Source organism: Melopsittacus undulatus, chromosome 2, assembly GCF_012275295.1.
Source record: "Melopsittacus undulatus isolate bMelUnd1 chromosome 2, bMelUnd1.mat.Z, whole genome shotgun sequence".
In the NCBI taxonomy this organism is placed as follows: Eukaryota; Metazoa; Chordata; class Aves; order Psittaciformes; family Psittaculidae; genus Melopsittacus; species Melopsittacus undulatus.
In genome coordinates, this window is record NC_047528.1 from 76028251 (window position 1) to 76099746 (window position 71496).

At 41.1% G+C, this 71496-nt stretch overlaps 3 protein-coding genes across 6 annotated transcripts; all 3 read right to left on the reverse strand.

Moving 5' to 3' along the window:
• Positions 1 to 13620: 13620 nt before the first annotated feature.
• Positions 13621 to 28721, reverse strand: ASB9 (ankyrin repeat and SOCS box containing 9). Its single transcript, XM_031051149.2, has 9 exons — positions 28618 to 28721; positions 28333 to 28539; positions 24099 to 24178; positions 23006 to 23113; positions 21963 to 22113; positions 21110 to 21244; positions 19715 to 19906; positions 16389 to 16554; positions 13621 to 15228 (listed from the first exon to the last, which is right to left on the reverse strand). Exons 2-8 carry the CDS (start codon positions 28424 to 28426, stop codon positions 16430 to 16432), a joined length of 885 nt encoding a protein of 294 aa, XP_030907009.1. The 5' UTR covers positions 28427 to 28539; positions 28618 to 28721; the 3' UTR covers positions 13621 to 15228; positions 16389 to 16429.
• Positions 28722 to 42559: 13838 nt separating this feature from the next.
• ASB11 (ankyrin repeat and SOCS box containing 11) lies at positions 42560 to 56651 on the reverse strand. 3 transcript variants are annotated; one of them, XM_005151455.2, is made up of 7 exons: positions 56474 to 56651; positions 53448 to 53527; positions 50390 to 50446; positions 47196 to 47346; positions 46857 to 46991; positions 45741 to 45932; positions 42560 to 42684 (listed from the first exon to the last, which is right to left on the reverse strand). In XM_005151455.2, exons 1-7 carry the CDS (start codon positions 56649 to 56651, stop codon positions 42560 to 42562), a joined length of 918 nt encoding a protein of 305 aa, XP_005151512.2. The 3 variants fall into 3 exon arrangements, with proteins under 3 accessions (XP_005151512.2, XP_005151511.2, XP_005151513.2); XM_005151454.2 differs by having other exon boundaries at positions 50390 to 50497; XM_005151456.2 differs by lacking the exon at positions 56474 to 56651 and adding an exon at positions 55156 to 55225 and having other exon boundaries at positions 50390 to 50497.
• Positions 56652 to 61085: 4434 nt separating this feature from the next.
• PIGA (phosphatidylinositol glycan anchor biosynthesis class A) lies at positions 61086 to 70065 on the reverse strand. Of its 2 annotated transcripts, none has more exons than XM_034060115.1 (6): positions 70034 to 70065; positions 69105 to 69769; positions 68442 to 68574; positions 67241 to 67373; positions 65706 to 65912; positions 61086 to 64241 (listed from the first exon to the last, which is right to left on the reverse strand). In XM_034060115.1, the coding sequence occupies exons 2-6, from the start codon at positions 69754 to 69756 to the stop codon at positions 63999 to 64001; spliced, it is 1368 nt and encodes a 455-aa protein (XP_033916006.1). In that variant the 5' UTR covers positions 69757 to 69769; positions 70034 to 70065; the 3' UTR covers positions 61086 to 63998. The 2 variants fall into 2 exon arrangements, with proteins under 2 accessions (XP_033916006.1, XP_033916007.1); XM_034060116.1 differs by lacking the exon at positions 70034 to 70065 and adding an exon at positions 69900 to 69955.
• Positions 70066 to 71496: the final 1431 nt, after the last annotated feature.

Sequence of the window (71496 nt, forward strand, 5' to 3'; positions counted from 1 at the left end):
GACTTGTTAACTATCAGTTATCAATCATTATTCTCTTCAATATAGCTTAAAAACCACCCTCGAGACTACTTTTAATGTGACAGAAAAGGAGTGATGTTGATCTTGCATAGTTGCCTGAAACCACATTTGACAACACATTTACCATAGCAACAATTCATCCTACCTTGTCAGCTCTATTTTGCACTTGCAAGCTCAGATTTTTGAGCATACAGTTGTTCTTCCTAAGACTTGAAACCTTCTGTATCATTGATACTCAGTATTGATTTTCAGCTCCTCTTTTGGCTCCTTAGAATATACCCTTCCAGGGAAATATTACTTTATTTGTCATTCAACAGCTGAAATCACTATTAGTGTTACTATTCAATACATTGACAAGCTTCTGTCGTTATAGTTTTTTCTAGAAACTTCTTTTGATTTACATTTGGCCCTTTTTCTTTTCTCTCTTGTTTTTTTCTTTTTGGGAATGGACATTGTCTCACAACTTTGCTGGATTCCCCTTTGACATAGGTTGTGCTTTCGACTACAGTTTTCACAGATGACAATTCATGTGCAGGCTGAGAGGGCTAAGAAGGGACAGAGAAGTAGATAGTAGATCCTGGACTAACAAGATGAAATTCTGTAAAGGGAAACAGGCTTGATATGAAGGAAGTTTTCCTTCATATCATGAGGTGCATTGACTCACACCGGACAGTCTTCAGAAACGAGAAAAGTCTTGATAAATTACATATTTTAGAGTACTCAGGAGTAGAATGTACTGTGAGTTTTTCTGATGAAAACTGAAGTGCTAGTGATCTGAAGGTAAGATTTCTCACGAAAGTGTATCAGTTACATTTGATAGGCTGGAATTTCTACTGAGACACTGCTGGAAAAGATTTACGATGAACATCCTAATGGTCAACAGTTTTATGATTAGGTTTCTCGTCTACTCTATGAACCCACCTTCCACACATTATACAGAGTTCTTGGTAAAGAGTTAAACAAGTCCAGGAGGAGAAGAGACAGCAGAAACCTTAGACCTGAGGCTTGGGAAATCAGTGTAAGAGCCTGTCAGCAAGTCCTGGTCAGCATCAAATAGAGCAGTGACTTGAACAGAGTGCCAGAGTGGAAGAGACCTCCAGAGGAGACCTAGTTCAACCCATCTGCCCAAGCAGAGGCACATAGACCTGGTTGCCCAGGACCATGACCAGACAGCTTTTGAATATCTCCAAGGGTGGAGACTCCACAGCCTCTCTGAGCAGCCTGCTCCAGGGCTTGGCCATCCACACAGTAAAAAGTATTAACACTTTTATTTTTGACATCACTTCTCCAGTTTGCCACAGCTTTTCTAATGTCTCAGTAGAAACATTAATTTACAAGACAGAGAGTTTTCCTCTAGTTTCCATTTTGAGAAAAATACTTGTAAAGTACAGAAAAGTAATTTACTGCAGTCATCCTTGTTTTCTGAACTGCAAGGATAATTATCTTCACAGCAGTGGGATACAGGTGATTCCTCCAAGAGCCCTAACTTGGCCACTGGTGCACATGTAGAGCCTGGGAATGAAAAGGCAGACCAAGGGATCAAGAAAGGCAAACATTGCTTGAACAAGCACCACTGCAGCATGTTCCAAGGTGACCCGGTTTTCCTAGAAGTCTTTGGCCTCAGATTCTGCTCCCTGGATTTTGAGAACTTTATCTTGCTCTCAGATGAGAAACTGGGTTGTGAAAGCTAAATAGTAAAGCAAACGAGTTGCTATGACACAGGGTCCCATGAAACAGTTGCAGAGCAGAGGGTGCTTGCCCTCCTATACACATGCTCAGACAGAGTAACTAATAACCTGTCATCCATGTCCAGCTACATTCTGTGTAGAAAACTAGTAACATCAGAAACTGTAAGCTTGCCTGAATACACTAATAACCAGCAGCCTGCATAACATTTGATGTGAATGCATCAGCAGAAAGATAGCAAGACTACAGAAGACGGGGTGACATCCTGTGCCCACCTCCAGAAAGAGCCTACATTTTATTTTCACAGTCCATATACCCCCTGCTGTTTCAGGGATGAACCCTGGAGTGATAAAATCTTCCGATCTTCCAGGCAGAGCCATCAAATACAGTTGTATTCATACTCCACATCTGGATAATGAAATGGAGAGGAGAAAAGATGCTGAGGTGGCTGCCCTGCAGGAAACGCTAAAATAACAACACTAGTACTAAACCTACAGTTCTTTTGGCCAGGATGCATCCTGGGATTATGAGGTAAGAGAAAATGAGTACTGAGAAGAATACACTGTTATTAACAAACAATTGATATTGTATGCATTTGTTTAACTTATAAACTTTGGTTACCTTGCAATGACAAGCTTGATATTGAAGTCTCAATGTATAAATTCTTTTTTTTTTCTTAATATTATATCTCTTTATTGCCTTAGTGTCAGAGTAAATTATGGACCAAATGAGAAACACATAATGCTTTGTTCTCCCCAAAATAGGGACTCCAGAAAGAGTAGTGTGTGAAGGCAGTCTAGTGTCTTACATCACAAGTATTCAGAGTGTTTCCTGATAAATTTCAAAGGGATCCTCTGAGGACTGCAATTAACAAGTGCAAATTTTGGAGATAAATTCCTTTCTGCCTTTCCCTTAGTGGGTATTATCTAATGTATGTCCTACAAGAAGAGAAAGGAAGTCATTCAACCCCCATTCATCACACTTGTGTAAACAACAGATCATATCTTTAAAGTGTCTTATATTAACAGAGGAACTATTTGACTCACAACCTGTCTTTGGAGATGCTTTCTTCAAGAATATCTGGCATGAATGGACATCTTACACAATCACAGTCCTTTTCCTACAAAGGATGCCCTTCAGAGAAGGTATTACTCAGCAAGACCTTCGTCCTACAGAAAGAATCAGATCTCAAACTGCTTACAGAGCCCAAACTTCCCAACAGTAACAATGTCACCCTGTTGTCAAGGTTGAGAAGAAATGGTAGCAGAAAAACGCGGACCCAGGGCTAAGAAGACAATACTTTTTTATGTTCCACCTCCTCAACCACTGGAGAAACTTCTCATGCAATTTCAGGTAACATCAAGGACAGTGATTTTGGGGAGGAAGGACATATCAATTCTTTTGTTGTCCAGATCATACTTTTCTGCTTTTTGAAGACAGATGCAGTGTCATATATTCTCCAGTTAAATGACCTGAACTCGATAAAGTCCTTGAAAGAAGTCTTGAGTGTTCAAGCCCAGGTTGGATGAAGCCTTGGGTGATATGGTTTAGTGTGAGTCTCCGCAGGGGGGTTGGAACTAGATGATCTCAAGGTCCTTTCCAACCCTAACTATTCTATGATTCTATGATTCTATATGGTGAGTTCTGCCTTTTGTTCTAGTAGCTATTCCACCTCAGCCCCAACTTTTTTCCTCATCATCCAATAAGAAAAATAAAAGAAAACCTATGAAATGTTTTCAGGCTTCTGCATTGAACTTTGTCAAAGCCCACCTGCTTGGGAAGTCTTAATGTACAACAGTCTTATTTGGTTTACAAATCATCTTTTGCTGCTTCCTGACAGCTCAGCTGAGTGATAGAACAGTACAGAAACCCAAGTACTGCTTTTGAAGATTTAAACAAGTTAGTCTTTGCAACAGTCATCAAATATTATTATGAGTGACTTACATGTTGACTGTTAGATGAAACAGCACCTGAGAGCTAAACGGGACTCAGTTTAAATCAGTAATTACGTCTCATAGTTATGGTCTTGCAACATATGGTAGAGCTATGGAAACTGCATTGATGGAGAACTTTACAGAACTACTACATTTATAGTTGATTGCAGTCATGGAAATAATGAGGGTTTTAAGGTTATCTGCTGTCTGTGAATTTGCTGGTGATTAGTAAGTGGCACACGGCAATCTGGATTTTAAAAACTAGGAACTGTTATACTTTTTTTGTTGTTTTTTAACAAACTCTCCCAAATCTTCACTCCTTTTGAAGATTTATGCTGACTCGTGCTGCTCCTCTGGGCCCCATGGTGTTTTCATCCTAGTGATAATGCGGAGTGATTACAACAAGTCATCAGCATTTGAAGGCTTTTGCTGGAAGAACATGATGTTCCCATCAATGTTTTCTTCTTCCTCACCCCAGGATCCAAGCAAAAAGCTGCAGGCAAGGTCAAGAAATACTCATACAGAGCAAGCCTGACAAGCCTCAGTAATTTATTTTAACTGAATAAAAACCTCATGGCCTATTAGCAGCAGTGGCAATACCACGTTACATTCTTGCAAAATAATAAAATCCATATAAGCATATTTTTCAAATGAAAACAAAACAAAATGATAAACAGTTTGCCTCTACTGTTGCTACGTGGGATCTGATTGTCACTGGAAATCTTTCTTAGGTAGATAGAAAAGTTTCCTTAAATTCTGTTGCCTTGCTCACTGCATCTGCAGTTCTTTGTCCTGCAAAATGTTATTCTGTTCTATTTTAGTTTTAATGCCAGAAAAAAAAAAGCTAATGGGGAGCTGAGGTCTCTGTCCTATGAGATCCTTAAGAATCTGTGTGCTAAAAAGTGTATTCCTTTGGTTTGTATAATATTCCCCATTAATGCATTAGTTCACCATTCATGCAGAAAAACAACCTTAAATCACACTTTTTATTGCATTACTGTAGTTCAACCCCAGTAATGCGCTTGTGTGAAAAAGTCACATAATTTCAGCTTTGCAGGAACATTCTTCACAGCATTCTTGGTGGCCAAGAAGTGGTGCCACTGGAAACAGTCATGCCAAGCCAACTTTGCAGCTTCAGCCTTAGAATCTAAGGTTATAAACACCAAAGTCAGTGTCCTGAACTGCAACTGGAGATCAGGTGAAGCCACCTGTGTCTCAAAAGTAGGGCTGGCATGTTCTCTCAATGTCCATATTTTTTCTGAAGAATTGGGCAATTTGATTTTACAGCAGCTACAGCTTCAGGACTCTCCAAACATAGGCATCTGTATTACCCAGTGCATTAATTCAAACCCCAGCTTTGAAGTCAGAATATCTTGGGTAAAAATATGTATTTTTGAGAAATAGCTAAGTCAAAAGTCACCAGCAAAACCTCCAGGGTTTCCCTTTATAAACACTGAGGAGAAAAAGGGAAGGGTATGAGGATGCATTATGCTGTGCTTATTACCTCATTGGCATTCTTCTTCAACAAAGCTGTAGGACAAATGTGGGTTTTTTTCTTTTTTCATTTCTCCACCAATATTTTTTGTCATATTTTTACTTCTTTTCTCTGGGAGAAACATGACGCCCAATACTTCATGAAACAAACCAGCCAAATTGTTCCTATTCCTTTAACAATTTAGCACTCTTTCCTTGCTTACCCACCTATCAGATAAATAAACTTACAAATAATTTGGACTCTTTTGATGGGTAAGAGCTGTGAAGAACACCATATAAGTATCAGCTGTACTGAGGATAGCATCTGTAATCTGACTGTCTGACCACACTGCTGTTTCAGATGTGCACGAAACATCATTTTGCTTCCTTGGTGACTGAGATTCAGACAAATATTATGTCTGCTTTGTACTCTCCTTCCTCCTTATGAGAAAGAAACCCAGCCAGAGTGGTATGAAGGAAGCAAAAGCATTCTGCAGTCTGGTCCTTGATGTTGGCAATGGCTGAAGCAGAAATCAGGTTATGCTGTGGCACCCAGACACTGTTCATCCTCAGGGAACCCAAATCAACAGATCCTTCTTTTTAACTGTCGTAGTTTAATTCCAGTCAGTAAACCAGAGCCAAGCAGTTGCTCTCTCACTCCCCCCCTTCACCCCTCCCAGTCCTGGAGGGATGGGGAGGAGAATCGAAAGAATGTAACCCACAGGTTGAGATAAGAACAGTCCAGTAACTAAGGTATAACACAAACCACTGCTGCTACCACCAATAATAATAATAATGATAAGGGAAACAACAAGGGAAGAAAATACAGCTGCTCACTACCTGCTGACCGATACCCAGCCCAGCTGAGCAGCGATCTAGCCCTTACGGGTAACTGACCTCAGTTTATATACTGGGCATGACATGCTGTGGTATGGAATACCTCTGGCTAGTTTGGATCAGGTGTCCTGTCTCTGCTTCCACTTCTCCCTGGCAGAGCATGAGACTCAGAAAGTCCTTGGTCAGAGTAAATATTACTGAGCAGCAACTAAAAACATCAGTGTTATAAGCGCTGTTCTGAGGCTGAAAGTCAAAACCACAGCACTGCACCAGTTACTAAGAAGGAGAAAAATGACTGCTATTGCTGAACCCAGGACATCAGCAATTATGAAAAACCAGAGGGGAATCCCTAATTGCAGTTTCATCATGTATTGCTTGCCTATGGACAAAATGTTGCCATGTAAATGCAGATTGTGAACCTGAATCCTCAGGTCATCCAGACATCAAAGGAGGTGCCAGGAGCCATGAAGTTGATTGTAAGGCACCCAGGAACTTTTGTGGAAATGGATGGTATGCTTGCACACCTTGCAAGGTGGAGTAACAGAAATTAGAGGGTTTAATTGCAACTAATTTCTGAGATGTTTTTGAAAATGCATCAGGATTGTGTAACGTTGTGAACATGTCACTGGACTAAGGATGGCCACTCATGAGTCTGTAGGACCTCTATTCACAGTCTGGTCCAAGCAAGATTTGTGTACTGTGACATTTAAATAGCTTTGAGGATCTGGATGTCAGGGGAAGTTTAGGGACTGTGTAATTTCGAACACGAACAACACCAGAAATTACAGGTGTCTATTTTGGAGGCTTTTGTGGCCTGTATTTGGATGCAAAAATGCTTTTGAGCCAATGTGCGATTCTCAGCAATTCTTTTTATCTGCCGTTTACACTCTTCCAAAACTGCCTTCCAAATCTCTCAATAATGTTCACATTCATGCCTCATACTTGTAGCACTTTAAAAATACTAATGTTAGCAGTCATCTTTCATGAGGTTGAGGAACTGAAATGCCTCTTCAGTAGCTACGAAAGGCTGAAAAGAACTGCAGGCTTTCCCCCAGTAGATGTTTCTTTGGAGATTCAGCGGCTGATACTTTACTGAACTTTTTCTGCCTGTGGGTAATCATAATAGCTCTCAAAAAAGTAATCTACACCACAGCTTTGAGCTATAAAGCAGAAAGCTGGAGGAAATTAGGTTTATTTTGCTCTTAATGGAAAGAGGCAAAATCCTGCAGTAATTGAACTGTTTTTTTTAATTTTTAAATGATTGAGATTAATAAAATTTAAGAAGCAAAATGAACTTGCATTTGCTATGAGCATGAAAGTGCACTGTATGCTAACAGAAGATTTCTGTGATAACCATAAAGCAGAACTTAATGAAATTGCTTCAGAGAAATGCAGCAATGAATGTATGTAATGATCCAGCAATATGAGCCAGGAGGCAAGGTGCTTCAAGAGATATGAGTCAATAAGTGCATTAGTGAAAGGAAGAATGTGAAAATTGTTTGAAGTGATCAGAAAACAGGACAGAAGTAATTTGTAGAAAAATGTTACCAAGAAATATTTATTTTTCCCCTGGTTATATTAAAATATCTGGACTTCAATAGAAGTCTGAGATGGCCAAAATGGTAATTAAACTACTATGTTTTTACTGTCAGCTGAAGTAGCTTCCAAGGGTGATGTGTGATATAAAATGAGGTTGTTCATTCCAGCCCACGTACACATTACCAACCTCACCACTGCTGAGGAAACAACAGCCTCATGATGAACATAACTGGAGCTTAGTGTTAAAATGTGCGTCACTTAAGATCAGGGCCATGCTAATTAAACCAAAAACTCTACAGCCTTTAGATATCTGAGGTGCATGCTTCCCACCCAGCTGGTTACAGCACTCCCCCTCTCGGGCTTAGGCTGCAGAGGTGAATTCTAATAGATTAAGCCCAGAGGCATTCAGGTGATGGAGAGCAAAGCAGAGCTCCTATATCCTTATATATGCTCTTGCAGGGGGGTTGGACTAGATGATCTTTTGAGGTCCCTTCAAACCCTCGGGATTCTGTGATTCTGTGATTCTGTGATCCTTTCCCTTATGGCTTTTATAGAGCTAGAAGAAACTGGTGAAGGAGCTGTCCACCATATATATGCCAGCCAACTGCAATCCTGCACATCAGTAACACAAACACTCTAAGTTAGTGATACCATTTCTGCACCCTACTTTTTTTTCTCACTGATATTTGTAATATTCTAGGCAGCTCCTGTAGAAGGTTCATTTACACAAGGCAAATAGCAAATGCACATCTCCAGGTAGGCACTTCTATGTCTTATTGAATTACCTTATCTAGCAGGATATGAAGATTTGCCATAATTATTCATGGCACATATTACATTGAAAAGGCCTAACCTACATGTAGTCAGGTGAAGGCATTTATTTCTAAGACATGAAGCTGAATTAGATCATCATAAGCAATGCATATATCCCTTGGGCTGTAGAACACGAAAAGCTGTATAAACAAAACATGGTAAAGAAGATATGGAAATAAGGCATTCCCCTGAAATCAGTCACTGCACAGCATGGAGCACAGATGTGACAAGTCCTGGCTGTGGCACCAAATGGCTTTGTAAAGTTCTGTGCTGCATGCTTTTTTAGAAAGCTCCAAAGGTCTCCAAGGAGCATTCTTGCCTGAAATAAATAAAGAGAAGGACTTTTGCCTAGAGCTGCTGTATAGAAAGTCGTAACAGTCAGCCTGTAAATTTAGGAAGCTGACAGTAGCAATTATTTCCTTAGAAGAAAGAAAGGGTTTTGAAGGGTATTATACTCCAGTAAGCACTCATTCTGAACACCAAGGCACATTTCAGTGTCTAATTGGTTAATTATATGTAATTTCAGTAGCTATGGATGTTCCATTTTCTGGAAATGCTCTTTTTTTCTGTCAGGTGTCAATGGATGTTGAAGGAAAAATGTCTTAAGCAAACTCCAATGGAAAAAAACTAAGTCAATAAGTAACCTTTCTAAGACTGAGAGTGCTGCAGGATACCTCTAATTACCAGGTCATTGATAAACAGTGACCAAGTAGTGAGAACGTCTGTGTTCATTTTTCTCTACAGTTTTCCAGTGCCTTCCTCACAGCATCTGTGAATGATAAAAATATTGGTTTTCACCATAAAAGGAAAGTAAATATAAAGCACGGTTAATCCATCAGTTAAGAGAAACCCTGCATCCTGCTGGATCCCACTTTTGGACAATTGATGCAGAAAGGTTGAGCAATAGTTAGATAGTAAAAAAGTTGCATGGGTTTTGGATGGAAATAGCAATGATGGGTGATCCCCTGGTCCATGTGAGCCCGAGGCTGCATTAACTCCTGGAACCACTATTCTACTAGCTCAGTTTTATCACTGATTATTCCTCTTGCAAAACTTTTCTGTGTGCCAGGAATACCATCTGCTGGCTAAACCTAGTGCTGTCCAGAGGAGTGGCTAAAGTCCCCATGGTGGCTGCTTTTCTGCCCTCTGGCCCCAGGAGGGCTCTTGTGCTTGGAGCAGCAGGCAGGCAGTGGTAGAGGAAGGCAGCAAATCACTATCTCATCTTCCCCAGCCAGAAATGTATTCAGTTACTCCTTTCCTGCATGTCCCTCAAAGTTCTGGCTTTCAGTTCATACGGTTTGGGGGCTTTTAGCAGTCATGCTTAACAAGGAAGAAATGCCTGAACACCTCAGCTGCACAGGCACATGGAAGAGCAGACAGACTCCAGACTGTGTGCAAGGATCAGGCATGATCTCTTTGCCATACCTCAGGAGAAGAACTATCTGTGCTAAGCACTTTGACAGAGCTTTGCACATAGAAGCTCCCCTTTAATACGGGAAAAGCATGCAAAACAATTGAGATAATTTTTATGGAATGAGATAACTGAAAGAAGAGAGCATGTTCAAAACCCCTTCAGGAAATGAGCTGAGGGTATTTCAATAGGTATTTCTTTTGGATTAAGCTGTCTGATTGTATGATCCAAGGACAGAGAAGTGTCTGAGACACACTACAGGGCACACAAAGAATGCAGCTGAGAAGATGTAGAAGGCTCCCCTTTTATATATACATATATATTTTTTTTTTTTTGGGGGGGGAGGGAATACTTTATTTACAGGTAGAATCACCGTATTTCGGGCACCCAGCTAGCCTCCAGGCAGTGGAGGCTGGGAGTCTTTGGCTTGGGTAAAAAAAGAAAGCTATGAGAGGGAGGGATAAGACAGAGGAATTATCGAGGGAGTACCTTGACAGAAAAGAGTAAAAAACAATTGTAAATTTTCTCAGATAAAATCAACCAGAAACCCTCATAGAACAAGTGGAGAGAATCAGCTATACACAAAATGCATGGTGGAGCTATAGTCTCCTGTTTATAGGATGCCACGGGTGCTGTGAATTTGCATGGTTACCCAGACATGCAGGCCCTGAGGGCGCCACCAGTACTTACTGCCCAGTGGCAATCCCCGGGCATCCCCCACCCTGCCTGCGGCCCAGAGCCCCATTTCATCCCCTCTGGGGCTGCCAGTCCTTGCCCCAGGGATGCCCTAACGCAGACATCTTGTCTTACACTCTTATGTACTGACACTGCCAGTGAGAAGCTAATAGTGAATTCAAGTCAGACAGTTGTGCTGGACAAACTGGTTTAGAGAAAGGCTTATTTTCACCAAAAATAAGGAGGATCACTCTCCAAGGATAGAAAAAAAGAGATTGAATCTATTTTATTCTAGAAGGAGAGTTGAATTGACTTCTATCACCTCTAAATAATATGTCCCTGTAGCCCAACCTTTGGATAATATTTTTCATGCGTTTTGCTGTCCTGCAAGAAAAATTAACAATTTGCTTGATTTGGATTGAACTATTTGGGGTTGCTTTTGTTTATTTCTAACCTTAGAAATAATAAAAGTAATTATAGTTTGAAAGAGAGAAAAAGCTACGTTTCAACCCTTGCTCCGTTAGGAAAACCTTTTGGGTAGGGTTTCTGACTGACTACAAAAAAGGCTGCAAGCTGTGAGCAAAGCCATACCCCTCCAGCAGTCAGTGAACAAAGAGAGTTAGTACTCTCAGCACCTGAGGAGAGCTTCACCTATTCTATGTGACAAATTCATAGACTTAACTCAAAGGAAGTCAGATCACAGAATCATAGAATCATAGAATGGTTTGGGTTGGAAAAGACCTTAAGATCATCAATTTCCAACCCCCCTGCCACGGGCAGGGACACCTCACACTAGACCATGTCTCCCAAAGCACTGTCCAGCCTGGCCTTGAACACTGACAAGGCTGGAGCATGTATGTGAGCATATGCTCACACCTTGTGCACACTGACGTCTAATTAGCAGAGGAGCACAATACATCTGTTGGTTATTCTGCACCCATGAATATGAATAGAGATATTTCAGAAAATAATGTCTATATTTCTTGCTCAAGACACTTGGAAAGACAGAGATGCCACCGACCAGCTTATGGGAAGAATTGAATATAAACAATCGGTAGGGACAAATAGTTTGTCAGCCTCAGCCCTCATGCTTTTGTCAGGAGGGTGCAAAGAGAAGTTGGGTACAGGGGTGACACACCTTCAGGGAGAACAGGGAAAAGCAAAACAGCTCTTGGGAACTTTGCACCTCACAGAAGACTGCAACACCAACAGTTCTTGTTTCAGGTCAACTATTTAACCAAAGATAAAACCAACACAATTTCTGTTCCCCAAAATACATAATTTAATAAAAAGTGCAGTTTCAATAACAAGGAGGCAACCATATACTTGTGGTATTGTAACATCTTTTTCAGGTCTGTATGAAACTTCAGGATTCAAAGTCAGAGTGCTCTCACAATACAAAGAGCTGCTGCAACAGCTACCACTGTATTTTTCAGAAAGAAAAAGTCGTCATAAAGAAAAGCTCTAGGGATTTCAAAAGCCCCAGACTCAGTAGAGACTCCACAGTTTAATTTGTGAAGTGAGTCAGCTGACAGAATACAAACTCAGTTTTACTTCACAGTAAAGCTGTGAATCTAGTCCTGTGTCTCTTGAATCAGTAATGATTAATGAGTTTCAAACCCTTTAAAAATGCAAAAAGCAGTAGTTCAGAAAGGAAAGGCTTCACCTGGCATAAAAAAGAAACAAGACCTTGCTGTACAGCAATATAACCCAGTTATTGTCCAGGTATCCTTGCTGCCCAGGTACTCAGGTAGGGCTGGAATAAGGGTTACCATGTTGAATGAGGATATGAGAATTTGAAACATTCGTCCTCCCAGCAATAGCTCACAGCAGCCATTTTAAAGAAAAATGGACTCCCTGAGGCATCAGATGTTGCCTGTATGCATGAAAGTGAGTATCCCTTGGAGCAGTGAGCTGAGAAATGTATCAAGGAATGTCAATTGCTCAATATGCAGAGAAATAACTCCCAGGAATTTTAATCCAAAGCCAGCAGGGTTTAGACTCTGACTGCAGGGCAAAGCAGTCTCCATTTTAACACGTACTGTGTGTACGTTAAGCAAGAAAAAGTGGCTTCAGAAGCATCAAGTCCTAGAACAGTGGCTCTCAAGAGCATGAGTTTGAGGAGAAATGAGTATATGCTAATCTAGGGACACAAGCACACTCTTTCCACTCTTCTAGCACCACTAATTGGATATTCTGCATCTGGTCTGTCCCATTTTGCTAAGCTAGTAAAGTAAAATTTATTTCCTTCTTAGTCACCTTGAAATGAATTCATGTCAGTGGACAGGCAAGAGAAGATTCTCTGCATATGCTCTAAAAAGCTGCATATTATGTTTACTGGATTAGGATGTCTGTGGTTTCCAGTTAAGAGAAAGAAATGAAATGCCGAGAAATGGGCAGGGCAGCTGTGGACCTTTGCACATGACTGCAGAATGAAGAGCTGAGTCCTGGGACATTACTGATTCCATCTAGCAACTTCTGTAGAGCCAAAACAATTTTGCAATAATTTGTAGTACCAGACATCTTTCAATAAATCAAAAAATACTTTTCTTGTTTAAATCAGTTGTCTTCTTTTGTTGAGGTGTTGGTTGTTCAGTTCTATGCTTTTCATAAACAACCCTGTATCCAACAGAAACATCTTATAAAGCCACTTGCTGGTTATTGCCCTCTCTTTCAGCTTGTCTCTGTGTTCAGAGACTCTCAGAGATGCATCTAATGGAGAGAGAATTACTGCTCTCTCATGTTTCTCCAGCTTCAGGTGAATATTGGCAGACACTCCTTGAACTTCTGATCCTAAAGGTTTTCACACACTCACTTCCAGTGAAGGCACACACAGGGGCATCCAGATCACTTGCTGAGGAGACGGGGGAAATAAATTCATGCAAATCGGTAAAAAATCCTCAAACAAACTAAAGATGGTGAGCACCTTAATTTATATCTTTTCCTTCCTTTCTTTTTTTTTGTGAAATCTTCAGCTCTTTTTCACTAACCCTCCAGTGAACAGAAAAAGATTTGGAAGAGTCCAACTCTACCTTAAAGTATCAGCAAAATGCAAGACTTTCACAGTATTTGCATATTAGTCTTATCTTTGCTATAGGTCTGTTCGAAGGAATTATTCTGTACACTCACCACCTGTAGGCAGAATTGCAGACAATGAGAATTCAGTCCAAAATTCCATAGTATTAGACAATACACAAAATTAGTGCTACAATTTTAAAAATGAAAGCAAAAAAATAAGAGTATAAACCGTTTATTTTTGAGGAAATATCCTATACAACTGTGGCTTGACTACCATTAAACTTCTAACAAAGTAATAGAAAAGAATCTGGTAAAATAGATTCTTGAAAATCTTGAAAGTCCTGCATTACCTTTAGAATGATTTCAAATATAGGAAAAATCCAAACCTCACCTATAAGGAGCTTATTCGGCTTGCATCTTGTACAACTTTTACAGTTTATAACTGGGTAAGTGTTGATGCATAAAGCTGTAATTTGCCAGTGTTGATCACAATTCATATTAAAATAAATAAGCAAACACACTGAGATGATACAAGCTGAGCATATGGAATTCATCCTAATTACACTTGATCAGAGGGATTCAAGTAAACAGAGTCACACTATGAAATTTCCAAAAGAAAAGCAATCTAAAAGCAATGCTCTCACCACCTTCTCAGAGCAATTTTCTCCTGATATGAGCATTACTCCTATAAACCCATTGGCTAAATTTATAAAATAAGATGTTTAAAGGTAAATTATAAAACTAATTCATAAAAAATGGTTCTTCATCGTCTAAAATATAATAAGCTGGACCTTTAGCTTTCAGATATGTCACCAAATCAGGGATTCTTTACACTTAAATCTTCAAAAGTTAAGCACTAGGTTCATTATCTGTTCTCTGCCTTTTCAATGCAGATTCAGCTTATCCAAGATACCAGTTTTAGAAGGATTCACCTTTCCCACCCAAAATGCCTGTTTTTATTCAACTCATGAAGGCAGATGTCTATTTTATTTCCCCTGGAGGAAGGAAGGAATATAGAAGACCATTTTAAACCATCCAGTGAGTTTTTACATGGCTCAAATTATGTGTGATGAATAGGTCAGGTAAGTGAGGATTCCTATGTTTCTCTGTCACAAGGGGAATTATGAACCTAACTGTGTTTGTAATTTTGTCCTGTTAAGGTACAATTTAGTGTCCCACAATACCAACAGAACTACTCTTGTTGTGTTTGATCAGCACAAAAGAAAAATCAAACCATCATACTGGATGCCTATAGCCAGAAGATACATCCAGCTGAGGATTTGAATTGCTATTTATATCAAATATGAACATCCAGGTAGCTTTTGATCCATCCTCTTTAACTTCTCATATGCAAAAGGAAGGTTTGCACACCACACAACAGCACACTAGTAAACATCAAAATAACTTTGTGTGTTTGAAGGCTGCTGTTCACTTAGGAAATGAAGAATCCATATAATGTCATTGCTGGCATTAACAACGTCATCACAGCTTTCACACACCAAATCCACTCTTGAAGCAGTCTTCAATGCAAAGTGAAAAAAAAAAAAGGATCTCCAAAATCATCAAAGTGCGTGCTCTGTCCCTCTAACACAGGAGTGTTGTGGCAGTACTCCCTCAGGGGAAGTGGTGGGTGTGCTGCTGCCCCCAGGTAATGCAGATGCACCATGGTTCAGAGGTGGAGAGGGGACAGGGAGGTGGGCAGGAGAGTTAGAGCTTCAGCATCCTTGCTTCTGTGTGTATCAGGCAGATATCCCCCGGGGGAGCACCCAGGAGAGCACAGAGTGGTCATAACTGCACTTTGGTTTGTGGCAGCAGGACATGTTTCTAGGAGGGAAAGAAAAACACTATTGTTAAAGTTTAGCTGGAGGGAATATTTGTTCTTGTGACCTCAGTGGAATAAGAACCACATGTCATGCTTGTTTGAGAGACACACACTGATCCATCAGCTCAGCAACCACTTTGGGGGCAGAAATTATCCATTATCTCTTTAATGGGTTTTAATTCAGTATTTTGATTGTTTTATGACCACACATTAGAGGTGTTATTATTAACACTGCCATGAAAATTGATATGAATGATTAGCATCTCTCCAAGAGAGAAATTATCTATTTTTTTGGGTGGGTAAAGGGATAGAAGCTGTTGTTTTTCTGACACATGCTGAGAAATGCTCAGGAAATATCACTAATTTTCAGGGCAGAAAGGGGGAACACTTGATGCCTGCAACTGATAGCTTGTGCCCTTGAAAAATAATATACTACAAGGAGAAAATATGTAGTTCTGAAGTGTGTCTCCCTTATGTCTCAAAGCATCAGGAATAAGTGATTTTAATGGATTATGAAAAACTTTCCCCCCACTATGATTGCACTGTAGGGAGCTGCCATCAGCAGTGACCTACTTGCTGTCATGGCAGAAATATGTGCTTCAGATGCTGGCCTAAATGCACATGATTGATGGTTGGTGCTCCTCCATCTGCAGTGTAATATACTTAGAAAATAAATAACATCTGCCAGAGGGCCCCATTTGTTTTGCAAGTAGATTCAGTTGGCTTCCCTTTCCTTACCCATACAGTGGTGTGGGTGTGTGTGTCTGCCCTCACAGATGGCAGGCACATGAGTGCTATCCTCAGTATCTTCAATATACACATTACTGCTGCACTGGGCTATGTGCTTTCTTCGTAAAGGGCTGTCAACCACGAGCACTCTGAACCTGTGCCAGAGAATCAAGAGATCTATTTTAAAATGCTATGCTCATTTTCTACGCTTTCTAGGGGGCTCTCAAGTCACATTTCCAAGCTTCACCATGCAATCATGGAGAATTCTTTCTTTACAAAATGACATATTTGCTAGGGGTGGTGGCAGCATGTTTTGAGCGAGTTGGTCAGTCCCATGCTTCTTGGGCCTTTCATGGCTTTACTACAGACCAGCAATTAACATTGCATGCATTGGCAATACTACTGATCAGAAAAGAGTTTTTCCTCAACAAACCTTGCTGTGTTATTCAAGGCACCAATTCAAACACGTAAGGCTTATAAATGGAGAAGGAAATGTTTCAGCTCTTCTGGGAGGAGAAGTCCACTTATTTTTTGATGTTGCTTGTGTCCAAAGCACCTCCTGATGCACAGGCGGCACAACTGCATCAAGGAGAGTGGCCCTGGAGAAAGAGAGGAAAAAAGTTACACATGTGGCTTTATCACTCCAAAATTGTTAACCAGAAACATCAGCTGTGCATCACTGCTCCCCCCACCTTCTGCAACCTACTTTGTGCCAAGGGTTCATGGGCCCCACAATGCTCAGCAGTGAAAGACAGACCTGCAGCCACCAAAGGACATCAGCCCACCTGCAGTGCACTTCAAGCCTAGTTACTCACTCTCTGTCATTACACAGTCACAATTAGCATCAGCAGTGTCAGTCTTTCCCTTTTAAGCTGCATGAGTGGGAAACAGTTTGTGTTGTCTAAGAAGAGATGATCCATGCTTCCTTCAAAGTCCTTCTCACTTCTCCAGTGAGATCCAGGTTTGCAGCCCACTTCTTGCTTGAGACTGACAGTCACAGAGGGGCTATAGAAGGGCAGATAAAAAGGGTGCAAGGAGGCAGCAGCAGCAAGCATGGACAAAGGGGGGGTGCTGGGAGTGGGGAGGAGATAAGAAAAGTCACTGTAGGAAGCAAAAGGGAGGTAGGTGAGCTGGGAGAGGACAATTTAGGTACCACATGACATGCCTGCCTGCTGGGCAGCTAAGATAGCAGTGACCAGGGAGCTGAAGTGTTAGAGCCAGTGGAGGAGTACAAGGCAGTGGGAAAGAATAGGGGCTGCAGCAAAAACATAGTGAGGTGACAGCTTTAATCACCTTTTGAGACTTCCCACATGCAGGTTACCACATTTCCAGCAGATCTACAAGGCTGAAAACCGCTGTACTGGAAGGGCTGTGCAAAGAGTTGCACCCTTCTGCTAGAACTCAGCAAATGAGTTGTTAGTTACCCAAAGGCTGGGTACAAAGCAAGGCAAGTCAATATAGGACAAGTTAAACTGGCTATTGTAGTGTCACACTGTGTGTGTCTTTGGCCATTCTGATCCCACAGATAAATGCCCTGCGTGTAAACATCTCATTTTAAAAACCTTCAATTAAAAATTAAGATTACTTCAAACCTAAAGACTTATCAAAACACTGGAAAATATTTAGCAAGCACAAGCATACTCCTTAAAAACACAGTGCATTTTGGGATCATCAGCTTGTTCTCCAGCCCACAAGTAGGACTTTCTCTGCAATGCATTCAGGGTATGTGGTGGTCTGGCAGGTTGATGAAGTACTGGGAAGGGAGACCACCACATGTCCTACACCTGTTCTAGGCTAGTCCTACGGTGACTAGGTGAGCACACTCATCAATTCATCTCTGGGGGGAAAACATGCCACAGATGCTGCCCCCAGAAACTGTGGCATGGGGGGAGAGGAGCCGTGTGTGGGACAGGGGCAGGAGAGCAGCAGCTCATTCATGCCAGTGCTGAGGGGCTGTGGGGCTGGCAGGGTGCTCTGATCCCCACAGCACATCTCCAAATCTCTGTGTGAAACCAGAGGGGTAACGTTACAGCACTATCATGAGTTGCACCTGACAGTTCAGCCAGCAAAAGAAGTTGGACATCAGCTGTCCATCAAGCATGACCCTACTCAGAGAACGGTATGTTGCAGAACACCAGAAAAACACTACTCAGCATCAAAATGCCTTTCAGACATTTATAGTTTCTGATGTCAATTGCTGAATTTCACTTAGAAAAGCTCCTTACTGCGCTAGCTGTCAACTCAGCCTGAGCAGCAGTTCTCAAGCCAGCTCCATAGGGTGTGCCTGAAACATTATTCTATCTCAAATAAACACGACACACATGGTGCCACAGGAGCTGGGAGTCTATTGCAGCAGGGATTTGAGCTGAAAAGAACACCACTGTGCACCATAGATTAGACTATGAAACCAAATACCCGTTGCTCACACGTAACATGCACAGCACAGTCGTTTTTATGCTCTTATGTTCCTGTCATTATTTCAAACAGGGCCTGACTCATCACTTTGCTATTCCAGTTTTATCGTGATGTAAACTTTTTATGACAACAAATCACATCAACATCTAACTGGCATAACAGTCATGGACCACATCAGCAGCAGCTTGTTTAAAATAATGAAAATACAGATTATTTAGTAATGTGTATAGCTTACTGACTGAATGAGAACACAAGTACAACAACGAGTAGACACTAGAGACCTTATTCTAATTTTTCTCAAGAATAGTAAATAAAATTTCTCTCCGCAGTTCATTAAAATATTCATAATCTATAACATAAAATTACCTGGAACTATTTCTTTTACAGGTACAAAATAAGCTCTTCCTAAACATTAACCTTACAGTTAGATACTGTTGGATTATTCAGCACATAATGTTGGCCTTTAAAAGCAGACTAGTGTATAAATGTATATACATATATAAATATATATTAATTATATAATTTCTGTGCAATTTTCCTTAATCCTCACAAAAAAACCCACATTTTTTCATTCTTAAGAAATTTTTGCACCTACATAGGAACATGACCAAACAATTAAAGGGCAAAGAACCAGAAGATCAGTCTTTCAATGTACTTTTTGCTTTCCTCAATATTACATGCTGATATCTCAGTATGAATATCACAGTTGTGGCTGCCCCATCCCTGGCAGTGTTCCAGACCAGGCTGGAATATTTTCAGGCAGGAATATTTTCTGTTTGTAATTCTGCATTTATTCTGAGACAAGTATCTGCACACAGCTGATTGTCAGCATACTGTATAACCAAAGATCTGAGTCCTAGCACTCACTAGCTAGTCTTCAGCTCCCATCAGAGAAGATCTGCTGCCTGTTTGTTAGCACACTCCAGATAACACTCCTGGGTCTACTCCTGTCTCAGACACAAGGGAACTGAGAGGTTCCAGCTGACTTCAGCGCTTTAGATAGTCAGAAAAGGCTACCATTAATACCTAAAGAGTATTTTGTGTTTTTTTTTCACCCTAAACTCTATTTTGTGTTATATTACAAGCTCCATATGATTGCTCTCCAATGCAGTAGATTCACAAATCAGAGGTCAAAAGATGGGTTATTATTGTTAGCACTTAGTGCTTCAGTGTACACTGACACTAGAAAACACAGTGTCCATATGTTAGTGAATGGAGATAAGCTTAGCTATTCTCTGTTTTATTGTGTGAGAACCATGGAATAGTATAGCCTTTTGCAGCAGTTTGTCTGGTTTTCCCCTAACATATCTTGACTGAGAGAATAAAATGAGTGGTAAGGTGCACCTTCTTTCTGCAGGAACAGTCGCCCCACAGGACTGTTGGGTGGTACCAGCTCCATTGGCCTCTTGCTTTCATCATTCTTCACCCAAATGTCTGCTCCAAAGTCAATCAGCAGTGTCACCAGCTCCACACTGCCATTCCTGGCAGCTGCATGCAGAGGGGAGTCCAGGCCCTTGCCACTGTTCACATTTGCTCCTGAACACCAAGACATGAAAAAGAATAATGACAAAGAATAATGGCTATACAGTAGCCATTTTCCATTTCCCACACTAGCTGCTATTTCTCTGAATAATCCATAAATGTTCTAGCATCCACCAGAAGTGGATTTCCTTACACTATGGCTTGGTACTACAGTCTGCACATGAACAACTCACACTAGTTGAGGAAGAGTGGGGTTGTGACTAAGAGTATGATCCCAGAGGAACTTCATTCATGGTTCAGCTCATGAATATCTTGAAGAGGGACAAATATACAGTTCCACCTACAGCCCACCTTTAGTCCCCATCCCAGTGCCCCATTCCATTAAAATACATGCAGGGTTTCAACCTGCTCTGTACTGGAGGCTTAAGCTGGTGGGATTTTCAAATGCCAAATTAACTGTTCAGGAAAAAATGGGAGGATGGAAAAGTTCTAAAGGCATAGTAGGCAGGTAGAGCAGGAGATAAAAAAGCACCTCTGATGAGTGTTCCCCCATCTGTTATCCTTGGGTAATGGCTCCTAAAACACCCTAAGAAGGGTGAGCAGCAGAAGTAATTCTGAACTATTCACAATATTTTTATAGTACACACCCTTCTATAGGAGACTGAAAAAAAAAAAAAACCAAAACCAAAAACCCAACCAAAACCAAACCACAAAACAAACAAAACCAAAAAACCCAATCCCCAAATGGCACAAACCAGTAAATAATAGCCAAACATTTAACATTTAGACTAATTTGTATTTTACTTCTTCCAAAAACCTAAAAGATCACTGTGCTAAATAATGACCTACCTACCTAAAAGGTAGGCAAAATGTTTTCTGAAATCCTATGTAAAAATGATTGAGTCAGTTGTGTTGGGTAAACAGGGAGGAAAAGAAAAAAAGAGAATTTTTTCCTGTCCATATCAAATAACTGTGGCATCACACACACAGACACTGGAAAGGATGGTGTTTGTTCCAACCACCAGTGGCCATGTGAAATCGAGGATCACCCATCATTTGTTGGGAACTGTAAATCTGCATTCTGGTGTCAAGAAGACTCTGGTTACCCTGCTATCCCATGTAACTCGGGGCTGCCATTAAAAGCTAAACATCTTCAGGTCTCAGAGCAGGAACTTCTCTAAATCTTCAATGCGTAGAAAACCCAAATATAGTTGTTGCAGGAAACAAAGGTACATGATCCTCTATTTTTCTCTTTACCTGACTCAAGAAGCTTCTTGGCACAGTTCACTTGCTGGTTCTCACAAGCTACATAAAGTGGAGTACCCAGGTGTTTGATGTTGTGGTCTATATTTACCCCATGGGATGCGAGGAGTTCAACACATTGCACATGACCTTAAAAGGCATAAAGGAAAAGTCAAATTCCCTATTGTAGTGGTGTAATTTGGTGATGATTCAATGTTTTGTTTTGTCAAGAGATGGTAGTTTAATACTTTCTTCCACTCCAGTGTTTCCAACCTGGAAAATAGGAGCTGTAAAGCCACTGTTAGCAAAAACTGGATAAATCCCTCTCATATCAGATGTCTACCAAAGATAAGATGAATCACACTGTGCTTTTGAAGATAGCCAGACAGCTCCCTCAGATGTCCACATCATAGGTGACTGACTTGGACAATGCATTAAATGTAAGGAAGAAGTTCTTTACTGTGAGGGTGCTGAGGCACTGGCACAGATTGACCAGAGAAGCTGTGGCTGCCCCATCCTTGGCAGTGTGCAAGACCAGGCTGGACGAGGCTTGGAGCAGCCTGATCTAGTGGGAGGTGTCCCTGCCCATGGCAGAGGGCTGGAACTGGATGCACTTTAAGGTTCCTTCCAACCCAAACCATTCTATGATCCCCTTCCAGGTGTCACCATGTGAACTCAGAGGCCCCAGGAGCTGAGCTGAGCTGCCCTCAATGAGCACCAGGAGTGGAAGGAAATGCATCACTTGCGAGGAAACCAACTAGGAAGGTATTTCACATGACCAAACTCAAGCAAACTATCTTTATCTCTTTCTTCCACTTCAACACATTCCTAGCAACATGGAAAGGAGTGGTGATGCCTTTGAGATTACCTCTCTTAGCAGCTTCATGGATGGGTGATGCCAAGTCACAGGGTGGGTGTAGGCTGGCTCCGTTCTGCAGCAGTAAATTCAAGCAAGCCACACTGCCGCTGACACAAGCGCTGAACAATGGAGTGTGCCATTCCATAGTAACTCCATTCACCTGAGGGAAAATAGCACAATCAGGCTTTGGTTTTTTTTTTCTATCTTCTCAGTATTTCAAAACTGATGAAAATTATCTGGTTTCTCAATAGAAAACAGGGTTTTCATTTTCTATTTAATTTCTTGGAAAAAAAAGAAAGTGCCTCCTGGTTAGGAAGATGACAAGCTTTTATTAAAAAGATAATGAAGAAAATCTTTTGAAAACTTGCCCCCAGGTCTCTCCTCCTGCAAAAGAATATTGTACCATGCCACCCTGGGCTCTCTCAGGAGTTGCCAAGTTACAAAGTTAAATGCATGCCCATTTCTGTAACCTCAGCTGAAACCCACCTGCCTGTAGCCCTCTCCTGAAAGAGTGCATTTTTAGCTGAAAATGTGCAACCCTATTTTTTTTTTCTAATTTTAAACGGAATGGTAATAAGTATACAATGAGTTTTCTTATTCACTATAATTCTAACATTAGCTTGAAAAGTAGAGGCCATAAGTCACACCTATTTCATTACCTTACTTGCATGGTTTTTCAATTTTCTTCCCATTTTTTTCATGTTGATCCTAACAGTCCTACACCTCTACTTGAGACTCTGCATATCAACACCAATGAGATTAGTTTGTGCATCCTTAACTGTTGCAGGATTATAAAACCTTTGCAAGAAGAATTTCCTCTTATTCTTTCTGTAAATTATGAGAACACTGCAACTTCATTGAAAGAACAGCAGTAACTTGTTTATATCTGTGCTTTCTGGATTGTTTTATTTAAAATGTCCTTTTATAGCATGCATCTTAAGCAGAGCTAAGTACAAAGTGTAAATCACAGTGATATGCTGACACCTAGCATTAAAATATGATTATAAAATATATTAACACTACAGATAATGGTCTGTCTATCATGTACTCACCTGAGCACCATGTTTTAATAGGACGCTGGCACAAGCAGCATGACCCCCTAGGCAGGCTTCGTGCAGTGGAGACACCTGAGCTGCTGTAACAATATTCACATCACTTCCCTGATGAAATAATGAAAAATATCATTGCAACCAACTACCAAAACCCCCCTACAGAAAACAAAAACCCCCAACTTTTTAGCCTTAAAGCCTTATGTAACCAGACCTTTCTCAACTGCCTGGAGTTACTTATCTCAATAAGTAGAGAAAGAGGCTATGAGCCTTCCACACCCTGCTAATCAGTGCAGAAAACTGTAGGCAGTGGACTGTCCAATGGGACAACACAGACATCCTTTTAGGAACTCAGAATGATTTTATTTCTACCACACTATGGATAACAAAACCTGAAATAACAAAACAAGATGAAAAATTGATACTAGAGTTCTTGGCAAGGTCCTGACTGACACATTTTTACATCACTGCTAAAGCCTTCTAACTTCCTGTCTGCCGAGGCTGTGGTTGTTTGACTAAATCAAACACTGAAATGCTTTTGACATGTTTTCTGCTCCTTGTAGCAAGGCAGACTGAAGGAAAGCCAGCCCCTGCATTAGAAATCATTGGTTTGATTCTACAGGAATTTTCATTTCCAGCATGCTTGATGGCCCAAAAGGTTAGGCTGGAAGAATCTCCAATATCCTTCCCTTCCCATCAACTCCTCCACAGGTTAAATCCAAGAATTTCAAAGAAATGGATCAGTGAGGTCAGGAATTGGTTTTCACTAGCCCTGCCCTGCTGTAACATGAGCAGGGGCCCTGGTACCTTCAGGCAATACAGAAACAGATGTGTGTGAGGTTGAATTGAAGTCTCAGCCAGAGCCTTGCCTAGGTCTGGAGCTGCTCCTCAGCCAGGACATCAAATACTGCTTGAAGGAGCAGGAGTTGCAGAAGGAATTCTCCAGCTGCCCAGAGACTTCAGCAACCAGTGTTGCATCACCTGCACCAGCATTAAACTACGACCCAGGGTATATCAATACACCATCAGCTTAGCATACAGAGCTTGCACTAGGCAAAGAGCTGATTGTAGAAAAATCAACCCCGTGAAAGGGTACCTGTTTGATGAGTTTCATCAGAGTAAACAGTCGTCCATGGATAGAAGCATCATGTAAAGGAGACCAGTCTGAAACAAAGTCTGCATAAAAAGAAAGACAGGAAAAAGGCTAACAACTCCATGGACTGTCACATCAGCATACTTTACTTCAACTGCATGACACCAGCAAACCTCTCTTCTTCTATTTTATTACTTGAGCTGCCAAGTTTTCCTTGGAGCAGCTATCGGGAGAGAGTGAGACAAGAGGATAGCTTCTCTCTGGCTGTGTTTTTAACTCATCGTGTGCTGGTGTTGAGCAGCTGCACTCTCTTTCAGAAGACAAGAGAGGGATTTGCAGAAAATTGCATTGCTCTGACTGAGCTTGTCCTTCACTTTGAACTATTCCCGGTGCCTTTGTATTCACAAGCTCATTACACTTTACCTATTAGCGCAAAAGAACCACATTTTGAAGATTTTATGGCTGCTCAGCCATTTACCTCTGCTCAGAGCTGGGCTGGAGTCAACAATACCTGACAAGGAAGGTACCAAAATACAAGCTGTAGATTTTGCCTTGCAGTTTTCAGTGTTTGGTGCTAGCCTCTGAAGTGGTGTATTTTCAGTAATAGCTGTACTGTCTGCATTGTTGAAACCACAAAGTGAAGTATAGCATGTATAAACCATAGAAATATTAACAGAAGGGGAACTTCAGTGGAATCTGGAAAGGGACTTTTTACAAGGGCATGTAGTGACAGGACAAAGGGGAATGGCTTTAAGCTGAAAGAGGGTATCTTAAAAAAATTCTCACTGTAAGGGTGGTGAGACACTGTAACCCAGAGAGATACAGTGTGCTGGAACAGGGTGATAACCAACTGCGTCAGCCATGTTCCAGCCTGTTGCATTACTGCTCTCTCATCTTCAAGCATACTCAGTAAAGGACATGAACATTAAACAAGATAAGATCTAGTATAGTGAGTCTTACAATGGTTTTGTGGTTGGAAAACTCTGCACTATGTAAATTGCAACCTGAGGATGGTGGTGTCTGAAATGTGTATTTTATCACACACAGAATATCTTTGCCTGCATAACTATGTTAGGTAGAGGGATATTTTTCTGCCAGCATAGTGGCCACAAAAGGTCTGATATAGATTTATAGTTATTCTTGCAAGACTCTTTTATGACTGTGCAATATACTTGTCAAGAGTTGTTCATATAGATAAAAGGATTGTTTCTGCTGCTACAATACACAATTTTTGAGTTACTTGATGTAGCACACTTTTGCAAACATACACATTGCATCTTACCATCTCTGAACAATGGCTCATTGATGGACTAAACTAGGCTTTTGATTTTCCCATTTAGAAACTAATTCAATTGCCCAATCTGCATGAGTTGTAAGGGAAGCATGCTTATAGTAATTCTAAAAATCTAGATTGAAGAACAAGTTTTCTGAGCTGCAGATTGATCTTTTTTGTGGCCACACAAATACAGGTGGGGTTTTATGCAATCTACTAAATTGTTATACCATTGTGTCAGCAGTCTTGTGACAAAAAGGGAGGTGCACAGTCACATACATGTGCAGAATTTTTCCATCCAGTGCTTTCTTGAGAAAAGATAGGTTTCTAGTGAAACTCTAAAAAGAGCCAGACCAGAGCCACCTATGGACTGGCCACAGGCTTGCGATTTTGCCAAGTCTTAACAACGATATTAAAGACTGACCACATACATGTCAAAAATAAATGTCAGTGGAAAATAAAGAGGAACATACCTACATGCAGTAATCCAGCTGGGAATTCTGGACTGAAAGGAACTTTCATCCTAAATGGAAGTGAAGGGCTATGGTAGCTTCATACCAGCCTTGGATACATTGGGAAGAGGGGGTTGAAAGGCCTCTGATGACTAATTGCCATGGTATACTTCCAAATCTGCTGCCGTGAACAGCATGGCCCCAAGCTGCAATCTCTCCTGCCCTAACTCCATTTGCAGCAAGCACTCCACCCTGAAGCAGTACTGGGGAGGCAACCCCCCTGCAGGGGAAGGAAAACTTCCTCAGTTCCTGCACCCAAGGCATCACCCCCTTGGCAAAACACAAAGTTTCTATTTTCTGCCTGCTCCAGGCTGGAACTGATGTTCCTTGGCTGGAGATGGAGGAAGGCTGAAGTAGGTGGTGGGGTCTCACTCTGTTCTTCTGCATAGCACAGGAGGCAAGCTGTCAGTAATACAAATGATCCAAACGAAATAGTGACTTTCTGGAGAGTCCTCAAAAAACTTTGCCCACCAGAGCTGCCTAAGGAGTAGAAAGGCCAATGTATGTGGGTGGCAGAGCTGTGTATCACCACAGGAACAAGGATTTCTCATTGCCAATAACATGTACAACTGTTCCTTCACAGTGGAATGAGACTGTTTATCCCAATTTTAAATTTACCCACACCTTAGTCCACAGGCAAGTTGAGTCAGGCCTCAATAGCTTCAGCATCTAGACATGCAAAACCCACTGTTGCAGTGGCATAGGGTCACCTTAGCTCCCCTTTTGCTACTGAAAAGCAAGCCCATTAAACCTCTTGTTTAATTGCACTGCCATCACTTGGACATGTGAACGCTGGCAGGGCTCTGTACACAGAGGGAGCCTTGTAGCAATAGCCACAAAAACATGAGAACCCTGATCACTCTGTGTGGACAACAGAGCACTCATTTTTGTGGCGATGGTTGAAGTAACTTTTTCCAGTCTGATCAGGTGGAGGGTGTTGGCACTCCGTGCCTGTCCCCAGGCTAGTTTCCTCCCATAGCGGTCATGCACAGTGGAGCTTGCAAGGGACTTAGAGATCATTTTGGCAGAGGTTTGCTCTTGCATACATATTTGCATATATGCATGCCTATGGCATTATATACAACAGTATTACAAATGGTATTCTTCATATTCTAAGGCTTTCTCTAAAGTTTATGATATATGTAGCCTGAGCCAAATAAATACATTCCTGCTGTGAGCTGCTAGCAGAGCTTATTGACTCTGGTAAGGAACAGACAGGCACAAGAGGAAAGGAATGAACTCTGGTTTTCAAAGGACCAAACGATCTATGTGGGATAGTGCAGCACGTGGGCTCTCTTCCTTCCAGCCTCCATTTTGCTGGAGTTCATCTCCAGTGTGGATGTGGTTCGATTCGTATTGTTAATAACCTCACTCCCACCCCAGCCTCAGGATGTACATACATGACACCCATGAGGAAAGGCAGACCACACAGCAGATATGCTGATCATCTTTGCATTGTGGTTTTAGGGTCTTAACTTTCTATGAGGTGTGAATGGAAGCATCCTGAACAGCCCAGGAAAGGAGTGAGTGTAAAGTCACATTATCTTAATTACCTCATTCCCTCTGCACTCACCATGAGCTGAAGGAGCAGCTTCTCAGATAACAGAACTACAGGGAACACATCCAGCTAAACTGTTATGTGAATTTAAATTACTTGTCTTCTGTCACCATGTCATATTTTTAATAGCTCTGGGCCAGACAACAGAACAATGATCAGAGTGAGGCCATTTGTCTAAATAACTCTTCACTGGTGACCACAACCGCATTGGTCACAAATGACCACAAAGCCCTGGCCATTGCAGAAGAACCTGCTAGGGCTAGTGGCTCAGCCTGGGGAACAATACTTGGGTCTGCTCATTTGAAAGAAAAAAAGAAAAGGACAAATGATAAAGGATAAAGGGAAAGGAAAAGAAAAAGACAGTAAAAAAAATAGAAAAAAACCCCCCATATATAACCCCCCCAAGCTAAACAACAGCGAAAAAAGAAAGACAAAAAAAAAGTCAAAGAAAAAGGAAAAGGAAAAAAAAGGATAAAAGAAAAAAGAAAAGATAAAAGGAGAAGGAGAAAGGAAAGGAAGGAAGAAGGGAATGAAAAGAGAGAGAAAAAAAAACAAGGGGAACTGAGCCAATGCTGAGCTGCCACATTGCAACTTCTTTTTCAATGCACTGTGGTTTGAGTGTTGCATTTGTTTCCACTTGTACAAACTGTGGTACAGAATCAGACACTTTTTTTTCTGTGATACAATAAAACCCACCAAAAGTACAGTATCAAATAGGAATAGCTTATTAAAATCCTATCTGAAGCTAGGAGGCATGGGGACATATAGTAGGACTGGTTTTGGACCTGCCCTGGAAGCAGAACATCAGGAGCAGCACACCACTGTAGCCTGACCCAACCCTGTGCTGCCACTGCCAGAGGTGAAGTCTTGTGGCAAGGCAGGAGCATTACTTACCCCTCATCAGTGGGTTTGATAGAGACATTGCAGATGCCTGGCCTCTGGCTCCTTGCAGTTTGCTGCCTTTTTGATTTGCTACCTCATCATCCATCTCAGCCCCGTGTGTCCAATTTCTGTTTTTTCACTTCGTGGTCAGTCTCAAGAGTTCAAATTCCATTGTCCCCGTCAAGCTGCCGGTGGTGGGAGTGATCTATTAAGCAGACTCTGCATGCACGAGACAAACAGATCTTGCAACAGACCAGTATGTGGTGCTGGCAGCACTTTGTGCAGAAATTCGAGTACCTGGGTTGGGATTTAACGAAGCAGCTCCCTGGCTGCCCTGGTAGGCAGCCAGCGATCCAGCGAAGCGAGAGATGTGCCTGATGTCACATCCTCTCCAACACGGCACCCAATCGGGGCGCCCGCCGTCCGTTTTTATCAGGAAGGAAATTCTTAGTTTGCCAAAAAAACAAGACAGAAAGAGCCAGTTCAACTAGTTAAGTAAACTCTGCCTGCAGGGGATCTGCAAATAAAACCCACAGAGATACGAGCGTGTGCTGATTTGCACCACTTCTGAGCAAGATGTTTGCAGGCAACTTTACTGCATGCCTCCCTGGACACTGTACAGTGTGCAAAACCGCCCCTCTTACCTGTCAAGCTCTGATTGTATGCAAGAAAAGGAGAGACGAACGCCTGCTGCACAGCAGTGATCACTGCATACCCTACAGATATTAAACCCACATGTCTGGGGAGCTGCACTTCCCTCTGAAGGCCCTGTGCTGTCTGCATGGCTTGGAAATCACAGCACTGCACAGGCTTATTTTCTTCCCTCCTAGTTCAATCGATTTCACTGAGTCACAGTCACATCAGAGTTTCATATTTAAGCAGTGTCCTTTTATTTTCAAGCAATTTATCTGTCTAAAATAAGCATCATGGACTTACCAGCAAACAAATGGCAATGTTTTGTCAGGAGGGCTTCTGCCTCATTTCTCTGGGTCTGTTCACAAAAATTCTGTTCTCACAGATCATCTGCATTTGCACCTTTTTCTTTCCCACATTAGTATAATTCACAGGCACAAAATCCTTTTTCTGTCCCTGAATATTTGCCCATTTTCATGCAAATGTAGAACTTCCATGCAAAAGTCTAAACCATGTTAATAAAAATGAAGTTGTAGGGTTTTTTTTTCTGCCTACTAGAGCAGAATTTGCATTTGTGTATTTGGAGGTATAAAGTTGTTGATCCTGGGCTAATCCTGATCCTACCTCAGCTGAGTCTAAGCAACTTGGTTTAATTTTTATTCCTATCTATATCACATGCAAGGGATATGAGATGTCCCCTTCTGAATTCCTCCTGGCTCCTGGGTTTAGCTCTGCATGATGGATGCAAGGTGTCCTGGTTTGAGCAGTAGCAGTCATTTTTTCTCCTTCTTGGTAGCTGGTGCAGTGCTGTGTTTTGACTTCCAGGCTGGGAACGGTTGCTGATAGCAAGTATGTTTTGAATTACTGCTCCAATGTTTGGTTTGTCCAAGGCCTTTTCTGAGCTCATGCTCTGCCAGGGAGGAGGGGAAGCTAGGAGGAAGGAGGGACAAGACACTTGATCCAGGTTAGCCAAAGAGGTATTCCATACCATAGCATGTCATACCCAGGATGTAACCAGGAGAGACCCAGAGGGGCTGGAGCTCTGGGGGGATGGAGGAGGTATCGGTTGGTGCTTGGTCGGGCAGGGTGGGGTGAGTTGTGGGTCGGTGGCTGGTGAGAGGTTGTATTCTCTTCACTTGTTATTTGCTTTATCATTATTATTTGTAGTAGTAGTAGCAGTAGTGATTTATGTTATACCTTAGCTATTAAACTGTGCTTATCTCAACCCGTGGGGGCTACATTGTTTGGATTCTCTTTCCTAACTCTCCGGGAGTCGGGGGAGCAAAGTGGGGGGAGTGAGTGCACGAGCTGTGCAGTTTGGTTTTAAACCATGACACAAGGTAACACTTTGCTCTGACTGAAAATTACATCTGTGCCTTAGTCATTGAAATTTCTGCATTAAAGGAGTTGTGGGTAAAACGTGTAAATGAAAAAAGTGGTATAAATATTGGGTTTGATTGTTAACATGTGAAATGAGGATTGGAAAAAAAAATCCCTTTATTGTTGCTTGAGTTTGATGGTTAGGTTGCCACATCTCATATATGATCATATCTTTAGCAGTATTTACAAACAAGCAGCAATTCCACCACTAAAAGAAATCAGCATATGCATCTAAATATGCAATTATAAGGTTTATAAGTGAAGAAGTATTAGCTAAGAGCTGTGAATTCAAGTACAATAAGATGGAGGAATAAGACAGAAATTCCTTGGTTCCTGGTCACCCACGGACGGTGAGACCTTGATCATTTTATTGTTTGACTAAGAGGCTTACTGACTCATAGGGTGATTGAATAGTCTGTTATTGGTGGCACATATTTTGGTCATATTGTTTTACATCAGCCTTTGCCTTGACAGATGAGCTGTAGCCACGTCTTCCTGGAGGGTGGTGAGGGTGTACAGAGCACCTAACAGTGCTGAAGAGCCTGCAGCCCCTTCCATAGTGGCAGACATCCCTGCCCTTCATCACCCCTTCTGAAAGGGTGCCCTCAGCAGGGTGGTAGTCCACGGGCATGCTTATGCTGGGTTGTTGATGTCCTGGTCCACACATATTTGTATCTCAGGGAGTAAATGACACAGGATTCACAAAAGGAGTTTCTGTTTTGATCACACTTGTCTTCTGAAGCACCAGAGCTGCAGGGACTGGGGCGAAGCCACAAGTGCAGGATCCAGTTGCCACATCCATTCCTCGGAATTGCGACTCCTTTCAGGGCTACAGAACCACACTTTGTAATTTCACTCTTTGGCCATGATTTCCTTTTAGATAATGGTATAATCCCAAATAACTAGATACTGAGACTTTATTTACCAGTCACAGGTCCAGAAATAGTGTTCTTGCAGTTTGTGAAAATGCAGGTTCCTGGGTTTCCCCACCTTATGTCTTTGTCCTGTGTGGTATCCACCACAGACTCTCTAGCACATGCACACCTTCTCCAAAAAGAATTATTTTCTGTTTTGCCAGATTTCATCTTTCAGCAATTTTCTGTGTCATGCACATTAACAAGGCTCATACTTTCTACAGTTGTAAGGAGTCTCATTTTAAACTCTGCTGAGTTTGTAGTAAAGGCACAAGTCTTACTTTACAAGTTTTAGTAAGGCTGAATTGGAAACATGGAGAACAGAGTGAAAAAGAAAAGCATGCTGATTGTCTTCCTAACTGCGCAAATTGTACTCCTTTCTCTCTGCTGTGATTTTCCCCACAACAGTATGGGCAGCCAGGAAATCAGCATGTGAGGTTCCTAAAACCTGTAAGACACATACCATTATCTCCCAAGATTAAAGCCTTATTGGTTATATCTACATTGCCAATGAAGCGTGGATCCCTGATCAGCGAGCTCCTGGAAGCTTCGGAGAGAAGGTTCAAACCCTGAAGTACTGCTTTAATCTGAGCCCAAGCTCTGCTTCACCTAATTTGCAAGTGCAGCGTATGCTCAGAGCTGAGAGTGTAGCCCATATACTGCATATATGCAGTGAGAATACATTAGACAGTAGTTTGCAAATCATTTTTGAAAGCAAGCAGAAAATTCTCCAGTTACAAGGGAACATGTTTTAACATCAACCTGGATCTTGAGATAAACACCACACAACTTCAAATGCAGATCAGAAACAGCTTACACAACATAGAGACACACCAGAGCTTTTAGTCATTACAATACTATTTTGCATGTAAATTGCACCTACATCCCTAAGTTCTACATAACTGTAGTTAGCTACAGAAAGCACTTCATAATCATTCAAATGTGACCACTCACAGTCAAAAAAGATGCACAGGAAAATTGAATCTAGAGCTACAATATTACTTTTTCTGTTTGAAGCATATCTTCTAAATGAAATAATATTTTTTTCTCCTTCAGAAATTTAACTTTGTGTAAGTAATTCCAATAAATGTTCTACTATCTTGTTTTTTTCTCCCACTTGCTAATCAGTTTTTAAATTTTGCATATCAATTATTCATCATAGAAAATACTTAAAAAAATGTATAACACTTTTATTATTCTTATTTGCATAAATATTGCTACAAACAGTAAAAACACACTGCTGATAAATCTGTCATAGCATGCAAATTCTGTGTTGGTTTCTGAGGGTGCAAACTCAGAACTCAGAAAATATTTGGGAATTGGAATCAAAATGTGGGGTTTGTTTAATTTACCTTCAGAGCCAGATCCAGAAATCTTAACTTTTCTTTAGAGCTAATGAAGAGAAATGGACATTTTAAGACCATGATTCATGTCACCTATTTTAGATGCCTGCTCTGAGAGGGCACAAATTGGGCCTTTAGAGTCAACCTTTCCTGACTCTAAAAGGGAACCCTAAGTGTTAAACAGAGATGTAGGTGTGTATGTTCCATCAGTGAAACCCACCTTAAGAGTATGGATAAATCACAGCCAAATGACCAGACACTACCCACTCGTCAGCAGTGTTCTGGACTTTGTGCCACACAGCCTCTGGATGCAACAGCACAGGGTGAAACGTCTTCACGCCAGCAGAAGGCCAGCCTTGGTTCCTGAACCACAAAACCTTGCCTTTGGAGCACCTATACCTCAAAGGGGAGGATTTTGACAGTTCTAGCAGATTCAGCTGCAGTGGTCTAAGCTGTTGGCCTCTGTCTTCATTCCCCACTTTCATCAAAGATTACCCACACCCTTACATGGGATGGCAGCACTGGCCACAAATTGATGCTTCAACTATCTTCATACATAGTCTACTGTGCTAGTTTAAAACGCCACAAAAGCAGTTTTCTTCTCCAGACTGTAAACTTGAGCCCTGAGACACTATCACATGTCATATTCTCCTCTAAGGCAGTAATTTCCAGCCAATGAGCAAGGCAAATATCTGGGACAGCCATGCTTTAAATTACAGCAGTTAATTCTGCTACAGCTTGTCTGGAGGAATACTAAATCACTGGTGTCTTTTCCAGAGTTACCTCGGTTTTCTTTGGAAAGTTGCAGTGAAATCTTTGAGCAGACATGAAGTAAAGAAGTCCTCCCTTGGAGAAATATGTAGTACTGTCCTGTTCTTGTAATCCTTTCCTGAAATCGAGTCTCTCCTCTAGAGGCTTTTCTTCTAAGTGTTCTGAGCATGCAGTGTTTTCATTTTCCTTTTGTCTCACCCTCACAGAAACTTCACTTTGCAAACATCCCATTAGCCTGACTGGGGACCAGACAGACTTCTGCAAGTAACTAGTGTTTCCTTATGCAGGTTGGCAGTTTTACTTAACAAGGCAGTCTCTAAATCAAGGCAAATAAACCCTGAAGGAAGTAGCAAACACTTCTTGGTGTAAGTAGCACCTGGATCTATGTTTCATTGCAGACACACAGAAGCATCAAGATTTCCCAGGGAGCAGGACAAACTTAGCATGAGAGCTTGCACACAAGTTTCTTGTATTTTCTTTGTGGCAGATAGGGGATTAGGGGCATCCTCCTCACAGAGAGAAGAGCAGCAACACTGTGTTTTTCACTGTCTGGTGCCAAATATGTCTCAGAGAACACCTGCACAAGCATCATCATATGCTACAAAATATATCTGGACATTGCTTTCTAAACTGGCTTTAAGACTTACACACTACAGTCCATGCAAAAAGAGTACAGACCCCAAAAGTTTTTTGTTGTGTTTTTTTACTTGTTTTCTTTTCTCAAATCATTGCAGCCTTTCGTGGGTTTGGGTTGGGTTTTTTTTGGTCCTGTCTCATGGACTGTAATCATGGTTCGGCAACACTGCCAGGTTACTAGTGTGCTGAAATGATCTCATGTGACAAAGACACACCAGTAAGCAGATAATAGGTGTAACTACAACAAAACCCTAAACCTCGTAATTGAGAGCTATGGTGGTTTTTACCACAGTCTCCTAGATTTTGGCTAACTGTAAGGTAGTCTCCCCAAACACCAAATATAAGTGAAACCCAAATCCAGGCATCAAGAATATTTCAATTTCTCTTTCCTCCTCTTTTCTAACTTCTCATTATTAGTTTTGAAAAACAGTGGGAATTCTTTGGTTTGCTGGCAAATATTTTTGGTTTCCAACCTTTCCGGTATAAAATAGCCATTTCTAAAGAAAGCAAAATAATTTCTACAAAGATATTAATTTTGTCAGAAAACCAATTTCCATTGATAAAAAACCAAACAAAAGTTAATGATAGTTTTCTATCAATCCCAGTCACTAGACCAGCATGGAAAAAAAACAAATGTATCACAAGCAAGATCAGCATCACTGAAGTCAGCTGAGCTGGCCTTGCTAAGCAGCACCTGTAGCAGCTGGTTCCATTAAGATCATATTCTCCATTATGCAGGCCTCCAGCAAATGCATCATCTTCCCAAGCCCGAAGGCCTGTGATGGTTTTTACCAAACCAAGCAAATTTCCATGTGTCCACTTAGTTGCTCTCTCTTCCCATTTTCTATCAGTACAGGAAGCAACAGCAGTAACAACTGAGGAGTATAGGAAAGGCAGACAGTAGGGTGAGAAAAAGCTCGTGGGACGGAGGTATTTAATTAAGGGGCTCCTCTGTTCTGGTGTTTCTCTTCCCCATTTTCAATGGCGTTAGATGTTCTCTGTTCTTCTGGCACATTGCATTGCAAAAAGCTCTTCCACCCACACTCATGGGCTGCTTTCCATTTCCATTACCTCTGGAAACGTCCCTCATGTGACATATCTTTTCACACGTCTGCCTGTGACAGGAACAGCATGCTCCAGCTGTTCTCACAGCCATGGCCTCCCAGGACTTCCCCATGGGAAAAGTTACCAACACCTTGTCACTACTATAAAATGCAGACTGTAGACTTGCACAAAAATTAGCCCACGCTCCCTTAAGCACTTGTCCTGAACAGGGGCTTCTGTTGGCTTTGAAAAATAGCCTGCAGAAAGCTACACTGCCAAAGCAACTAATTGGGAAATAAGGCAGACAGAGGAAAATATCCCCAAACCTCACATCTGTTTTTGATCCCTGGCATAGCAGGTGTTCTCATTTTCTTTTGGAAAAGATTATTAGCAAACTTCTAAAATGGGTGAAATTCCAAGGCTATCCTGAGCAGCCTACTTACCCTGCTCTGCTCCTGGAAGATGGCATGCAGTGCTCTGGAGAAAAGGGCTTGTGGAATAGCCAGTGTCAAGCCCATAGGACCTGAACTGTTCCTAACATGATGTTCAGTCATAAGACATCCACACTCCTGATATTGGACAGATTAACTACTCATATCAGGAGCTATCCATATTTTCTGTATGCAAACCTGGGGCTCCGATAAGCAGCCATCTACAGCAACAGTGTGCCTTGGTAAATGTTTCCTTTGCTGTCCCCAAGCACAGCTTGGCTTTTGTTTTGCATGAGGATGGAAATCCTCTGAAACAGCTAACGGATGCTGATTCACAATGCTGATACTGTAGAAATAAGTTTCCTTTTCTAAAGGATTATGATCTGAGCGCAGTGACAAGTATACAAGCTTGCCCTGGTTACCACCCATCCAGCCTGGCCACTTAGCTGAATATCTGATGTTGGAAAGAAGGGAAAAAGGGAAATCACCTCTGAAAACTGATGTACAGAGTGCAAAGCTTACCTGAAACTGAAGCATAAAGATCAAATTGTGTGGCAGGACTGCCTAGCCCTTCTCTTCACGCGGCTGTGGGGACATCCCTTGTGCACAGCAGGCTCCAGTTGACCTCTCCCAAGGCATGTGGGCCACTTCACATCAGGTCCTAGGATCATCCCCTGTGTTCCAGACAAGGAATGACAGAGCCTCCCTGGGACCCTGACTGCCCTTTGGCTGGTGGTGGTAAGAAAAAGGTTTACACTCATCTCTCACCCTGGCAAGGTTGCAGGGAGGCAGCAGGCCCAGACCCACCTGCATCCTCCTCACCTGCACACTCCCTCAGACTGCTTGGAGGGGCCAGTTCTTCAGGTACTTGTTCTCTACAGAGGAGATCTGGAAGCTGTCTGCAGCTGCAGACCACAAAACAAGAGTTGTCTCAGTCATTCTCCATCTTAGAAAGGTGAGTGGGTTGCACCCAGATGTTATTTTCTCACCATCTCTCCACATGACAGCACTGGGGCAGGCATCTGAAGACCTGAAGCAACCATTGCGCTCAACTTATAATTTTTTAATGAAGACAAAGTCTGCCACAGGGATGAACCTTTTTAGGTGCCAAGTCTGAGACAAATCCAAAAAAAAATCCGTAACAAGTGATTTCATGGTCAGTGACAAATCCATATTTCTTCCTCAAGCTGCTGCAAGCGTGAAAAGCCTAGGTATTTCTCATCCATTTGCAATAGGTGAGTAGCAGACAGGGACATTTTCTGCACAAAGTGAATCATTTCAGCTCACAGTCTTTAATAAATGTCAACAAGCTGCCATCCATCCAGCAGAGCAGCTGTGGTACCTTGTTACTGTGGCTGCTTACAGCAAATGGGAGGGGAGTGCTTTAGGGACAGAACTGGAAAGCACATCAAGCCAGAAAAAGCAGTGTCAGGCTCAGGGTGAATTTTCCTACCCACCCTACACCAACAGCCAGCGGGAACCTGCTTGTGGAAACAAGCTGGCATTACTTGTTGGCATTGTTTTAGAGGAAAGTTTTCATTTCAGTCTTGGAAAACCCCAAACCAAAATATCTGTTCCTCAGTTGCTGCAGTTATTCAGGATTTCACATATATGCCTTGCTGCAAATCTGCAGCAACCCTGAAAGCACACATAGCAAACCAAAATGGTTTCACTCATTAATTAGCAGCCATTCTGGGATATTTGGGGATGAGTGATCTTTCTTTGACAGGTACTCAGTGATGACAGGCACAAAACTCCTGGGCCACAAAGCCAAAGTATCTTTATACACATCTCAGGCTAGAGGCAGCAGGCACTCACCTTCTGAAACTGTTAGAAGCAAGTATCTCTTTGCAGGATAATGAGATGCAAATAAGCAAAGGATGTGCCTCTGGGCACTAAAAAACATGTTCAAAATCCTTCATACATGTGCAATTTTATCCAGTGCTAGTAAGTACATATATTAGTTGCAGTGTTTTGCTGACTAATGTGTTGCTTTAACTGACTTGTTAAACAAATTGTTAGAATAACATGCTCTGCTGATTCATCTCTCTCTCCCCTTACGGATGTTATTCTCAACTGGATATGCAAAGTATGCCTTCTTCCACAATTCCCCGTACCTTTTATTGAAGATCTTTCAATTTAAAACCTGACATAGTTTTCCATTTACCTGCAATGTGCATCACAAATTTCTACAAATGGCATAAAATTTAAGGATAAAGGAATTTTTACGAAACAAAAAACAATTAGAAGATCTGTGTGGAATAATCTGTATTTTACATTAACATATTATATATCTCTCACATAACATTAAAAAAATCACAAAGAGGAGTAACTGGTGTGTGGAAAAAATTTCTGAAAAAAAAATCACAAAGACATCATGAACTGTCAGCCCAGAATACAAGTCAGACAGATTTTTCAACTAAGAGTCAATGAATGTGTTTGATTTTCATTATTGTTATTATTTCATTATTTCAAAACTTGCCCTAATGCCCTGCTGGGACACACCAACAGTATTTTCAATCCAACAAGGCCTGGTGGTTGTTAAATGCCAGCAGCAGAGTTGTGCTGCAGGAGACAGCGGTCAGGTTTGGGACAGAAAGGTGTTGGGCAGAACCTGTGCCTACTGCCCCACAGAGCAGACCACAAGTGGAGGGCAGAGAGTGGCATGGGGGGGACATTCACCCCATTGCAAGGATTTGCACAGGCACAGCACGACACCAGTTTCTAACACTGGTGGTGAGAAGAATTCTAAATGCCATGAAGCGGATACTGACCAGGCTTGAGTTCCCTGAGGGGAAAACACAGCCTGGAGAGCATGAGCTTCTGGTACCTCTGCCTGAAAAGAAACAGGTATGCCCTGTCACAAGAAGAGGGAGTACAAAGATAGATGAATAAACAGCCTCCCACAGAACCTGCATCTGCCTCGGAAGGTGGGATGCTGGCATCCCAAGGCAGATGTGAGGAATTTCAGCTCCTACAGTAGGACCACGAGTTTCAGCAGTTCAGCATATTCCCCATTTTATAAATTTAACTCTGTGAATGGGAGATTCAACGAGACAGAAAATCAGGGACTAGCACATCTGCTGTGAAAAGCTGACTCCTAGAGAGGATGGAGGGCTGTTAAATGCTAATAGCAGAGTTGAGCTGTAAGAGACAGAAGTAATTTTGAGCCCAGCAGATTGATCAGGAGATCAAAACAGACATCTTTTAGGGTCCAACTTAGAATGTGACATTTCTTACCTACTGTGAAAAACAGTGTTCATTAAACCCTTTCAAAATGTGTGGGTGTATTTATTTTCACTGTTGTGTGTCCCTGAGAAGTTGGCCCATTAGCCAGAAGGCAGGGAGGGCTGAAATGTGTAGGTTTGGAAGGTGGGGGGGGTAGGGGGGGGGAGAATGACCCAACGCAGCAGCATGGTAAGCAAGGGAAATAATACATCTAACAAGGAGACAGGCTGAGCCTCACTAAGATTCCTGCTGTTGAAGAATTACTCTTCTCAAGGAGGAAACTGAAAAACGTTTTCTTAGCTTTCAGGAGAAAGCTGACCAGGAAAGACATGCCTATGAACAAGAGCTTAGTTGCATCAGAAAAGATACAGCAGGAAGAAAAATGAAGGATTGCAAAGATGTTTAGAGACATGGGAATGCATCTACTGGTAGAAAAAAACCAGTGAAGACTGCTTATTTTAAAGATAAAGATGGCTTATTTTAAAGATACAGTGCTGATACAAAGACCATTTAAATTTGTTTTGCTCTGGATCATGAACAATGATAGACATACACTGAGTAATGAATGACAGCTTGAAGCCAGCATGTGATGAAGTTCACTTTTGTAAGGTCCTCATCACTGTAATTTCTGAGCCCACAATGGATCTCTCATAACAAATGGGTAAGAAAACTGAAAAGTGGCCCAACAGATTGAGATCAATAAAAGGAAGTCTTTTTGGTGTATATTGCAGATCAGTAACCTATTTAAGACACTCCTGCAAAATACACTCAGGATCAGGGACTTTATGGTTAGAGAGCATCCATAGCCCAAGCTTGTGCTTTATACTGCAAGTCAGTCCTTGTATTCAGAACAAGTATTCATAGTTCAGAAAAACTTTTCCAATAGCCAGCATATTGTGTAATCATTCCTGTTGAGATGTGCAGCACTTTTCACTGAAGCAGATAGTAGTGACAGTTGTTGGGGATAAACTGCCAGGGATGTGGTATAGCAGTGGATGTTATAGCACAGAAAAATGTCTGTGTTTCCAGAAAAAAAAAAAAAATAGCCAAACAATTGGTTTCTGTCAATGATCTTTGACTGACTGAGGAGACACCACCTGTTTTGTAGGAAGGAGACCTTGTGAGATTATTTGGCTCTTCTCCCTCCTGGGGAAAAGCAGCTGTATCCACACCTGGGAGATGGTTTTCAAACTCATTCTTAAAAATCATCAGGAAGATTCAGAAGTCTCCTAGTAAACTGCCCCAGTCTTCCCCTATCCTTACAGAATATGGCATAGCTGCAAAAAAATTAAATACCTCCACCAGTTATTTCCTCACCAGTATTTCCTTGCACTGCTACAACACAAAGCACAGTCAATGAGAATGAAATGAGTAACTCAGTTTTTTAAAACAGTGCAAGAAAGTCTAGGTAAAGTTTCTGATAAAATTTCTTAACAACAGGACTTCTGAGTTCTCTTCCAATTTATTATGTCTCTGTTCCCCCCAGATGGTCTGATACACAAAATTTCAGGAAGAATGATGTCTCCAGGAAGAAGCAAAGGTGAGGTGATTTTTTGATGGGAAGCTAATATCAGCAATAAATATAGAGCAGCTTCTGCTGCTTCTTACCATAAACCTTTCTGAGAGGCTGAATAGACTTCACACTTCCTTAATAAAGATACATTTTTTCAATTTAAATTCCTCTGCAAGTGAAATACTGCTTTCACTGATACTGCAGTAGGAAATCAATCCAGTATTACAAATTCTGAAATAGATCACATAAATTGCCTTAGCTGCTTTGATTGCAATGCAAGTCTGACAACCCACACAGCTGAGCCTCTGTCTCTCTATCTAGATAGAGGATGGTGTCCTGACTGCCACCTTACAAGCAGAGCAGGTGAGCTGGCAGTGAAGATAAGACTGAGAGAGATCTGCTGACATCAGGTTAATATAGACATTTATTTCTTGATAGTATTTGATTTTCAGAGACTCTTGAGAATTTAGAGTTCAAATCCCTGAGATTCATGATATACTGTGCTATATGAGGTCATTCATGTCACTGACAGTTTTATGGACAATATATCTTGCCATCAAGTAGCATTCAATATGTGCAAACACAGGCTGAAAACTACATTCATTTTTGGCTGCAGCATTGTAGGTCCAGTCTCCTGAACTTCTGGGAGAACAGTTTATCTTCTGCTGAATTAATAATAAGAAAGTACAGGAAATGCTAGACCTACCTCTCAGAGAGGGAAGCTTTCATGGGGAAATAAAGAAATTGATTTCTTCATTGAACCAGAGAGATGGCTGCTGATAAAGCAAGGACAGGAACTAAAAGGCTGCTGGAATCCAGACCCATATCCAGGATCCAGCAGTCCAATTTTCCTTGACTTAAGATGTACAATCAGTGAAAACTGGTACCAGCATGCATACTAGTTCATAATGAAAAGCCATTACATCTTGGAGCCTGAAAACACATAATCAGCCTCTTGGACTTGTGATGTTGAGCTAAGTGGAGACAGACTCTCATTTTAACCCTAATTTCTTTTTACTACAACTAGTGAAACACCATGACCTTTCTCACAGAAGAATTTTATGAAAACTCAGGTCTGAAGAAATATTTCTCCCCTCAGAACACCAAAGGACAAATGAACAGTTTTACAGAGCCACACAGACGTTGTGGCAGTCACTTTATCCCACATATTTCACCTTACAGAAGTATACATTTTCAGCTCTGCTGTGTCCAGGCTGCTAACACTGATGATATTTAAACTAATACCACAACAGGCAAAGTCAGAACACTCTAAAAATTCCTTCTCCTAGGGAGGTAATGAAACACTCTAGAGTAGAATCATAGGAACAATGATTCTAGGGGATGAAAAAGCAGACAAGCTTGGTGAGCAATATTCAAGGAGAACATGAGTGATGCAGTTATCCCTAGAGGCCCTGCTTCTCTCCTGCTCTACACTCCGAGGACTTGAGAAATGTCAAAGCATAGACAGCTTAAAAGAGCAGCAACTCATTCATTTGGTTTCCTTTAAGTCTTGCCAAGGACAGACATTGAAAGCTGACTTACAATGCTTATGAAAACATTTGCAGTTCTGTCCTTGAATTAAGCAGGAAAAATTATTCATGTAATGAATAAACACAGGCAGACCTCCAGAGCATTAGAAAGATATTTTTCGAGGAGATGGAGGGCTTTTCAAGACTTTCAGACATTTTTGTGGGCTTATTTCAAACACCCACACCTGCTTTGGTAACATCACTTGAACTTTCAGAGAAGATGTGTTAGCGCTTGGGGCAGCTGGGCTCCAGGCAAGCAGATGTACAGTGGCTGCATAGCCACAGCCTGCTGGAAGTTGCCACAGCTTCACTAGATTATAGGGAAAAGATGTCAGGATGTAAAGTCAAGCAATATATTACATATGGTAAATGTTGGGTGCTGTGGGCTTTCCTTCTCTCACTAGCAGAAGAATAAAAGCCACTAACCCGATTTTGACAGTGAGATTGGATAGACAAGAGGAAGAAGCTGCACAGAGACTACATAAATAAATATACACTAAATACAGGGGAAACTTCTGTCTGTAGGTTGATGTGTGCATGTGCATCTACAAACACATGTCAAGTGAGCTAGCTGTTCATGTACTACAGCTTCTTGGGTTGACATAGTAGATGTGGCAATAGACCATGAGGGAACTATGTCCATATCATTCTATCTGTGAAGGTGTTTTCAATTTGCATTATCATGCAGTAGCTGATGTTTGGTACCCACAGCAGACAATAAATGATGTCTTTGTTTGGTTTTTTCTTTGATATAATGATTTTGGAGTAAACAAACATTTGTTCCTCTTTCTTTTCCAGTGTAAAGATAGTCACAGACTTATCGATAAAGGAGAAAGTTCTCAAGCGGCTCAGGCAGGTGCAGCTTGCGGACTGCATATAGGCACGACCGACCCAGATGTTTTCTGATACACAACCGGCACAGCTGGGCAAGGCTTGCAGGACCTGGGGTGAAAAAAGCAAAGAACAGGAACCCCCACCCCACCACCAGTATAAGCCAGAAAGCAACAAACACCAGCAAGATTTGTAAATCATATCGAGCACTACCCAATGACTTGCTGAAGTCAGGGAGAGCTAAACATATTATTGTTCATATTTAATATCTGTTGTCAAAGTTGGTTTAGTGACTTGAAAACTATAAGCACTAAAACCTCTTTCTGCATGCATGGCTAGGCTCTTCTGCATCTTTTCTTGAGCAAAAGCTTAAAATACCATTAAAGTGTCAGAACTCGAGAGGGAGCACTAGGGTGCATAGCCCTTGCTCAAGATATAAGAAAACTCCCAGTGATTTTGTGAGGAAAAAGACAAGAGTGATAACAGGGAGCTGCAGAGGTGCTCAGTGTAGACCAGCCATAATTGGGTGGACATGGCAAATACAGTTAGTTGTTCATATATACAGAGACACCAACTGCTTCTGTCTCAGCAGGTACCTGAACCTTTTTTATGTGACCACACTGTCTCAGAATATTTATGTATGTCTGTCAGTCTATCAGTGCTCCTCAAAATAATTTATTGTCATCCAATTTTAATTAAGTTTGATTTTCTATCTGTCAAAGACACAAAGTCTCTAAAAGTTTTGTGCAAAAAGTCACAAAGAGTGAAGAAAAAAAAAGGATTAACTCATTAATAAGTAAATAAAAGATGAGAGGACATTTTGCCCTTCCCTTGCCTTGGGGGAAATGTTGCTGCATGTGAAAAACTCTTGTTAAACACTGGAGAGTCCACTGGTAGGGAAGCTGTAAAAGGAATTATTGGGAACATGGTGAGGCCAGCTCAGGCAATGGTGCTGCCCTGGTGGCTTCCCCATGGGATGATCAGGCAGATACCCCCAGCTGGCTACGGGTCAGGTGAGGGGTACAGCAGGCACAAAGCCACTGAGAATAAAGGTCCATTGCTTCTGCAACTGCATGCTTGCATGTGCAAATGCAACTTGTTAGTGAATGTGTCCCTGCCCCCCCTTTGCTTTCCTCTTGCTGGAGCTGTTCCAGGTTGAACCTTTGTTCCTACTCAGACATGCTCAGTTTTTGAAGGGGCAGACATGCTCTCAGCCCTGCCCCTTCAGTTTCTGGCCAAGCAGTAGTGATCACAGCAGTATTTGACAAGCAATGGGTAGAGATGTGTGCTTAAAACCCTGTACTGATATCTTCCAGGTAACCTGTGTTTTTACTACAGGAAAATTTAGAAGCTTAAACAGGCTGATAATGTCCCCTCTGAGCAGAAACTGATAGAAAAATATGAGATATTTAGAAAAGAGCACTTGTACCACTGACATTGGAAGTGAAGAAGCTTCCATCTCCCAAAGCAGTTAGGAAAACAGAAATATTTTATATTTCACATCACTTAATAGCTAGGAAGAGAAGCAATTAAAGAGAGACTAACTGCAGCAGAGAAGTCAGGGAGCAGAAGGAAAACTTTTCCACCTGAGAATGCTTATTTCAAACAGAAGGACCTCAGAAAACGCAGAAATATGGGAAAAGGGCAGTTGCAGGTGTTAGAGCTGCAAAGTATATGACAGAGAGCTGAAGGGACAGGTGAGGAAAATGAGGAAACTGAATTTCTGAAAAGTGAAGAGCCAGTGTGAGCTAACATGTCCCTATCGCTCCTCTGGCGGAGAGAGTGACAAGCTGAAATGGGAAATCAAAAAGCAAGTTCATAAAGATAAAATAACTAATACTGGAATATTTCTTTACCTACACTAATTCTCCTTCAGGCAGGGCAACTGGAGCAGGACAATTGCAAGCACTGCCTTTGCTCACAGTCTGCTGTTGCTGACCCCTGAACATCTCAGATGCAAGGGCAGAAGTCACAAGAGGTGAGAAGCATTCAAGCAAAAGTCTTCCCAGAAGGCTTTAGACATGACAAATTAAAGCTCTGCATGAAAAGCCACAGGGAAAACGAATAGGACAGAGGATATTAAGCCAATGATTCATTTCCTCCATAAAACCCACCTGTGTGCAGAGAGCTGACACAAAGCCTATGTGCAACATTGACAGTATTAATTTACCATCCAAGAGTTATTTTGCAGCTGGAAGCGGGCTTTCTATGCATATCATGCTTTACTCTTTGGTGGGGAGCAAGCAGGCTCAGGAAGGTGGCAAGCTGCCTGCACAGGGGAGCACCATTCACCTGCCATGTTGACAAAGCCCCAGGGTGTGATAGATCAACTAGCAGGGTACTAGTGAGCTGGGAAACACAGAGGCTAGAGGAGAGGGGGGACATAATTCAGCATGCCCATATCCCAGGGATATTGCTACTTCTGGACGTATGTGGTGCAGGTGAAAATGGCACAAGAAAATCTAGATTAATTTCTGCTCAGAAGTTTCTTCCAGTAGATTGGAAAAATAGTTTTAGGGAGACTGAAAATAAGCTGCAAGAAGCACTGCTGGTTTGTGCTGGGGTTGCAACCCATTGAACCACATGAAAGAGCTCCGTGCCATGAAGCTGAATAGTCACCGAGCAAATAGCTCTGCTTTCTCCTGGCCACCAAGGGCACCCACATTCATGTTTCTTTTTCTGTAGGAAGCAGGACACTGAACCATTGTGTTAGGCTGGACACAAGATAGTGGTACCAAAATATTATCATAGAATTACCGTATCATAGAATAGTTAGGGTTGGAAGGGACCTTAAGATCATTTAGTTCCAACCCCCTTGCAATGGGCAGGGACACATTACCTATTAATAAATTCTTATAGCAGCTTTTAATCCTTAAAGTCCCATAGGTAAATACACATAATTTTGCTTCAGAAGACAGAAAAAGAAAAGCACAGAAAAACTAACCAATTTACCCACTGAAACCCTAACACATGGTGGCAGATTTAGCTGCAAAACAGAGATCTCTCACTCATTTGTGTGTCATATGCTGCAGAATTAAATTGATAGAGAAAACAAGAGAACTTATATAGAGCATCACTTATAAAAGCAGTTAAGACAATGTACTTAGGTAAAAGAAATAAATGTTATTTTACCTACAAAGAAAAAAAAAAAGAAAGGAAACTATTACCTTCCCGAAGCAAAAGTGCCTGTTCCACTTTGCTGTTTGGTATGGCAAGATCCAGGGCACATTTGTGTTCGGCATTTCTGCATTTTGGGTTAGCACCGTAGTCTGTCAGCAAGACGACTACCTCCACGTTAGATTTCCTTGCTGCTGCATGGAGGGGGGTGTCTAATCGCTTCCCCATGTTAACATTGGCTCCTTGAGTGAACAAGAGTGTGTGGTTAGATCTGGGATGCAGCAGGGACTGTCTGAACATACATAATGGGCTGGGTTCCACCTGTAGCCTCAGTAACTGAAGGGGAATGGATGGCACACAGACCTTCATTTTCTTCAACAGCAGCAGTGCAAAACTTAGCAGGTCAAATACTTGCTGAGTAAAAATCCTCTGAGCCACCAGACTCTGTCTGTGATGGACAGTACTGAGTAGTTTAACCCCCAACCCAATGAATGTTCAAAACCTACCATATGCCCTGTAAATTTGTTAATAATATAAAATCTAACATAGATTATGTTAATTCAATTACTGAGGAGAGAGGAACCCTTTAGGTATCTAATTTTAATAACTCTGGGAGCACAGCAACTGACACGTTTGCCCTAGGCTCTGCAGGCATTAGGAGGGGGCAGATTTTGAGCAGGTCAGCTAATGCACACTGACAGCAAAAATTTATGCTAGCTCATAGACTTTGCCTGGACCTGCAATGATTATTCTTTCAAACAGCTTTACTGCTGTTTTCATCATCCACTGAGAAGTGCTTAGCATGGCAGTTTATCATAATCATGAGTTGATTCTGGTCACTAGTATTAGCCAGCATTGCCCGTGCTTCATGTTATCATTCTAGAAAACTAGAAAAATTTATTTTATTTCCACATTCAGACAGTCTCAGGGAGGTCTCTGTAATTAGGGCTTTCTTTCCTGAAGAAGTGATAAAATCTTGAATGCAGGTGAAATTTTCAATAGCCTGAAATGAGACTCCCAGTCTCATTTGAGAGCCTGAAATGAGGCTCCCAAGCACCTTTTGCAGGTATAACCCACACTGTTTGCAGTGGAGAGGCAGCCTGGAGAGACCAGCAGCACTGACTCACACCATCACAGCTGTCCCTTTACCCCTTTTCCAGGTGTACCTAGCTCCAAAAGCTTTTTGACACAGTCTGTTCTCTGGTATGTGCAAGCCACATAGAGCGGGGTCCCATGCTGCAAGTCTTCTTGGTCAATATCAACTTCATGGGCCAGAAGGATCTCCATGCACTCCCTGTGACCTGTGGAGAAAAGAGGAGCCCTGACTGAAGTGCTGCAAAGCAGAATACACCCCAATACAACCACTGAGGCAGAAGAGCTGGGAATAAGCCAAGCCTATTCATCTGCACCAGTATGGACAAGTTGGGGGTTTTAAAAATGCTTTAACATCAACAAAAGATGTATTCCTCAGTTATTGATAGCTTCACTCAAAGCCTGAACATTACCTCTCTTGACCGCTTCATGAATGGGTGAAGGAAGGTGGTTCCTAAACTGCGGCTTGGCTCCAAATTCAAGCAGCATGTTGACACAGGCTGCGCTGCCGCTGCAGCAAGCATTAAACAGAGGAGTGATCCCATCAATGGTGACTGCATTGACCTGGAATAGCAATACATACTCAGGATAATACAATTTAAGGGGAACGCCCTTGCAGCATGCTTCTTACGCACACCAGAAATACACTAGGAAAAAATGCTTGTCTTGTTTAATTTCAGGACCGATTTTGTTAACAACTGTCAGAGTTATATGTTGCAGCACAATATATATAACATTCTCCTGCAAGGGCTGCCCTCTTTCCCAGACAGCTAGTGCCATAAGGCAGCAACACTGCTTGCTGTCAATGCTCCTCACAGATTTCTTCAGAAAAATCAGATTTTAATATTTTATTTTTTTTAATGTGGAGAACTGGAGTAGCTTCATGTCTGTCTTGTTTGCACCAACCCAAAGCCAGAGCACACTCTGATGAAAATGACCTTGTTTTTAAACAAAAACATTTACTTTACGTTTAATACTTTCACTTGAAAACACTGTTCCAGCAGAAGAAATTTTCATGGAAACATAGTGTTAATCCCAAACAGAAAAGGAGCTTGAAAGTATTTGTATTCATATGCATGGGTGTGTACGGGTGCATGTAAGAGGGAATGAATTTCCTTCCTCTACCTCTGATGTAAAGACCTGGCAAGAGCCACCATATGCTGTTGTCTGGGACCACACAGTTCCTGTCTTGCACTGTGCACAGCACTGTAGGTGCTGTGTTTAACTATGTAGCATGCCCCCAGAGGCAATTTATGCAGCAAATCTGAATGCCTTTAATTCTGTGGCACGATGGAAAAGGGCAATGGATTATTGCACACGGCAATTTGCATGACTTCCAAAACAGGGAGAAGAGGAAAGAGATCGGAGAGGAAAGGCTGGAGAACTCCAGGGCCACCAAGGAAGTTGAAGAACTTTGCTACCTGTGTAAGCACACCGCTGCATCAGAAAGGGATTGGAAATACAGAATAGAAATACCTTGGCTCACAGAAGTTAACAACGAAGGTATTTTGCCTTTAAAGTAGAGAAAGGTAGTGTTGTTTGGAAACCTATTGGTTTATCAAAAGTAATTTATCAGCAGACTGTCTGCAGTTGATGCTTTCCTAGATAACATTTTGGTTTTTGTTCATTTGAACTACTGACTTGATTGCAATGCTGTGAGTTAACTCCTTTTCTCATAAGGTGTTTTTCCCACAGTTACAAGCCAGCTCTTGCCATTTCCAGTGATTCAGTCTTTGCCAAGGCAAGGCCACATTCCCCCACAGGAAGCTGCACTTGCAGATTAGGCAGGTACACTGGAGGAGGCAGCTCCTGCTCTTTGGTGCATTTTCTGCTTGCTTACCTTCATGGAAAGACAGTGGGGGGGGAGAAGAGGCCTGGCTAGACTGTAGGGCCAGGACAAGTGGTAATGGGTTCAAACTTCAACAGGGAAGATTTAGGCTTGATATAAGGAAGAAGTTCTTTACTGTAAGGTTTGTGAGGCTCTGGCACGGGTTGCCCAGAGAAGCTGTGGCTGCCCCATCCCTGGTAGTGCTCAAGAACAGGTTGGACGGGGCTTTGAGAAATCTGGTGTAGTGGAAGGTGTCCCTGCCCATGGCAAAGGGGTTGAAACTAGATGATCTTAAGGTCCTTTCCAAGCCAAAGCATCCTATGATTCTATGACAGGGCCAAGAGGTAGCCAAGCCAGCACGGTATGGGGTGACACTATGTACCACAGCATAGGTGACATCTGTCTGCTCAGATTTTGAAGCCAAAAATGCTGTTTGCTCTTCCTGCAATTGCAAGGCTCCAATTGCAACTGCAACAGCATCATCACTACAAACCCCAGACTCTTTGTTGATCTTCCTCCCCTCCTATTAATTGCCGATCTAAGCTATCACTTATTCTGCACAGCTTCCAAAACAGCAAAAAGAAAGAAATAGCTAATGCATTGGGAGTATCTCTGTTTCAGACAGATTACATGCTGCCTTCCATGTCTCCCCAGTCTTATTGGGCAGATGTGGCTGGAGCTGCTGGAGGCACTTTGAGGGTCTATCAATCAGCACCATTTCACAGCCAAGCCAAAAATTCAGGCAAGCTGGTAAGAAAGGTGATAAGTGATGATAAGAAAATCGCCTTCTCTGGTTTCCCTCTCCACTGGATACTGGTTTAACTGGTAAAATAGGAAACATAGTTGTTGTGGAGTAAGTAGTTTGGTAAATAAATGGAAATAAAGAAGAAAACAGCAAGAAAGGAAAGCGGCAGAATGGCACATATTTTCCCAGAAGTTACACAACAGCCTGTTGACTTTATTTATGATCAGAGAATGGAGGGAGAGCAAAAACCAAAAACATCACAGCTATATATTACACCAGGAATAGGCTGATTTCTTAGGAAACCGACAGGTAGTTCAAAGGTGATTCTCTGATTTATAAAAAGACAGCATTATTAATATACAACAATAAGTAAAACTGAACAGAAAGGGATTTTCATCTTTCTGAAGAATTTGGTATACAGTTTAGGAAGTTAATACATTTTCTTGTGCAGATAGCTTGATAGACTGCTTCTGTGTTGCGCAGTTTCTTGCCATATAAATTATACTTGAAAACCAAGCTGAATGAAACATATTCTTATATATTTCATCCATTCCTCTATCTCCACTGTTAACATGTATTCTACCTCAGGTCGAACTGGGGGAAATCTTACTTTATTAGCAGATAAAATGTTTCATTGCTTCAAGCACATCTATTTTTACTTATGTGAGATTTCTAAACCATCCCACAGAAAACTGGAGGCAATTCCAGTGATCATTATGGGTGAGGGAAGGGAATAAGTAATTTTCTCAATATTATTTTCACCTTGTTCCTTTTCCATCAGTTATGGCTGCATTTCAGATGCAGAGTGAAAACAAAACAGAGTACCAGGGTGACCCAAGCAGCCACTGAGGAAAGGCAAATCCAGCTCCCACAGGAACAGAGAACTTTTTATTTTTCCCTGTTTCTGCCCAAGAGACTTCTGTCCATCTGCATCCTGGCCTTGCCACCTGGGCAGTCCATCCAACATTCCTACTGATGGAAGGAGTATCCTTGCTCCAGGGGCCTGCATCCCTGTCAGCATCCCCAAGACTCACCTGAGCGCCGTTCTCCAGCAACACCTTTGCACAGGCAACGTGGCCACCGAGGCAGGCCTCATGGAGAGCTGACACACGATCCGTTGTCAGCAGGTTCACGTTGAAACCCTGCAATGCAGGGTAAGAGGTGTGAGGGGAAAGCACTGCCCAAGCCACATGTCTCCCCTCAGGCCATGCTGGGTGCAAAGGGAGGTCCAACCATGGCAGGGGAGAGCCACGTTGCTGGCTGCATATCCAGGGGAGGTGCATGGGTTGGATTAATGCTGTTCAGTGCTTCAGTGCTCATGCCCAAAGAGAGCAGTTGGTGACTGGGTTAAAGTAAGCAAGGAAAAGCTATGCCTTCTATTTCTATGCCTTCTTCTATGACAATGCACAGTCAATCACAGGAAAGGCATTGCTTTTCTTTGACTTACAAGGGCAGCATTACCTTTGCTATTAAGTTCAGCACCAAGAGCTAGAGCAGGTGGAATTCACTTCCCTGAATGGGGATGGCTCTGGCACAGGTATCAGCAGCTCTGCTGGAGCCATCGTCTCCTTCAGTGGTGATAAACAAGCCCCCCTAGGATATGATTCATTCCACGCTAAACCAGCTGTTTCTAGTAGGTCAGATGAATTCTGTCCTAAAAATACTTCCACTGACTATATGGTGTGCCCAGTGTATTTCACTCAGAGGCAGTTAAGTACCTGGTAAGTACCATAAGATAGATGAGACAAATCCCACCCACGAATCAGTTCCTCTCATTTGACCACCAGGGAAACATTTTATGTTGGAAGAAAGAACTGTGATTTACAAATGCTTTATTACACATATTTTCCCAGATGACAGTTCTTGGGTCTATTTTGCACAAACAGAAAACAAACATATTCACAAAGGAGAACGCAATTATCACATGCGTTTTCTCAAGAATGCAGCTAAATCTCCTAGTAATTAAGATCTTATAACCATGTGTGAGAACAGGCCCGGAAGCAGCTTAGGTTTTTTGCATGATGTCTTCTATTTTGTAACATAATTGGTCTCTACCTGATGTGCTATAAACGAAACAGCTCACGAGATGGCAGCAACGCACTGTTTGGAGAGCAGTAACAAACGCGATGGGCAGAGGTATTTGTGAGCAACGTACTGTGAAAAAAGTTCCAGTCTCGATCCAATGAGCGTTAAATGAAACCACTGTAATCACTTTAAGATAGATATTCTAGGGTAGAAAAACAATCGGCTTTCAGATATATGAAAGCACTATTAATGTAAAAGCTGATGTTAAAAATTTCCCATGCCATCAGTGCCAAGGGAATAGATAGAACCTTGAAAAAACGTTGAGAGTAAGAATTCTCTAATTGTGCAGATGTCTCAAATTTAATGATCAGCATATCCCTTTAAAAGGAATATCTCCCAGAGACTCTTGAAAAGGAGACCTATTCTCTATCATTATTCATATGCGTATATATATTTAATTATTGAAACTTGGTTCTTGCAAGCAAAAGAGGAAGTATTGATATCTTGGGCAAAACAGGAAACCCTTCCATTATGAAATGGAGAATGAGTTATAGATATTACTATAGCTGTTTGCCAAACATTGACCATGTTAAACCTTGTTTTCAATATATGTGAAAAATTGAACTTTTGGTGCTGGAATAGGCATTGGTGAGTTCTTGATCTCTTTTAAAACCCCAGCACTCCATTGTCCCTTTATATCCAGTCATCTCTTGGGGAGGAGAAACCTCACTGGCTTTCTTGAAAGCTACAGCCCTATGGCAGAGACTTCTATGTGACCCACATACTCTATAAAGTATAGCTCTGCATTTCATTTTAGGTTAGTAGTGTAACTATATTAGAAGCAATGAGCAATGATTGTGCTGCTCTGTGAACAGCGTTGCCCCTACATTTATCAAGCTGTGGTGCATTAGCTCTCTGTGGTGAATTCAGTCTCTACAGACATTGCTGCCTTAAACTCTTATAATCAGCAAGGACCTTAATCCCTCTCTCCAAAATTAAATGCCTTCAGTAAAGGGTGGATTAACTAAATTATGTATAACCACAACACTGTGTGCTTTTCCAGTGTATAACTGGGGCATCTAGTGTATAAAAAGATACCCCACTGATAAGATGACGTAAGGTCAGCACAAATGCAGATATAAGAGATCAGAAACCCAGCAAAGCTATGAATGAATAAGCCTTCTTCTTTATTATCCCCAAGTTCAATCATTTCCTTTTCCATAAAAAGTTCAGATATCAGTAGGTGAAGGAAAGAGGGATCAGGAAATGGGAGGGGAAAATTGGCTGTTAAACAGCAACCTCCTAGCTACAGCTGTGCCTCTATAAATGTCTGGACTGGAGGCTTTCACACCAGCGGCTCCACTCCTTGAGGATGTTGTCCATTAGAGCTATGGCTTCACTGGTAAAAATTATGTACCTTGGATATAAAAAGTCTGGTGGCCAAGTCACAGAGCTCACATTCAGGGAATTAATTTCCCTGCAGTTTTCCTGACTGGTGGGGGAGCGGTTGCTCATTCGTGCCAGTTGTGGGCACTGAGTTTAAGCAAAGGTGGCAAGGAATATGGTTGGCAAAGCAGGAAGTACCATAACCTGTCCCTTTGCAGCTGCCCACTTTCACATCCAGCTTCTTGTCTTCTCTAGTGTATTCTTTCCTCCACTCTTTTGCATCAACTCTTGGTTTCATTTGTTGCAGGTTTCAGTCTGACAGGTCTCTCTCGAGTAAGACCATGCTTGCTGTTTGATAAAGCAAGATGTACTTTTATAGCTTTCTATGGATTTTTTTTTTTAGTATCTGATATATATAGTCCCTGTTCTCAAGCCCAGTTTGTGTAATTTGTCATTGAGAAAGAGACCAAGGATCACTGTTTTTGATACAGCAAGCTACAAGCTGTAACAGACTTTGTGCTGGGCTTAACTAAGTAAACCAATACATGCTCAAAGGCATGCATGTGGATAATATTATTTATACAACTGTATTTCTTATGCCCTGCTGCAGTCTATTACCAGCTCACCAACACACAGATGCAATTCAAAAGGAACTCTGCTGCTTCCCAACCTTTTCTTTACCTGTGCAATCAAGGTTTTCAAAGACAGGAGGCGTCCTTGGAAGGCAGCCTCATGAAGAGGGGATCGGTCGGCCCAGCTGCCTGAAAGCAAATGCATAAACGTTAATTCAGGTAAGCAGCACAAGCAGTTCCCAGGAAGACAGGGAAAAAAACAGCTATGTGCAAATGCAGATCAGGACAGAAATCAATGTGGTATCACTGGTGAAACTGTTGATGAATTGGTTTCAGCAGAGCAGCTGAGGGCATGGCACTCATGTGAAAGCTGGGGCTGGAGCTCACGAAGAGACCTAAAAAGCTTCTTGGCAGAATTTTCAAAACCAGCTGAAAACATGCTTCAGCAAAGACCATGAGTTTAGTGCTGTTGGGACTTACCCAGGGACTTCAGAGCCCTGACATTCTGTTCAAAACCATACCAGCCTCCATCTTTTGAAGGAAGCTTTTGTCACAAATCATGTTCCAGAATCTCTTGCGCTCTGTTAAGAGACTCATAGCAGGGAGACACAGGGTGACTTGTCTATCAAATGAATTCTGGCATGTCCCTGGTAGTTTTATTTCCTGAACTGTCAATTTATAAATAATATCTTCCATCCTACCAGGTAACAGGTTTCATTCTCCCTCTCACTAGAAGGTTTCAGAAAAGACATGGAAAAATAAATCCTGTCTGAGGCTTTACTTTTCTTCCTTAATCATTTTGAGTTGTTGAACTATTCAAACGCCTTCACGTAGGCTAGCTTGCCCTTTCTCTTATCTTAATCTACCCATTTGCCAAGAAAAAAAAAATTCCCTAGCCTAGCTCCCTGCAGGCATGGTAAGTCATCCATGGTTAAATCCCTGCAAAAAAAAAAAAAGTAGAAAGCAAATTTGCTTGTCCTATATTAAAATTTATAACCATATGAGGGTACAGTATGTAGAAAGTATTTCTACAAAGGCCAGCTGTATTTACAGTGCCACAGGACAGAAGTAATACCAGTGTTTGCTTTCATGCTCTGCTGTACAGCAGCCCCATGAGCACTGTATCTGAAACCCCTGTCTTGTTTAATTTTTTCAGCTATGCTGCACACCAGAGAGAATGGAAAGGGTGATTTATCTCCATTTCAGGTGTTAGGCAAGTCAGGAAGAAATCAATGAAAGGCACTGACACGTCCCTGGGGACTTGAGACCAAGGACACAGCAGAGGTCTCAGTCTTGGCCAATGGAATTTCTTTTTGTTAACTGAGAACTGGGATGCACTTCAGCTAGTGGGGCTATGGTTTTAACTACAGTTATTACATTTGTTTCCATTTATTTAAGAAGCTGTTCCTGGGATCCTAAAGCAGGAAGCTGGCATGGAAAGAAATGACCAGGCTCCTAAGGACCAAGTAGGAGACACCAAGTGAAGTGATGGAAACAGGAAACAGGTAGGAACTGAGAAACACTTTTCTGAAAACATCCCAAAACCTCATCATCCCTCATCATGCTGGTGTCTGAAATAGGCAAGCTTAGTTCAGAAAGTCAGAAGACATTGCAAGTGACAAAAAACAGGGCTCTTATATAGCAGGATGATCCACATGAAAGTCTAGCAATAGAGCTACAGTGCCTTATTTAATCTTTTATGCGTGTAGCATGTGCAAGCGCACATCACATGCCTTTACAACACGTGTATGCACAAACATGCTTCACCATGAAAACACATGCTGTTGTATACTTCCATGCTCGCCACAGCAACCTACCTCCCTGAAACATGTGGCAAATATAGTTCCCATACACGGCACATCTTCCCTTCCCAGGTGTGAGTGACATGACTGAAAACACTGCGTCGTTCTAAATGTCTACAGATAAATTAAGCAGCCCTGCTGCTGCTGCACTACTTCACTGTAAAGAGAAAAGGCTCTGAAGGTTCGCCTGTAATCCAATATAATGCCCAGCAACTGCATCACGTGATCTTATGTTTTGTAAGATTATCCTTAATGGCTTTTTGCAAATAGCAACTTGCAGATAAAAATATGTTCTGATCTGCTAAACTTCAATCAGATAAGAACCAGCATGAAGGTAAAAAATGCTGTTTGCCACATGTCTGACTACAATTGCATGAAGGCAGCTGGAAAAAAATGACAGTAATAAATGATTTGAATTATATTTCAGAGAACAGCAAATAAATTAATAACCCAGGCATGTCTGTGTATGAAGGCTTTGTAAAAAATACTTTGCTGCAGTATTTCTCTTGGCCAGAATTTAATCTCTCTGCTTTGGATGGCTACCTCACACCACCCATGTTCTGCTCACATTCATGTGCCTGTTCATAGTGTCACTATTCATCACAAAGCAAGTGCCCAACAAGTGAGTCATATAAAGGTCTGTGATGTCACAATACTGGTAAGAATCCTCATTGGTAATAAAATTAAAATATTGTGTAATTTTACTTAGTGGAATTACCAGGCATGCAAACATGTGTCTACTCACTATCATGACAGCGAGAGTAAAATCATATGGAAACCAAAAAAAAAAAATTACCTACTCGATAGTGTACTAAATACAATATATTCCCATGCTATATATTTTCAGAATAATTTTAGCTGTATTCATTTTTTACATCTGATTTAACAAAACAGGGGTTCTTAGCTTGGGCTCATAAAGTCATTAGTTGTATCCTCCTAATATCTCCTTTCAGAAAATCAACATGCTAAAACTTTATCTTAAATATTTTTTGGCAGTAAAGCTGTCTATTTAGTAAAGCTATATGTAACACCCACTAAAGAATGCCTTACTTCCGAGAACAATCTTCTTGTTTATCATAGTGCCTTGAGCAAGTGTTGCCCTCATCCTAGCTGAGTAATTGTTGGTGTCTCATATTTTGCACACCTAAATCGTGCCAACACATACTAACACCACGAAGACCCCAGAAATGGAAGGAACTTCAAGTTAAAACATCCACCCATGGTTTTAGCAATAGATTCCTCATTTCATGGCAGCTCCATAATTTAAATCCTCAATTTAGAAAAACTATAGCAAGTATACATTTAAATATTAGTGTGCATATTTTTACCTTACCTGGAACTATTCCATAGATCTCTTCTGCTATCCTGGCAGCCTCTTTTCTGTTGCCCTTAACAATGTAGAAATGGGTCAGCAAAGCCAAGGAAATCTTAATTAAAAGCTTGAAGCAAAACAAAGCAAAAATGGCAAAATAAATGTTAGTGAAACTATGGAATATAGAAGTGCCCTCCATTTTGGTTTGCTCTCTGAATAGTTTCTCAGGTCCGCTAAGCTGCACCAGGCTATTCGTGGTATCATATGTCATCTATTTTAAACCCTCCAGAACCTGCTGTTCCTCAGTTACCAAAAATACATTCTGGTTTTATTTGGTATAGGCTATTTGATACTAAATAACAATACCAAGGATAAGATAGTTTGAAAATCCCATGCCATACAGTAAACAAAGAGAAAATCTGCTCCAAACCTACATAAATTGGAATGAATTTTTAGATAGGTGCTTTTCATACCATCTGGAAACCTATACTTCCACATTACATTTATTCCTTGATGTAGCAGTTCCATTTACAAAGGCTGCATAGGTAAAGTTGCAGAAATTGTTCCGAGATACTGCATAAAAGATTACTTTTTTGTCTTTCACATCTTGGCAACAGGCTTTACTGGTATTCAAATACAGAACAAAGGCAAGCATATCAAAGAAAAGCATTGTCATGAAAGAATCTGAAATAGAACCACATATTTCCAAAGCCAGGGCAAAGAAGTAAAAGACATTCTAGGAGGCAAAAAACTGAAATTCTGTAATCAGAAACACATGCTAACATACTGGTGATTTTCACCACTCAGGGATAAAGAATAGTGTCTATTAATGTCCCTTGCACTCAGCATCTTACCGTTTTAAAATAATAGAAACATTTTTACACCATCCCTCATTAATTCAAAGGTGTAAGGAGCCTTTCTTTCTTTCTGAAGGCACATGGCTTCCATAGAGACCAAAGTATTTTGTCTGCAAGTAATTAATTGAATCTATGTAGAACAGCCCATCTCCTTTTCATTTAAACTTGTCTAGATTCCTATTTTGCTATTGGCACAGCAGGATGGAGATTTACTTTCTTTGAAGCCCTTTCAATTTGTACCACCAGTCAAGGGAAAGAGCAGAATGACTCTCTCAGAGATCCCAAGGAGATGGTGGATATGAGTAAGGACATTTTAGAGCAAATTATTTAACTGAACATTTTTGCGGCAATTTGGTTTGTAGCAATAATGCTGGCTTAGTATCTTGCTGCCTTCAGCACGCTGCCCTCCAAGGTACACTAGAACACTATTCAAGATACATGCAGACTGACTGAAAAAAACCCACCCAAGCTAGCTTTTTTTTCACTTTTCAAGTGAACCAATTTTTCTAAAGTTCTGAATTAAACCAGTATATTACATTTTTACCAATAACTTAACACCTTTCATAAATATTACATGTACCTTACCTTCCACAGTAATAAAATATATCTGTAGAAGCTATAATACCTATGAATCCAAAAGGGGAAACTACCTATTTGTAGTCACTTTAGTACTGGACAAGACAGCTGAAGACATAAATTACATGGCAAGAGAAGTTCAGTAAAGAAATCAGAGAAAAACAGTTAAGTTTGCTCAAATGGGAAACAAAAAGAAGGCATTACAAAACAAAGGTGGACCAAAAAAGGGGTGGTCAGTTAGCCCTAGAAAAAAAATAAGATAACGAAAATACTCCTCTGGAAGCCAGACAAATAGCAAAAAGTGTAAAATTCAGCATGCAGAGAAAAAGAACAAATGGAGGAAAAAAAAAATCATTACAAAGAAAAGGCCAGCCTAAATGATAGAGAAATCTTTCTCATGTAGCATCTACAAAACTGACACTCAATAACACTTAAGCGAAGGAACAGCACCTTCTTAGAGAAAGACCAGAAAACAGACCTTTGGTTTCAAAAGAGATCACTGATCTTTCACAATCAGCCTGCCACATATTAGGTAGATTTGTACAAGTCCACAACCCTCAGGAAATACAAGAAACTGGATTTCCGTAGAAATTGTCTCACCCTGAAAGGAAGCTGAAATTACAATAATACTGAAGAGATCTCAGGTGTTCTAAAATACCATGAGGAAGTTTGCCTACTTGGAAGCAGTCACAGGAATAGGACTCTTCCAGAAGGATAAACTCTTTGCGTGGTAGCAAAATCACCCTCCTGGCTTCAGAACAAGACAACTAAAGATTTTAAGTTAAATGATGCAATCATTGGAGAAAAGTTCATGTAATCTCTTCATCCACTCTTGGTGTACAAGAACACCAGAAAAATTACAGCAGTGGATTGAAAAAAAAAAAAAAATTGTCAGTGGGAAGACAGCTGAACAGCTTGGTGGGAAGCATTAATACTGGTGAAGGTGGTAGTCAGGTAAGCCATAGCAAGATCAAGAATGACTAGTCAGAAACATCTGGTATTCCTGAAACTAAAGAAAAGTGAGCAACATAACATAGTGTCCTGGGTTCAGCAGTAGCAGTCAATTTTCTCCTTCTTGGTAGCTGGTGCAGTGCTGTGAGTTTGACTTTCAGCCTGGGAACAGTGCTGATAACACCGATGTTTTTAGTTGCTGCTCAGTAATGTTTACTCTGACCAAGGACTTTCTGAATCTCATGATCTGCCAGGCAGGAGGAGAAGATGAGAGGAAGTAGAGACAGGACACTGGACTCAAACTAATGAAAGAGGTATTCAATACCACAGCATGTCATGCCCAGTATATAAACTGGGGGCAGTTACCAGGAAGGGCAAGATCTTTGCTCAGGTCGGGCTGGATATCAGTCGGCAGGTGGTGAGCCATCGTATTCTCTTCCCTTGTTATTTCCCTTATCATTATTATTGGTGGTGGTAGCAGTAGTGGTTTATGTTATACCTTTGTTACTGGACTGTTCTTATCTCAACCCGTGGGAGTTACATTCTTTCGATTCTCCTCCCCATCCCTCTGGGAGCAGGGGGGGAGGAAGTGGGGGAGAGCGAGCAAGCAGCTGCATGGTTCTAGGTTGGCAGCTGGGCTTAAACATAGGCATAACATAGGAGAACAAATATAACACAAGAGAACAATGACAGTGCAAAACCAGCAATCTCATCTTTTTGCCTTTGCTGTTTTGGGCTGCATCGTAGTGAGTTGAATGAGATGGATTATTCCACTCCATCGATAGACTGAACAGGTCAGCCCTCCATAGAAAAAACATGTCTTTCTCAGAACTTCTGCAAGATGTCCAAACTACTCAACAAATCATTCTAGAGTATATACTAAATTGTCAAATCAAAATATCCAGAAAACACGTTAATCCTTCAATAAATTTGTCATGAGATGGTGAATGGTTTAGCTAAACCCTCCAAAGAACTGGAAAGCTGATGACTATATGTCCTTAGTTTACAAACATACAAGGAATAAGCACAAAAGAAAAATCAGTGCAGCTTAGATGACTTGCTTGCACTACAGTTCACTTTAACTTTAGTCAATAGTAAGAAATGCCGAACACTTCTGGTCATATCTGACAATGAAATAAAGTTAGAGGGATCCTCTTCTCAAAGAAATTAACAGGTCTATTCTTATACTAGACAATCCTTGATTTTTAGCAGTGTATTTCCAATGTGTATAGTTGAGAGTCTGAGTATCAAATATATTCAAAGTAAGACAACTGGGGAAAAAAAAGGAGACAGAAAACCTTTATCTCGAAGGGAAGAGATCAGAACAAAGACAGAGAGCCCAGCTATCTCTTTTTCATCAGTTTGATCTAATAAATGACACTACTACTTTTCTTACAAGTCTTGCCTCATTTGCATCCTTAAGTCAGCACACTTACAACACTCCTGCTTTTGAAAAGAAATGTATATAGTGACTCACTGTTGCTGTCAGACAAGCAGACATAGGACTCATCTGCCCTACCCAGCACCCATCACACTATGTAAGGTCTGGTTATCTGTTCTCCTGCTGCTGCCTGGGCAGGAAGACTGCAAATTCCAGCAGGAATTTCCCCATCTGCCTTCAACCCACAAGCTAGCAGGGATGACTCCTTCTCCAGATACACACCATCAGTCCCTCCTACTTTCACAACCAGACTCAGAACTAGCATCTACTAGACAACCAGCTAATGCATGATTCAATGAATCCTGCACAAGTATTGTCGCCAGAGTTATGCCAGTGCTGATGCAAGTCAGAATCTGAGAACAATCCAACCTGTTACATTTACAGGTAAAATGCATAATTGTAGTACAATGGTAAATACAGATGCAGAACCACATCTTGCCTTCAGTTTTGATCCCTTAACAAAAAAACCCACCTGTCATGTGACAAGGTCAATGTTTTAGCATTTGGGAAAAATTGTGGAAGTCAACCTACTACTTACTGTCATAAAAGATGTGATGAGACTAGTTTAATGATAGCAAATCAAACATTTAAAAAAATCTAAATATTATTTAATTTTTTAAAGTTTGTAAAATCATTTTGTTTTGAGATTGATTGTTCTTGTATCTATTTACGTAATACCTGTATTTTACTGGAGCATCAAAACTTTTACAATTATTTAAAAGCCTAAGCATATATGTAAAAAAAAAAAACAAAACCAAAAAAACAAGACAACAAACCAAAGACTAGTGAAGAGAAACAAATACCAAAATGGGGGAAAAATGTTTATTTTAAAAAGATGCAGAAAAACCTGACCAGAAAAAGAAGTACATTACAGTGTATTTACTTTCTTTACAGATCTACCACATCCACTAAAACACAATCTTAAAGATGAATCTCACAGTCATACTTTACTTGGTGCCTGGTCTGGTTTAACATACAATTCTCAACTATCAGAAGGCCATCTATATACCTTAATTCACAGTGTCTGCACATAATGCACTGGAAACACTATTTTTCCTTGTGCCTGTGTGATTACATTTCATTGTAGACCAACAGAACCTCCTCCATAAGAAGTGGATCTTCCATGAGTGGGTTTTGGGTGTTCCCTCCTCCTGACCAGTCTGTGCTTTATGCAATACATTATTCAGTATCACTCTCTCTTTAGTAACATTTCCTTAGTATTTCACAATGATTAAATGTTACCTGTAAGCACAGCTGAAGCATTTTAGATTTTTTAAGTGGTTATTTTATCCATTTCTAAATACACATTATCTTTCTCCAGGACTTTTATTACTGTGATTATTTTATTTCACCCACTGATGCTTTTTAAAACTAAATGAGATCATCCCTTACTCCTCTGCACAAGGCTAGTAAGTTAATCAGTCCTGCAAAGAGTTACATGTAATACAAGTTGCACTACTTTAGAAACAGCACAGTTGTAGTTAAACCTGTTAGGGATTAAATTTTTGTGACAACTTGTCACAACAAACAATGTTTTTTAATACAAAAAAAAAATATTTTTTAATAATCATCTTTCTCACAAGAAGTTCAACCACCAGTGACAGGAAGCAGCAATATGGAGCATATTTCTGTACTTTTTAATTTTATATTCCCAAATATTAATGAAAAATATCGATTATTTACAGAAAGGTTAATAAACTTTTAAATAAAAGTGTAAATACAAGGTTTTATTTGTAAGTACACAATGTTCCACAACAGAACAGAGAAGTATTTCAAATATTCTCACAAGCCTGTTGAAAATTTGTTTGTAGATATTGCAGAAAACCAAAAAGAAATAAAAACCAATCAACTGATTATTATAAATATATATAATATTTTTCTGGAAGGGTAATCAGTATTTAAAAAAAGTTGTTATAAATTTGAAGGGGGGGGAGGGGGTGGATCTTTGAAAAGTAAATTACTTTAATTCCACCCATTTATCCATTGTCTGTGTGGCACCGTTTTAGCTGACATCCACTTTAAGGTAGTATGTAGAATTGAAACTGTAATAATAATGCATACTGTATGTTACATATCAAAGTCTAAAAAAAAATCTAGGAAAAGAAAATATACTGTGTATGGAGTTTCTCTCATATTACTTTTCTGTGTTTCATGAAAATATGTTCAATACAATTATAAAATGTTAGTGTAACTATGTATCTACACAAACAATACGATATTGACAGAAGTTATGTTTTAAATACTGCCCTTCAAGGGTTTGGAAACAGTACTTCCATATTGCACAGTTTTAATATTAATACAGTGTCCAACAACATGTAATACTCACGAGGCATAAAAATCATGAAATTTTTAGTCTTCGGTGATGCTTGAATAAGAGATTAACCCAGGGGGTTAATTAACTCAGGGGGAAGTTTTAGAGGTCATTGACATAAATGACATAGGTGCCTCCTCTCACACATTGATATGCTGTGCTGCCTTATTGTCCCAGGTATACATTACATAAGAGTGCTAACAGATGTGAGAAGCCAGACCTTTTTATTTTTTTTGTCCCTTTTTCCCCCTGCTGGAAAGCATACCTATTGTTTTTTTCCATTTAAGAGATACCTTTCCAAGATTTCACCTGCAGAACCTGTCCAGTGTCTCTGATGTGGTCTAGGAGAAATCACACACACTGAACACTGTCACTCCCAGAGATGGACTGAAATGCCATTTTGGTTTTATATAAGGAGAAAGCAAAAAGCAAAATGAAAAGAAAAAAAAAGGAAAACTAAGAAGGTGTGGGAGAGGGGAAAGAGAGAGCAAGAAAGCATTACGGTGCTTGTTAAGCCCTTCACAGATTTCTCTCTCGTGTGTGCACACACATTACTTCACACTTTGGCATAGTCTGCTGGAGGAGTTTTCAGGCCTGAGCTGTTTCTGAAGGCTGCATTACCTCTAAAGACTAGAATTCCTATACCTATGTAATCTAAAAATGGAAAACAAACAAACAGCCAAGACACAAACACCATCAGCTTTACATCATTTTCACACATGTAAGTGAACAAGACAAATTTAGCACCTCTGAAAATATAAAAAAAAATAATTATGGAGTTTTGATTTAGCAACAGGATGATCTAATTTGACTAGGGAAGAACTTTAAAATAATAATGCTATGCAGGCAAAAGACTGTCACTGGGACACAACTAGAAATAAGTCTCCAACATTCCCATGATAATGGCCTTAATGACTAATTTCAAGTACCGTTTTCATCTTAGGAGAGAAAAGGTATGTTTTGTTGGGCTTCTACTTAAAAAATTTTAAATAAGTTTCAAAATAGAAATCACAGTTAGTCCAAGGAATTAGCAGAAACTATTGTAAGCTAATATTTTGTGTGTTTTGCTTTCTCAAATACCAGTAAAGTGTACAGTCACTTTCTGTAATATTCAAGTTGTTGAAAAAATTTTGTACTTTTGTCTCAAAGGCTTCTGAATCATATAAAACCCCACATTCTTCCAATTTTAAGTGCAAAAGAGATGTCCATAGATTTGCATGAATCCAAAACTAAATTAAAATATCATCCTAAATTGAGGTAGTACATTTAACCAAGTTTCTTTCCAAGGACTTCAGAAAGAAACTGAAGAATTTTAAGAGTAATGTCTCTATCAGCAAGCATTAAAACCTTTAGTGACTGATGCGTCCTTTCCTCTCAATTTCAGCACTTTAGGAGCTTGGAAGATCTTCTTTAACGCTTCCTTTTTTTCCCCAAAAAATACTGTTTAGTCCATGCACTTTTAGGTCCTGTGGCATCTATTGCAACATCAATAACGGAATCTGGAGTCATCCACCTCAGAAATGCCAAGAAAAGGAAGTTCAAAACAGCAAAAAGAGCAAAAATATACCCAGTCACTGGGCCACAGTGAGACATAAGTCTGTTAAGTCGTTCATCCATTGGTAAAACCACTTCATCTGCAACCCTGTCATACACCTAAACGGAGAAAAGACAGAAAACAAGAACTTAAATCAGTGTTGATTCTATGAAAAACAGCTAGTACTTTATTGTCAGCATGCAAAATAAATTATCTATTCCTTACTAGTAGATGGGACAAATACTAACCCCAAAAAGCTTTGCAGGTTTTAAGTACTGTTCAGAAATGTCACTATTTTTTTTAAGGAGAAAAAGGAAATGTTTTTTGACAGACCACAAGAGTATTTCATTAAATAGGAAAGCTTTGATTTGTCTCTCGTAATATTGTATAGAGGGGGTTAGGTCTTTTTTAATTAATTAAGTGGGTTCTAATCTTACAGTCACACCAGTCACAGGAAAAGTCTGAACATGCAATCACCACACTTTCAAAGATGGATGGTGATTTCCAGATGTCTGTATTCAAACAATCAAGCAAACCATAGCAGGATACTGATTTTCATTTAAAGAAACACTAGCAATTCTTAGTAAAATGCTTAAAATTCAATGAATGTGAAAAGCAAATACATGTTACTAGTGACTTAATATGCATATTAACTACAACCACTAAAATTAAAAAAATACAGCCCCATGTTTCATAAATACCCACTACACACATCTTGAAAGAGAAAGGTTTCTTCCTTGAGAACACTGCGTACTTCATCCTATGGGTAACTCAATAAACTAACAAACTCTCTTTGTACAACTTAAGTTCCATGCATACTTCTCATAATTACACTAACATTTTGCATGCACCACTTCAAGTATACTTAGAGAGACATCTGAGTGCACTACAATGTAATTAAGAGGCATGTGATTCAGCTACAGTCTTGCCTAAAACATAGGGGCTGAAGTCAAAGCAAAAGATCTCCACAGTCAGCTATAAAATTACTGCACTCAACATTCTTCACTTACAGTGGACTTTCTACACTTAAGTTTGTAATTCTGTATAATTCTGAAAAATGATTTCAGAAGTGTGACAATTTATTTTCATTATTCCATAGCTTATGTAAATTCTGCTAGGTTCAGCCTAGTGGCACTAAGCTACTTCATATAATTCTAAATCACTTGTTAACACATGGCAGATAAAACTTTGCCATGAACTTTTCCTTTTCATACATCTTGTACAGAATGTTTTCCAGTTATGCCAGAAAAGATTCTTAATGTGAAGACTGGGGGAAAAAAAACCAGCCAAAACCAAAGCATGAGTAGAAATGCAACTAAAGATTTAGGCTGTTCCTCAGAATATTAATCAGCAGTTATGACACAGAAAAAAATGCAAATAGAAAAAAAACACCACATGTCTAGGGATGTATCTAGGGGGGGAAAGTATTTTCTGAACCTTTTTAAAATCATGTGGGTTTGACAGAAAAAACACTGAAAAATTACATTGAAAGGTTATATAGAGAATGTACATAGTAATGTTTCAAAGCAGCAACTGTTTCAAAATGGTACTTAAGAGAATTTAATAGAAGTGATTGTACATACTTTCTCAGTTCTCTCTGCTATATTCCTCCATGTATAAAATGTCTTTACTTTATTATGAACAGTTTCTGGAGATGGTAGTGTTCCTGCTCTAAGTTGGGCAATAGCTTTTTCTAATCCATCACACAGAGATTTCACAGAGGGTTCACATAGAATAATGAGATCTTCTGGAAGCACCTCAGGAATCCCTCCAACTCTTGTACTCACCACCTTCGAAAGAAACAGAAATAGCACATATGCAACACAACAATAAAACTAAATAAAATTGAGTGATGACACTATTAAACTATTTAGATGCAGCACTTAAGAACGGGAAAAAATCTATGAGTGATTGCCATGAAGCCACAGACCAATACCATTCTTTAAAATTTTACCTGTATGCAATCTACATAATGTTTAGGCCTTAGGAAAGACCCAGCATAGTATATTACCTTTAATAATGTTCAGAATGATTCTTTGGTAGCCTGATAAAACAGAAGACTTGGTCTAATGAGTGGTTTATGAGACATCTTCCCTAAACATATTTGTCACAGTATACAACTAAATCTGCGTAACCAGATTTTAGACTTTCTCTCTGTAGCTCCTCATGAAAACTTACTTCTATTTGGAGAGGACATTTTTAACACATCTGCCTTTGGTTTATGCTTTCTAGGCTACTGAACATTCACAAGAATTACTTTTAAAGTTCAGTAATTTTAATCTGAAATACTGGTTTCAAAGGGAAATCACATCTCTTAACACTAAGATGAATAGTAAGAAATATTAAGACTCATGCAATCATCTCTAAACAACAGGCAACAATAAGAAAATTGCAGAACTTTCTCAGCTCTAGACAGTAAAACAGATGACAAGGAAATAACTACCACAACTAGGCAGTAACTACTGTCAAAGGATACTGAAGTAAAAAGAAAGGTCCCTCGCATTTCCTATACTTCATGTATATTAGGTACTCTTCTCAGCCTGACTTTAAAAAAAAATGTTTCTTCATACTTTATGTGAGAATCTAAGCTTTTTATGGCTGCTGATTTAACTTTTTTGAGTTGACAGATAATCTGAGTTGTCAACTGGCCAGAAAGGGATTTTACGGTTTTCTTTCTCTCCAGCTCTTATCTTGAAACCCTATATGGTAAGGCAGATACAACCCTCAGTTAATGTAAGGAAAAAAACCTGTCAGTTCTTGGTGCAGGAAGAAAACAGTTCTAGTACAATGGTTTAGTGTGTCAATTCAATATGCCTAACTGACCATGCACATAAGCCATTTTTCCACAGCTCCTCTTCAAATAAGGTCAAAGTATACCTTCATGAACATCAACTACATCAAAACTTTATAAAGGAGTACATACAAAATAGCATATTGGAGAGGCAGTCTGGGTAGTTCAGAGAACTGAGAGTTAGCAGATCTACATGTTATTCCCAATTCTTTGTAAAGACAGAGCCTCAGATAAAATCAAGTGTTAACAAGCACACATTATTTAATCATGAACTTTGTTTAAAATGGATACATGCATTCTAGTTGTTTTTTTGTTTTTGTTTTTTACCTGTAAACCACAGCTTGCTGCTTCCACAATTGCCATACAAAAGGCCTCAGTGAGGGAAGTGTTGAGAAAAATGTGTCCCTGGACTAGGACATTTCTAACATCCTGGTGCTCCAAGGCTCCTAGGAGGCGCACCCTGCATATAAAGGGGTCATTGTTACACACATTCTGAAAAATACTCCAATGGTTTACACTTATGTAGTGGAAGAAGGTACCCAGACACCTTCATTCTGTTTTCTCTAAATTTTTCCACCAACGAGGAAATAAAAGTCTACTTCTTATTTTTGCACTAAAAGAAACTTCTGAAAACAAAGCTGGGGGGGAGAAGCTGCTCTGTTTGTTTTGCTGGTAACCACCTTCAAAACATTGCTACTAAGCTTTCTAGTTCTGTAAGAGAACACAGATTCATCCAGTTAATAATTAATATTTGTCACCCTTTCTTTGTTTAAATGTATTATCTGTAATTTCAATGCAAGGCTTGATTAATCTCAGACTTGGGGGAAAGTATTTAGCATACGATGATCAGGACCTATTATTTTGGATACTGTGAAACAGAAAAAGGTGGATTAAGAAAGATACTAACAAACAATTTTCACAGAAGGAGTAACAAAAGACAGATAAAAGGAAATGGAAAATTAAGACCCTTGTCTTTGCCATATAACACTGTCTTTGAACAGTAAGTAAACCCCAAAGAAATATACAAATGCACATGCATTATAGAAACATTTTGATAACACAGTAGCACCAGGGAACATGTTTGCAGTACCCCAAGAACACGTACTAGATAAGTACTACCTGAAGAGTTTCATATTGAAATAATACAATAAATTACTAACAGTCACCCTCATAAGCAGCAGTGACACAAACTAGCTGTCTAACATGTTATGCCATATAGTAATTTGTGATCCAAACAGCACCATTTCAGAGAGAATTATGATAAATTTATGTCTAAGTCAGCTTTTAGCTGACTCAAGTGAAGGTTCATAAAAGGCCTATTTTTATCAGTTAACTTGCATGATCACAGTCCAACTTTAAACCTTCAGTTAGCATCTGGTCTAGCTGCCTTGCCTTCAATAGTTCTCATCTTCTTCATCCTCAGGTTTTGGGTTCTTTTTAGGGGAAGGAAGTAGGCAGAAGGGGTGTTGCTGTTACCTTCCCCACCCCTAAAGTACACTGAAGAGTCATAGACATGCATGGAACAAACCTGTCGTGCAGCTGGTATCTTTCTCGGACTTCTTCCAGTATGATTCGCTTTGGTCCTTCTCCTCCAACTAAGAAATGTAACTCTGGATATTTCTGACAGAGCTCAGGAATTATACCACTAAGTAAATCTATACCTAAGAGTAGAAAATTTAGGGCAATCCGTTAATGTATTTGGTTTTAGAACTTATCATGATGTAACCTGCTGCTATATATTCAAAAGAAGAAAAAATATGAGTTTCTTGAAGACAGATACACTGCTGAACACAAAATGCTGAAGATAACTTGTGATCTCCTACACAAATCACTTGAAGTTGCTGTTGCTTAATTAAAAAAGTTAAAACATTTCTAACAGAATATATAGATTAGGGCCTAGATCACACCCCCGACAATGTAAGCCAAACTTTCAATTTTACACATTTCAGTTTCGAATATCTCCAGTATTACAAAAGAAATACACCTCAGAACATAACATGAGAAAATTGAAACATCCATTCCGTTTTCTTGAATGGAGAGACACAAAAGCACAGAACTTCCATCTCCCAACTCCCATTTAAAATTCAATCGACAGCACAGACATAGCATAAGTGGTACCTAACCAAGACCTTTCTTGACATACCTTAAAGAATAATACAACCAAAATAAACTTACATTTTTTCCCCATTACCTTTTCTGTATACAAGTCTGCTGACAACCACGATTGTTATTGTAGCATCATCCCTCTTTGACATGTCTGGAGTGAAGTCAGTGGGATCGACAGCGTTGGGGATGACAGAGACTATCCGAGGGTCCAGAGCTGCTCGCAGCACCGTATTTTCCTTACTCGTGTAGGAGACGCATATGATGTGGTTGGTATCACACAGGGACACTGTCAGAAGTTTGTTGGTAAGCACTGAGCTGACGTCCGCAAACCCAAAGAGGGAATGGTCTGTGAACACCGTTCGCAGCCCCATGGTCTTGGCATGGAAGAGGGCATCATGGGCCATGGCAGAGAAGGAGCTGTGGGCATGGACAATGGTGACCCTCTCCCGCACAAATATGTACCTGAGCAAAGGCAGGCTATGGAAGAGTGTCGTTGCGGTGGACTGGTTGTACATGACCTTGAGGGGCAAGTAATACACTTTCAGCCCGTTGGTGAGGTAGCGGACACCCTTCCGCTGGCCATAGGCGTGGGTGACCACCAGGACCTTGTGGCCCCGCTCGATGAGGCACTGCGACAGCTGGTACACATGGCTCTCCACGCCGCCCATGTTGGGGTAGAAGAAGTCCGACACCATACAGACGCTGTGCGCACACCCCTCCGGGACCCCGGCCGACATCCCGGGCCCGCTCCTGCCGGGGGAAATCACAAGTCGACATCACTCGCCGCCGGTCGCACAAAAAGACCACCGGCCCACTCGCTGCTGACGTCCCCGCCATCGTCTCCGGGCCCGGCCATCCCTCCCGCGCCGGCAGCACGCACCTAAGGGGAGGTCGCCGCGGGCCCTTTAAGACGGCGATCGCGCCAGCAACCGGCGGCCGCCTCGAGGGGGGGAGGAAGGGGGGCGGAAGGAGTGGGGAGGGAGGAAGGGGGAAGGGGCGCGTGCGCGCACGTACCTGCCGGCCGCCGGCGCAGCCTGCGTACTCGTCGGCGCCCTCCCATTTCCGGAAACGGCCGCCCGGTCACCACGGCAACCGCATCCGAGTGCTCCCGCCTCCAGCCCCGCGCAGCGACGCAGCCAATCACCGCCCGGAGCTGCGTCACGCGGGAAAAGGAGATCGCCAATCGGAGCCGTCGCGGGAGACGGGATCTAACGGAAGTGGGGCGGGCTCCACTCGCACCGGTGCTGGAGAGGGGCGGGGGAACGGGCGGTGCTTCAGGCCTGCTGGTGGTGTTTCGGTGTGGTTCCGGACGGCTGGGCGTCCGTTCTCCTACAAGGGCGTTGTTGTTACTGTGGTGGGAAACCCTGTTCGGCAGGTTGCTGTCAGATAAAATACTCTAAATAATCTTGTGCACAAAAAAATGTACTCCGGAGTGGTTTATCAAGTAAGCTGTGTCCTCTGAAACTCAAAAGGGCTTTGCCCTGACCTGCGGAGGAACTGTTCTGCTGGAGCGTTGGGCTCGGCCACAGCAGGAACTCCTGAGATGTTGTCTCTTGCCACAGCTGCTGGAAGCTTGCTCTCTCTAAATGAAAATAAAATACAAATGCCACCATTTTTACAGGCAGGCCAGGCATGTCAGTTTAGAGAAACACGACTGGGTGGTGTGAGTTGTGCTCTGGCACCCTGGGTGTGCATCACTTGGGTGTGTATTTCTGGTCTTCTCAAAGAGTTTTGCAATCAGCTGTTGGCAGCTCCAACACTGGCCTGACTGCAGCTGACTGCCAAGAAGGATGTTACCTCAGTGTGCTGGGGTTGTTCATCCCTTTTCTACATGTTCCCAAAATTCTGCTTGGCAGCTACTTCTTGTTGCCAAGATTTCTGGTACGAATTTTAAGATTTGATTCTGTTGTCACTCCTCCTGTACAAATATGTGTGTCATGGATGGCAGTACAAGCTGACCTAAACTGGACTTCTGGCTGGATTCCTGGTTAGATTGCAGCTTGGACAAGATGCAGCTTGGAGACACCAATCCCAAGAAGGACCAAGATGGCAATTAAGCTCTTCATTCTGGGGACTGAAAGACATGAAAGACGTTAGTGTGCTGAAGAACAAAAACATTGCTTGTTGACTGAATTTATCTCCTGTTCAGAAAGGCGAGACCAGTGTTGGCAAACCTGATTTCATCATCAGGCACTCCTCTGGGGTGGCAGGAACTTGAATTTCAGGATAAAAAGCTGCTGATGAGGTCAGAAATGGGGAGGCTTCTCACCTGCAGTAGCAGGTATCCTGCTGTGAAAGAAGAGGTGGTGAACCAGGAGGCCATCAGATCCTTATTCTCAGAAGAAATGGCAACCTGTCAGAAACAAAGTACTTTGTAATGCTATTTGAAACATTCTTCCTTCCTTCCTTCCTTCCTTCCTTCCTTCCTTCCTTCCTTCCTTCCTTCCTTCCTTCCTTCCTTCCTTCCTTCCTTCCTT

Excerpts from the sequence above, each read along its gene's own strand:
- ASB9 (XM_031051149.2), bottom strand. The coding sequence starts at position 28,426 with ATGGATGATGAGGTAGCAAATCAAAAAGGCAGCAAACTGCAAGGAGCC. Across the intron at positions 24,179-28,332 it reads ATCAAACCCACTGATGAGGG|ACTTTGTTTCAGACTGGTCT; the intron begins GTAAGTAATGCT and ends CTTTTTATGCAG. Across the intron at positions 23,114-24,098 it reads TGATGAAACTCATCAAACAG|GGAAGTGATGTGAATATTGT; the intron begins GTACCCTTTCAC and ends TTATTTCATCAG.
- PIGA (XM_034060115.1), bottom strand. The coding sequence starts at position 69,756 with ATGTCGGCCGGGGTCCCGGAGGGGTGTGCGCACAGCGTCTGTATGGTG. Across the intron at positions 67,374-68,441 it reads AGATACCAGCTGCACGACAG|GGTGCGCCTCCTAGGAGCCT; the intron begins GTTTGTTCCATG and ends CTTTATATGCAG. Across the intron at positions 65,913-67,240 it reads CAGCAAGCTGTGGTTTACAG|GTGGTGAGTACAAGAGTTGG; the intron begins GTAAAAAACAAA and ends TTTCTTTCGAAG.
- ASB11 (XM_005151454.2), bottom strand. The coding sequence starts at position 56,651 with ATGGAGGGCACTTCTATATTCCATAGTTTCACTAACATTTATTTTGCC. Across the intron at positions 50,498-53,447 it reads TGAAAACCTTGATTGCACAG|GGTTTCAACGTGAACCTGCT; the intron begins GTAAAGAAAAGG and ends CCTGCATTGCAG. Across the intron at positions 42,685-45,740 it reads GGCACTTTTGCTTCGGGAAG|GTCCTGCAAGCCTTGCCCAG; the intron begins GTAATAGTTTCC and ends TTTTCACCCCAG.